This window comes from Labeo rohita, chromosome 7, assembly GCF_022985175.1.
Source record: "Labeo rohita strain BAU-BD-2019 chromosome 7, IGBB_LRoh.1.0, whole genome shotgun sequence".
NCBI classification, from domain to species: Eukaryota; Metazoa; Chordata; class Actinopteri; order Cypriniformes; family Cyprinidae; genus Labeo; species Labeo rohita.
The window spans coordinates 21,559,148-21,620,095 of NC_066875.1; the positions used below are offsets into that span (position 1 = coordinate 21,559,148).

The 60,948-nt window shown below is 37.5% G+C and overlaps 1 protein-coding gene across 1 annotated transcript; it reads left to right on the plus strand.

Annotated features, from left to right (window-relative positions):
* Window positions 1-26,954: 26,954 nt before the first annotated feature.
* On the plus strand, window positions 26,955-48,566 carry vstm2b (V-set and transmembrane domain containing 2B). The gene is made up of 5 exons (XM_051114258.1): window positions 26,955-28,043; window positions 28,440-28,627; window positions 29,344-29,373; window positions 30,374-30,776; window positions 48,201-48,566. The coding sequence occupies exons 1-5, from the start codon at window positions 27,971-27,973 to the stop codon at window positions 48,287-48,289; spliced, it is 783 nt and encodes a 260-aa protein (XP_050970215.1). The 5' UTR covers window positions 26,955-27,970; the 3' UTR covers window positions 48,290-48,566.
* The last annotated feature ends 12,382 nt before the right edge of the window (window positions 48,567-60,948 follow it).

The window sequence follows — 60,948 nt, forward strand, 5'->3', positions numbered from 1 at the left end:
TACTAAGAGATGAAAGCAACTGAGACATCTACGTGCAAATATTCATACAGTGGTTTAGTAAAATTGTTAAATATCTTTCTGTGGGCTTGACATGAAAATATAAGTTGTCAACGTACTCCATAGAAATCTGCTAGGAAAGGCAGCTATGAGGAATAATCACTTTAAACAGAAGCATCTGATGACCTGTTAAATTGGATTTTGCGTACATGAAGTAAGCTTGGAGCCATTTGTGTTCACAATGCACAGTTTAAAGAACCATACTGATAGCTGAAACTGAATCATACTCGGACCACCTCCAAGATGGGCTTGGTTTACAAAGTTCTGCAATATTTTTAGTGCTGACATATGGTCCGAATCCAGTGGAACATGTTCAGACTCCTTAAAATAAGGTTAGAAAACACCCAGACAGGCAGAAGTTTCACAGCAGCAGTATGGGTTGGGGTTGCTATGTGAGAGACTGTAAAGACGGTGCAAAATGGCTGTTCAGCTGACATAGGCGGTCGATAGTTAGCAAGGGGGGGGGGGGAGAGGCCGGCATCTTTGCGGAGGCAGCCTCACGCTAGGACACCTGTGAAAGAAAGGTTATAGAAAGAAAGGAAATAGGAATGCAAAGCAGCAGCCAGAGCACTTCCTTTTGCGAAGGCAGCCTCACACTAGGGCACTTCTGGAAGAAAGGTTCTAGGAAGAAAAGAGAAAGAGATACCAAGGAGCAGCCAGAGTGATTCCTTGTTGCAGAGGCAGTCTAACACTAGGGGCCACCTCAGAGACAACTGAGGAGGAAGAAAATGGAGACGAGCGAAGTTGGGTGTGTTTTGAGCGAAGCAAGGTAAAATAGCAAGGGCAAAGTCGTGGACAGGGAGAGTCCAGTCATTCTTAGCAATGGCTTTAAACTTTGCTAACATATTGAAGGGCTTCATTTTCATGATATGAAAAGGGGAATTACCACTTTAGTTGATGGAGATCTGAAAAAAACATGATAATGGATAGTCAGGATAAATATCATTAAAATCTCAATTAGTGAAATGCACCGAGTAAATTTGATTTAGTTGAAGATAGAAAAAAAAAAAAAAAAAAAAGTTTACAAAAATGCCATGTACATGAACAGTAAACCCAGCATGCTTTGTGCAACGTTTTAGATTAAACTTCACAAAACATTAAAACAATCATAGATTTAGATTATAACTTAAAACACAAAATAAGGCATAATAATCGCACTTTTAAAACGGTTCATCTAGAATCAAACAAGCCTATTCTCAACCTAAAGCAATGTATAGATCTTAGGCAAATAACATGCTATTTGACTAAAGCTGAGACTTCCAGTATCCGGTTAGGCCGCAATGAAGATTCAAAATTAAAAACATAATATGAAAAACAACAGTGGGGATTATATGTGGAGACCAATCAGACGCTGTTTAACAGCTGGAGCGGGTTGGATTGGATTGTTTGTTCAGATTGACGTGTCTATCATTACCATATGCTGTAGCGCACCACACTGAGCTATTACATGCTCACGATTTGTGAGTTATGCAATAAGATTATACAGTAAGGAATACTGCTTAAAAATGAAAACATTATAAACGCGTTTGGGATGTAAAGTGAAATCGCTCGGAGCAGTGACTGGGCCGAAAGGAGCAACGGATAAGGTAAGCAGAGCTGAATTTCTGATTGTTTTCGTGGGAAATGGCATTTCAAGCGACTTTACAGAGCATTGTTAGCTGGAGAAGTGCGGGAGTTTGTCGGGCTGGGAGGCTGTTCATGGGACAGGGCGGGGTCGTATGCCGGAAGAACTGAGGCTGGGACGGTGCAACGAGAGCTGCTTATATAGGCTTGTAATGATGATTGACAGGGCTGTAATGATTAAGCTCCTCCCGAACCTATGTTTGGAACTTCATTAAAAAGTCTGCATAAACATTTTGTTAGAAATTAATTTTGAATTTCTTTCATCTTAATGTTTATATATTTTAATTCAGAAATCTCACATGCACTAAATGAACTGCTAATGGAACCATTTTTGGAAATGAACATAATTTTTCACAATTCCCATCCCTACATTTGCAAAGTTGGGTATGTTATGTGAGAGTTTACTAAAATAAACCATACCAGCATTTCTCTCTAAATCATCTGTGAAACCTATTCAGTGTATAATTTTACATCAGCTGTGGGGCGATCAATTATTCAGCAAATGCGTTTCATGCTCTTGGCATATATCTCTGACACTTTGAGGAGCTTTAGGTTTTTGTGCATCAGTGGTCAAGGAGGAAGTATGTCCCTATGGCTGAGCTTCCTCTGAAGCATGTTTTATTGAAAAAGAAGATGGACAGAAAAAGACAGAATTATGCAAGCAATTAATTCTGCTCTAACGTTACTGCCTGACCTCATTAGCTGCAATAGACCTTCCAGTGCCCCTTAAATGCCCAGTTAACTGGCAATACAGATGATCAATGTCAAATATCTCAACAGGAGAGGAAAAAGTGCTCCGTTTAAGGCTCAGTGGAAAATGCAGGAGAAAACGGAGAAGTGGTGAAAAGGGCATGAGAACTAAAAAAAAAAAAAAAAAAAAAAAAAAATACAGTTTTCCCTTTTCACCTGCACTCCCTTACTTGTTTTCAACTGAGAGTCTTGCAGAGTAAAACCCTGACCATATGCTATGAGATGTGCCATGAGAACCGATATTCACAATAAACTCCATGTGGACATATTCACTAGTGAGACTGAGAAAAAACAAAGATGCAGAGTCATGTATCTGACAGAATGGAAGATCATCCAGACATTGGCTCTACAGGCTTGCAGAGCTGCCACAAAGAGGCCTTGCAATACACGATTAATTTTGGCTCAGGATGAGTCCCCTGCTGAAATCATTGGTTGAATCTTATCTAACATGATACACACCAACTGTCTTACACTGTGGCTACTTTCTAATTAGAAAGGCTCCCTGAGGCCTCTTCTTGCTTTCAACGTGCCATGTTGGCTAATTGTTTGAGATAATCAACCACTTGGACACTCATTTAAAAAATGGCAAGAACTCGAAGACCAAAAGGTTAGGTCATGCATGCGGCAAGTACATCAAACAAAAGATCAACACATGAAAGCTAATTAAATGTTAGAGACATTTGTCTGTCTCACACGATAAAGATTTCCTTGAATACTGAAGCTTTATTATCAGACACACGGCACTTAGTTCTTGGTAAACGGCTCCAAGATAGGCGTTTGTGGCAATTTTCCAATAACGACCAAGTCTATAATGTTTCACACTAAATGCATTTCCACTACTACTGGCCCTCCGCACTTTCTTAATTAAGTCTAAGTGTTTACTCGGTCTGCGTATTGTAAAAAGGCAGCGACTAATAGTCTCTGTGGAATTAATAGAGCTATGAATCTGGAGCTTAGTGTTTAAAATCATATTATTTTTTATTTCTCTCAACATGTGGGACACTGACAATATTTGCAGCCAATATTTATGCAAAGGACACATTTTTGCTGTGTTAAAAAAGTTCAGAGTCAATTCTATCAATCAGCTTCATGATGTCAACCAATGTAATTCAGACACTATTCAGAGTGGTCTAATTTTAAAAAATCCTCTTTTAAAGGATAAGTTCACTTTCAGAATAAAAATGCCCTGATAATTCACTCACTCAATGTTATCCAAAATGTTCATGTCTTTCTGTCTTCATCTGAAAACGAAATTAAGGCTTTTGGGGAAAGCATTCCAGGATTTTTCTCCATATAGTTGACTTTAATGGGGATCAAGGGATTAAAGGTCCAAACTGCAGGTTCAGTGCAGCTTCAAAGGGCTCTACATGATCCCAGCTAAGAAATAAGGGTCTTATCTAGCGAAACAATCAGTCATTTCCTTAAAACAATAAAATACTTTTAAACCACAAATGCTTGTCTTGCACAAGCCTGACTCCATGCATTACGGATCACGTTGGAAATATCATGCATGATGAAGGTGGACGTACTGACCCAGTGTTTACAAAGTGAACATGCAAAGAATGTCAAACACCTCTTACAAAAAAAGGTGAAACAATCATGTTGCATGATTTTTTACCCTACCCTACCTTTTTGAACCAAAGTACACAGATGAAGAACTACCCATGCGTGATCTTTCCAACGTGATTACGTAATGCCTGAAGACGCGCATGTGCATCGCAGAGCCAGTGCAAGACAAGCATTTGTGGTTAAAAAGTATATACTATTATATATAGCTGCTCAGATGTTGGGAGAAAATGACGACCACTATGTTCATTATTACATCCAGCAACACAACACCTCCATCGCTCAATCAGAGGTATTCTTGTCTAACTTACATCCCTGCATTGGCATCAAAACAAGGAAAGTTACTAGACTGTGACAGCTGATCTGAGGTAAGAGCTCATGTCAATCAACTATCATGGGAGCGGCCTCTGTCGGTGTGAGGGCACACCAACAGGCATCTGAGAACGGCTCGATTTGAAAAAGGGGATATTATTTTTACAGATTAATTAAAAACCACTGCATGGATTTTTATCATTATAGGGTAGATTTGTACATACACTGCCAACACACATTAATGTTCAAACAACATGAAAAAGTGAAGTGTGCATCCGATGACCCCTTTAATTTCTTTGCAACTGAAGACAGAAAGACATGAACATCTTGGATCACGTGGGGTGAGTAAATTATCAGGTATTTTTTATTCTGAAGATGAACTAATCCTTTAAGTCAGTGGCTCTCAAGCAGGCGGCCCCAGCAAACTTTCAGGGTGGCCCCAGTAAGTCTTTAAAATTAAGTAAATTTAGTTACATTAATTAACAATCAAAATTTAAACAAACAACAAACTAATATGTACAACTTAAAATCATTTTAAGTTAATTTTTATTACAACAAAAGTCCCAGGAATGCATATATAATTAAGATAGAAGGGCTTTTGAGAGAAAGGTTGAGAAACACTGTCTCAATCTGCCTACCGTTAGGTTTTATAAGGCACGTTCTCTCACCTCTACTATTCATGAGACTCCAGACACTATTGCTACCAAATCGTATTTTTATATCAGCACTTACCATATCTGCCATAAAGCCAGATGAAGGTCAGCACCTCCTCCTGAGTAACGCTGAGGAAAATCACCGATCCAGATGCAGCGTTACTCCCCGTCTAGCCTACGTCTACCTTTCACAATTCCAACCCGGCATCTGTTGCTGCGTTCACGCCATATCGTAATTACCGTAATTTAGAGATGACAACATGTGACGTTCTACTCGGAGCTGTTCACGTCCTCAGACTCGGAATTAGGGAGTCTAATGGAACGGCTACGATGACCGGAAGTAGGCTGTAACCCCGCCGTAGCCGAGAATGTAAAAATCATTAAGCACTTGCTGATGCCAACAGCAGACATATCTTTGATACAAATGAAAACATCGTTAAAATTGGCTTAAATTTAAAACATATCAACACAGATTAAATGAATGACTAATGGTAGAATCGTATACTGATGGAATTACAGTGGTATATACTATAAAAATGTAACATCTACCTAATCTGTGACGTTGTAAAGACTACGGCAAACCAGCTGTTCTCCCGTAGTAGACGACTACAGCAGAACGTCAAGAAGTGGCAGTTAAAGTCGTGAACGCGCAATATGACGTCGGAATGCCGTTGCCGTTCCATCCGTGGCTGCTGCTTAAAGTCCCTATTTATGCTTTTCTACGGCAACACTATGAACGCCTAAACAGAGCCTACGTTGGTCAGGTGGTACAGCGGTCATGTGTTACAAGTCGTAGCTCTCAGAAGACTCCCAGTTCACAAGTTGTAATTACGAGTTCTAAGAAGACGTGAACGCTTTTCGTAATTACGGGAATTCCGATATGGCGTGAACGCACCTTGTGTTCTCCTGTATGGCGTATTGTTTGAAATAACCGCGCTCATGGTGTTATTTTTACTGCCTTACACAGATTACAGTTTGTTTTTGTAGCCTAATATACTGATAATGTTCCGCTGCTTGTTGTGGCCTTGTTCCCGCGACAAATTCCTTGTGTAAAGGTAAAGCATTATTTGCCGAGTTACGGAAATTGCTTTTGGCCGTTGACATGTGGTGTACGTACGGATTTGTTGATGTGTCATTTTAGCTTTTGATTATCTATTTTACGTTCATAAAAACCAATACAGCTTATTTAAGAATAACCAGTGACTATTACCATATGAATAATCAATTATAATATAAAACATTTTTTGCATAATTAAATATAAAACAATTTAAACATGTTTATTAACGTGTTGTTTATTCTTAAATAAGTAGTATTGGTAAATAAAATGTGTGGTGAATGAGTTATGCAGATTTAATGCAGGTCAACTATTTATGGATAATTATTTATAAGAATATTAGCTGGTTCCAGGTGATGGGCTGTGTCACTGCTTGTTAAACCGTTGAAAAGGCTGTATTGTCCTTTGGGATTTTGCACATTGTGAAACCTGTTTATTTCAATTTGCTGCTATAAAGACCTATTAAGGGGATGCTAGAACAATGTATATTCCTTTTGTGGTGATATATCTGAAGCTGGTTGTTTGGTTTGGCTCTGGGGTGCAATTCACAGTATTTTGGTGCTTCATACTTGCTCCTTAATTATGCCTGTGCTTGTTGCTCCATGGGGTGTACGCTTCCCCCAGTTGGATACGTTCCCTTCAAGTGTCCCTGATCAAGGACTTCCTAATGCATTGAGGCTTCTCCAACAGTCTATTTATAGTGATGTGTTGATCAGTTTGATGGTTGAAGGATGTTTGCAGTATAATACGACTTTGTTTTAGGGGTTTCACTGCTGCTCTGCTCAGGCATGGCTCCATGAATAGGTACTTGCCAAAACAAACCAAATAGTAGATTATAATATAAAGTGGTTTTGTCTGAAATCAAGAAGCCAGCTCCACTTATTATCAAACAAGCTCATGACCTCTAGCCCTTGCTAACAACTGTTTTGATAAATTGTGCAGCTAGAGGTTTCTGACTAATTCTGTGTGTTATAGTATCATGTTAATTATTTCAGTGTACTTTTTGCAAGTTATTCTCATTCTGCTGGATCTGTTCTGTTACCCCTGGGGGAGTTTAATCATTGTTCTCCTCGTTCTGTCTAGACGTGGATGCGTGAATGTACGGAGAGTTTTTGCCCAGAGCAGAACCATACCGTGCCAACACTAAAAGAATTGCAACAGATTGTCAATTATGATGTATATTTGGCTTAAGTGGTTCTGCATCTTATTATTTAAAACTCCAGCTATTCACATATGAAAAATTATCTTCTGGAGCACTGTATGAATACTCCAGCTCTTTTTCCATCAGTCACATTTAGCAACCCAGGATAAATATTGGACAGAACACATGCTGGGATATTTTGACCCAGCTGGTTAGGTTAAATGTATTTACCATACCCACTGGGTTATTCTATTTAAGTCAACTATCGTTTAAAAATTATTATATTGCTGACTTAAAATGGACTGTCTGCAGCTTATAAAAAACACACACAGAATTACTAGAGGCAACATCAATAATCAAAAGATGAATGTTTATTATTAAGCAAGAACACATGGACAAAATACAAGACAAATTAAATTTATTTGGGTGAGTGCAGCATAATTTACAATATTACATACATTTAAACTCATTTAACAAGCGTTTTAGACATAAAATTATAACATTTAAAAGTATCATTTTAATTTTAGTGTATTCAGTCATTCTCTGTAATCGCTTTTTACCAAAATAGCGCTAATTCTCATGCCAGTGTGTCACCGAAATCTGAGCCGGTGAAGGACGCTGTTTGCCGGGGTAACTGCGAACTTCAGACAGCGCTCTTGCATTTCACTCATAGCTGAAAGATGCAGTGCGTGACGGACTCCAAAACCTGCCCATAAACAAACAGTACTGACATTAGAGAACATCAAATTAAATTAAGCTCAGTACCAATCCATTTATTTTGTGCAAGGCAAAAGGCGTTTCCATCATGCGAAGTGACTGCTGCTCACACAGCTGACTGACATCTAGTCCTTATGTCGCGTTGTGTAAGATAATACAATTTACAGTTATTACAATTTATTTTCGCTAAAGAAGTACACCTAATCGGCGGCACTGAGAAGCGCTCTCTCATGGAGAGGACTCAAAATGCCCACGTTCCGACTATAACTCAACAGCTGGGTTGTTTCATCAGAGACAGGCTTAACAGTTGGGTAGAACAACCCAGTGCTAAAAATGACCCAGCAACTTACAGTTACAGAAAAACTACCCAGCACCTGGGTAAAAAGAAATATTAAAAATAACCCAATAAAATGATCCAACAAGTTTAACACAACATTTGGGTTAAAAAAATTTAACCCAGTACCTGAGTAAAAATATTAAAAACAACCCAATAAAATGACCCAAAGAGCTGTCTATCTATCTATCTATCCATCCCGATCAGGCATAGCATTATGACTACCTTCCTAATATTATGTTGGTCCCCCTTTTGCTGCCAAAACAGCCCTGACCCGTTCAGGCATGGACTCTCCTAAACCCCTGAAGGTGTGCTGTGGTATCTGGTACCAAGATGTTAGCGGCAGATCCTTTAAGTCCTGTAAGTTGCGAGGTGGGGCCTCCATGGATTGGACTTGTTTGTTAGCACATCCCACAGATGCTCAATTGGATTGAGATCTGGAGAATTTCGAGGCCAAGTCAACACCTCAAACTCGTTGTTGTGCACCTTAAACCATTCCTGTACCATTTTTGCTTTGTGGCAAGGCACATTCTCCTGCTGAAAGAGCTGCAGATTTGGAGATGTCTAACCCAGTCGTCTAACCATCACAATTTGGCCCTTGTCAAACTCGCTCAAATCCTTACGCTTGCCCATTTTTCCTGCTTCTAACACATCAGCTTTGAGAACAAAATGTTCACTTCCCACCCACTAACAGGTGCCGTGATGCAGAGATAATCAGCGTTATTCACTTTACCTGTCAGTGGTCATAATGTTATGTCTGACCAGTGTATGTCCATATTATTAGCAAATAAATTAAACTAGTAAGATTTTTTCCACAAGGCTTAATGATCTATAGTTGAAGAAACACCTACATATGTACATATGGTGCAGTGCACAGTAATGAACATGTCCGGTAATACTTAGACATATCTTTCTAATATTACCACTGGGCAAACAACTCATGGAGATAATCTACAGAAGACAGGCAGATCCAAGGGCAGTACATCGCACAAAGAAAATAACCTTAAAACAGGATTATATTTGCCTGGGGGCTTCTCCACTAGGTCACCAGGACTGATATTCTCTTCCTGCTTTTCATACTTTGCTGTGAATACTGTCTGTTTTTGTTATTGCACATCACTGTGTTCCATTTGCCTGGAATGTCTGAAAAGAAAAGTTTGGTCAGACTAGGCAGATGCACCTGCATTATATGAAGCTGCAAGATAATTCTGCTATTTGTCTAGTGTTTTCTCTCAACAGCATTTTGCCTTTAGTTGAACCCCGTCCTCATCCATTTTCATACACCAAAATGCCAATGGGTCTTGAAACACACAACATAAAAAAAAAAAAAAAAAAAAGAAATCCTGTTTCAGGGTTTACATTGAGAAAGCTGTCTCTCTGTTCCTTTTCACGTTCAGCCTAGTACTGATAAATAGAGAGGATGATGGAAAAAGGTCAAAGGATTTAGGCTGTACACCCATGGACAGGTCTTACATGAAGAGGGTTCACATGGCTCAGGTCTGGTCCTAGTTGAGACCTTGGACTAAAGCTCAGGAGCAGCTGGATATTTCTGTGCTCTCTGACCTTTTTTCTTATAGTTCAGGAGTGAGACAGAGAAAGTACCTTATTTTCCTCAAGTGTGCCGGGGATCGGAAGGCTAAACTGAAGCTGTACTCAGCTTGGAAAGAAGCACTCCAAGATGTTGTCAACACCACAGTTGCTGCAACGGTCATGCTGAGTCTATGTTTATATGAGTTTTTCTCTCAATGGTATTCTTTTTCTCTCCAATTTTGTTCAGCTATTGTCAGTAAAATCTTAATTTACAAACTAAAACAAAGTAAATTCCTCCCAGAATCTATACTTATTGGTTTGAGGTGGAAACATCACCTCAAAGTGCTTTCAAAAGTGGACTGCTGCTCACTGCTCACTAGTGTTTCCTTCGCTTGTTTTTTGCAGGTATATCAGAAGCTCCACAAGCAGGATGGTAGTACTTGAATGCCAGGTCAGTAATGACTGCCTTGTTTTCTCTCCCACACGGATAGAAAAAAAAATGGTTTTGCTGTGTTTCTGCCTGCCAGCTCTGAGGAGGTAATGACAGGTCTTTTTTTCCAATGACGGGTAATAAGGAGTATGAGCTCTTAGAGCAAAGAAAAGGAGAGTAGGAAGTAAACAGGTGGATGGGGAAAAGGGTGGTTGAAAGGTAAAACATTATGTAGCAAGGAGAGAGGAAGCTTTTAGCTCTCACAATTGTGGGCAGGGAGTTTTGTCAGACTGACAGGGTGTTGACATCCCTTTGTATCGCAACAACATTCAATTCCACACATTGTGAGATACAGATTGGTCTGCCTCAACACTGTATAAGCTCTGAATTCGTGTTTAACTTTATATGTATAAAAAAAGAAAAGAAAAACAACCCGGAACTACAAGTATTTGTTTAGCTTTGTCCTAAATCGGTCATTTAATGTACACTGTATGCATTAGGACAGTAATTCAGCAAAAGGTTACCAAGTGTTGTGTTCATAATGTTCTAGTCAGACACGACACAGAGAACTTTCCTTTATTCCATACACTTTTCCTTTGTCCTTGGATGCTATTCCTGAAGGGTAAATCCTGTTTAGTAGGTTGCATTGTTTATTCCTCCACCTTTGCATATGACATACTTCCAGTACCTCTTATTATTTTTATTTTTTCACATTTCACAGCACTTTGTTGTTGGCCTTGGCCAATACACAATTACCATATGCATGTGTACATACCCCTCTGCGTAAGATGTTTGTTTATATTCCCGCAAGCCAAAAAAAGAACTAAAATTACACAAATTATCCTCTTCAAAAGTTTATACACCCCTGGCTCCTAATATTGTGAGTTCCCTCTAGTGGCATTGGTGTATCTGGTGTATTAGATATTTATGTTACTAGAATTGGTCTAAAACTGAATTAGTGTTGAGCCACCACACTGAAGTCCACAAAAGAGCACTAAAAATGTTTTTTACAGTGTCAGGGGAGAATAAGGAGGCTAATTGATACTTGAGAGGATGTTTAATGAATAATGTTACATTAGGAGGGGAAGAGTAGTGCAGAGGGAGATGAGCTTTACAGAGAAAAAGAGAAAGAGAGCCTGTCTCATACATGGCAGCAACACAGTAAACAAGAGTATATTAAATCTCCAAGAACCACCACTCCACCCCACCTGTTTGATGGCCTAGTCAGAAATTCTAAAAATTGATCAGTGATTTGAATTGCTTTTTATCATTGTACTGGAAATTAGTAACCATATAGAGGTACAGAAATCAGAATTTAAGGATTCGCTTTCTCAATTCATTAATGTAAATTTAAATTAAAGTGATCAAAACCACAGTAAATAGGATTTGTGGGCCCACTGAATAACACTGGTTTTAACATGTTATGGTACCTTTGAACTGGAAGCAGAGAAGCATGATTCCCAACAGTTCCAGTTTTGGTCTTTTGGGTCTGTTTGAAGGAGTAAAATTGATAGATTCTCAACAGATGTGAAGTGCTTCAGCTCAGATGGAGGAACATGCTTGTTTACAGCAGCCATAGTGGTTTTATCCCACTGGATGATTGTAAGCGGCTGAAATTTGTTGAAACAGAAGGTGGAAAACCAGGCAGAGCAGACCCTGGACTTCATTGGGTTTGAGTCATCTGGGCTCTTGGACAGCTTTGCAACTGGAGGCTGTGGATGAGTGGGCTTTAGTGGGAGCAAGGGAAATAATTTGACTAAATTGTTTTGTGTGTAAACATACAAACTTGGACTCATCAGTGTGTGAGAGTGTGTGTTTGTGTGTCATTTTAGTGGGATAGAAGATCCTTATGTGACCCTAAAAGGCTCTTGGAATTTGAGTGATTGAGATTTTTAAAAAGAACAGGATATAAGAACTAGTTCTGAATATCAAAAAAGATATCAAAAAGACAGAGAGGAAAATGAAAGGGGATCCGAGTCACATTTCGTGGAAAAAAATAACATTGAACCTACAATCTCAGTTGGATATTTACATCCCTATTCTTTTTCCCTTTTTCTTTCTTTCTTTCTTATTCTATATAACACTGATCAATAGTAGATGAGACCAGGCTAAAGATGCCTCCTATTTGTTAATGCTGTGCAATATATTTGCGTCACTTATTTTCAGCGCAAATTGGTAGGAAATTGAGTACCATGGCAACACTTATATGAGGATGAGAGAACAGTATGTTTGAGAGTTAATCGCTAGTGAACAGCAGCTAATCATGATGGGCCTTGACTCCCTATCTCCCTTTGTCCAGACTTACTGTCTCTCTCCCAAAATTAAAAAAAAAATAAAATGCTGTAATTGGACATACAATTTGATAATCATTTGTTGCATTTCATATTTGGATAAAGTCCATATTACATTATTGAAAGCATTCGGAATAAGTGTATGATGCTTTTTCCAGGTTGGCGATATTCCAACCAATGCTTGTTAGAAAAATGTGCCTCTACATCCAAAAACAAACCCATACATAAAATGTACTGAAGTTTCCAGCTACAGTTTTGTGTTTGAATGAAGAGATCCCTTTGGATTTTGCCTAACCACTGACACTGAACCACATAATCAACAGAAGAAAGAATGAAAGAATCTCCGCCTTGTATCTTAATTAATTTCCACACAGAAGTACGCAATAACACAATGAGGAAGTTTCTATCCCCTGTTTAGTTTGAAAAACATTATGTCTATCCAGCCAAGCTGCGTATTAAATTTTCTCCTTACAGTAAATTTGAACATCACAAAAAACGGAAAGAAGTATACCCACACTTGCATCGCAGAAAATCACCAACACCATCTTGTGCAACTAACCAGTAGTATGTTATGACCTCAAAACACTTTAACCATAGTGCTAATTTGTACACTAATACATTTTGACATTTACATCACACAACCAACTTTATGTGTATGGCTTTCTGAGATGGTAAACTTGCTCGGTAGCCCACCTGGTACAGCATTGCACTTTCAATGCTAAACGCTTAGGTTTGAGTCCTGTTAAACATGAGACATGATAAAAAAGGTCACATTTTTATCTCATGTTTGCTTTCGTTAACACTATTGGTTAGGTTTAGGGTAGGGTTTACTGTAGTACGTTATTTTGAAATGATGGAGTATTAAACTTTTAGCACTGCACACCAGATACTTCATTTCCAAACTGCTGCATCACATACAGTACAACAAACAAAGTAATAAAATGTTGCCAGATTTATGTTTATCTGATTTGGATAAAACTGCACATTCTTTTAGTGCTACTCACTGGACATTTCACTCTGGGAAAAGTGTCGCCAAACAAGTGAGAAGCAACACAAATTCATTTTGCAGAAATGTCGCCACGGGCACGTTTTTCCAATGAGCCTGAGTTGCGATATTCCCCCGAGCAATGCTCTGGAAGCTCTTTTCAAATGCCATTTCCTTTTACATAGGTATTTCTGTCACCTACCATCCAAGTTTCCCTGTCACCTTTAGGAATGATGCTTCATGGCGAGGTGAGCTTTAGCAGAGCTGCCTGTCGCCATCATCAATATAAATGCAAATGAAGATCAGGGTTCCGAGAGGCTGCAGAATGGTTTTGTCATGATAATATCTGGCTTGCAGTGGAGAGAGGTGCTGGATCAGGTATTGAGCTGTGTATGATGCCTTAGGCTTTGAAGATCTAAGGCACATTTTCTAAAGTGGGGCCATATAAAAAGGTGTGGGCATGTCTTATGGTCAGAAATATGCAGAGCCCCTTCCTTTCATTTGGCACATTTGAGAATAGAGGTGCATGCTAGGATACCCCGAGCAAATACAGGCAAACAGAAAACACCCCAAGGCAGGGTTTATGTGTTCAGTCTGAATAAATGGGCATGTGTGTCAATGTCTGTATTTATAAAGCAGCGGAGCAGAAGCTTTTGAAGTTTGTGAAGAACGCAAGAGAAAGTTAATGGGAAGCACTTTTTTCTGCATGTCCATCATTTGATACTATAGCCTAAAACACTGTTTCTTCTCTTTCATCAGACTTCATTCAGACTTTTGAAATAGAAGTTTAACAATTATCACTCTAGGATTTGAACTGTAATGAGCACTGCCATTCAAACTTCCCATTTAAACACTGTCAGGTACATGTAATTGACCACTACTTTCAATTACTGTGATAAATTAATGTCCCAGGGAGCTGTACTGTTGTGCCAATTCAGGCAGTTTGACAAAAAAACCTTGCTGAAGGCCACCCCATTATCAGGGTGATTTTCAGACATTTCAGCTTTGGAGACCCAAATCCCCTGGGCCTCTGTTTCCTTGCAGGCAGTGCTGCAACGGCTGACTAGAGAAAAGCTCTAGAGCAGGGTTTCTCAGCTCTGGCCATTGAGGTCCACTCTCCCGCAGAGTTTACCTCCAACCCTTATCAAACTCACTTGGGTGTAACGTTCGCGTAATCCTAAAGACCTTGATTTTGTTCGAGTTTGATTGGGGTTGGAGCTAAATTCTGCAGGACAGTGGACTCCGAGAACCACATTTAGAGGCCTGCTGTAAACCAAAGGATGCATACAGTATGTAGTCATCCGCCATTCTCTAAATCCAAAACTTAGATTTGAATTTGTATGTGTCAGTTTTCTGACTTTGGGAAAGCAGCAGGAAGAGGTTATATCTAAACCTGCTCCTGGTGAGCTACCATACTGTAGAGATCAGCTCCAACCCCAGTCAAACACACTTGAACCAGCTAATCAAAGTATGTTTTGGAGTAGGTTGGAACTGAAGTCTGCAGGACAGTAACTCTCCAGGAGCAGGGTTGGAAATCACATGTTTAAAGGTTGGGGGCAGTAAGATTATTAATTGTTTATGAAAAACTACTCAACAAGGCTGAGTATACAGTTGAGGTCAAAAGTTTGCATCCACCTTTCGGAATCATTAAAAATGTTAGTTATACAACCAAAATAAGAGGGATCATACAAAATGCATGTTATTGTTTGTTTAGTAATGACCTGAACAAGATATTTCACATAAAATATGTTTACATATAGTCCACAAGAGGAAATAATAGTTGATTTTATAAAAATGACCACAAAAATCCTTCAGGTCCCACAAATTATTTGGTTTTCCAGCATTTTTGTGTATTTAAACCCTTTCCAACAATTACTGTATGATTTTGAGATCGATCTTTTCACACTGAGGACAACTGAGGGACTCACATGCAACTATTACAGAAGGTTCAAATGCTCACTGATGCTCCAGAAGGAAAAAACATGCTTTAAGAGGCGAGGAGTGAAAACTTTTGAACAGAATGGAGATGTGTTCATTTTGCCTCATTTTGCCTAAATAGCATATTTTTTTTCATTTAGTACTGCCCTTCAGAGGCTACAGAAGATAGTTACATGTTTCCCAGAAGACAAAATAAGTTGATCTTCAAATTCAAAAAACTTTACCCCCTGCTCTCAATGCATTGTTTTTTTCTTTCTTTCTGGAGCATCAGTGGATGTTTGATCCTTCTGTACAAGTTGCATATGATGCTCTCAGTTGTTCTTAGTGTGAAAAGATGGATCTCAAAATCACACAGTCATTGTTGAAAAGGGTTGAAATACACAGAAATGCTGGAAAACCAAAGAATTTGTGGGACCTGAAGGATTTTTTTTAAGAACAGCAGGCAGTTTAACTGTTCAGGACAAACAACTCATGAACAACTATCACTAAAAAAAACAAAAAAAACCAGCTGTGGATCATTCAGGTAACAACACAGTATTAAGCATCAACTAAATTCTTCAATATTATTTTCAGGTCAGTACTAAAACACTAACATGCATTTTGTATGATCCCTCTTATTTTGGTAAAATAATTAACATTTCTAATGATTCTGAAAGGGGGATGCAAACTTTTGACCACAACTGTAAAATCAAGCCATCAATGTTTAAGACAAATGTTGTGCTCTTTAATATTTTTGTGTAAACAATAATAGGCCTACACTAGATGTCAAAGTTCCTAAATTCACTAAAAGATCATTTGGGGTGACCATCAGTTGTTTCTAAAAACTTTTCCTGAGAGAATGCAGTATTTCAAGAAGACAACATTTCCTTATTCTGAAGTTTCTGACTCAGTAGGTGCTTGTCAGAACGAGTAGAAACAGTTATTGAAAATTAGGGTGAAATGACCCCATTCTTTTCTTTTTTTAATGTCTGTTCACTTTAATCTTCCTTACTGTCTGGGCTGTCTATATGCTTTAAAGAGAACTAGGGCAGGGTTAGGTGGAGGTTAGGGGTTGACAGTTGATGAAAATAGATTGAAAGCAGTTTCTGATATACATACAAAGAAGCAAATTGAGCGAGTGAGGTCTGAGTGAGTGGAAGCGGATGTACGAGAGGTAATGCAGTTAATCAGATACTAAACCCTTGCCCCCCTCCCGCTGTTCCCCCATGTTGTTTTCAGCATTTGAACGGCACTAATCCTCAGTGTTACCGCTGACAACAAAATCATCACTTATGACGACAGCATCCCATTCCAGTAAATTCATTCCAGTGACGTATGACCTCTGACTGCTGCGACTGAGTGACTTAGGGAGCCAATGGCAACACGATCACCATCCTCTAAAAGGATTATATTTAGAACTGGGAGCTGTTGCACGTACTGTACACTTCTCTGGGCACTGCAGCCTGAATGACACATAAACAACCAGGAGCCTCTCACACACTCTGCTCTCAAGGGCTGGCCCACTTCCCCATCCCCTCTTTCTCCGTCTCTCTCTCTTTCTCTCTCTTAATCTATCATCTAATGCCTGGTTGGTCTGATGATGACTGAAATGAAAAAGAAAGTCATCTCCATATGCCTCTGTAAACAGAAGCTCCTCAAGTTGGTCTGTTCTCCCCAGTCTTTCTCCAGATGGACACAGTAGGGAGGACAGGGAGAGGCTAGTGGTGACAGTGTGTTTCTGGGTTTAGACTGCAGTGGGACTCTTCCAATTTCAGCAACAGGTAACCACTAATTAGTGATGTCTCCCTATGCGTTTACCCCAGATGTTCCTTTTGTTTGGCACAAGATAATATGAACAAATACAATATAATGAACACAATGAAGATTGCATGAATTAGGAATACTGCTACTATGGATAGAATAAATAATAATAATAATAATAATAACAACAATAATAATGAATCCATTCTTCTCAAAATTTCTGGTTCCTTAACGTTTCCAAAAACAATTGTTTTTCTGTATTTTTATACATTTTTATTAAATTCTGTCATAAATTATTCGTCCTCATGTCATTCCAAACCTTTGTTCATCTTCAGAACACTAATTAAGATATTTTTGATGAAATCAGTGAACTTTCTGACCCTGCAGACAGCAACGCAATTACCACGTTAAAAGCCCAAGGTCAACCAACTATCATGGGAGCGGCCTCTGTCGGTGTGACGCATCTGAGAATGGCTCGATTTGAAAAAGGGGATATTATTTGTACAGATTAATTAAAAACCACTGCATGGATTTTTGTCATTATAGGGTAGATACACTGCCAACACACATTAATGTTCAAACAACATGTAAAAGTGAACCCCTTTAACAACTGAAGAGTTCAGATGCAAAAGCCTCTAAGTACATTTTTTCTTTAAAATTAGCATTTCTTTCTGGCTACTATGTATAGGTTTATAAGTAAGTTCTTGTACTTTTGAATGGATTAAGGCTGGGATTTAGCGCATTTGAAGTGAAAGTACTTGATGAATATATACTATATAGTTATCTCATTTTTGACCAAGATGGATTTTAGAGGCTTTTGCATTGGAACTCTTCAATTCTTCTCTTCCGTGTCAGTCTCTGCCACCATTAACCAGAGTATCACGATGTATGCATGTGGTGCTGCTGACACAGAAGCCAGTGTTTGATGTAGAACATCGTTAGAGTGTGTCAAAGACTCACACGGATGAGTTAAACAAAGTCGTTAATTTTGTTTTCTTTGCGAACAAAAAGTATTCTCATAGCTTCATAACATTACGGTTGTCACATGGACTATTTTAACAATGTCCTTACTACCTTTTTGGGCCTTGAACGTGGCAGTTTAATTGTTGCAGGATCAAAAAAATCTCGGATTTAATATCTAAAAATCTGCGAAAAGTTAGGGTAGTCAAGTGGACTCTTAATTCAGTAAGACCAAATTGCAAAACATCCTAATGGCTGTTGCAAGCAATCCGCCTTGGAAAATATTTAGATATATTTAACTATAATTTCCCTTTAACAGAATTATGTCCTTCCTTTTATGTAGGTTGAGCAAGAAGTAAACCATGATGAGCATTTATAGCCTGTGATCATGCCAGTGCTACTGTGCACTATAGCTTTCACTCTCCACAAAAACAATCACTAAAAAATAAAAAAATCTTGGGCTGGTGCCCAGATCCTGGTCCCAAACCAGCCCCAAAACAAGGGAACCTATGACATCAATGATTTCAGTGTACAAGAGATAACAACTTCGTTCACAGGTTGGTGATGTACAGAGTTCTGTTTGTGCCCCTGGTTCATAAGAGTTATTCATTTAGAAATCGGAGTACTCTGTGTGCGCTGTTTGTTTTGTTATTCACTAAAAAAAGACCAGTTTATGAGAGTCATTAACTGTGGAATCTGACAATGATTGTGCGGTCTGTTTCATGCAGTAGTTGTGTTATGGCACAGTTAAATACTTAGATTATATTAATGTGGTACCTTTATTTTTTATCTGTTTGTTTTTGTCATTAATTGTTATTCTTTGAAGTGCCCTGGCAAATAAGAGGGAGCGATTGCTTGGTGAGATGCACAGAGAGCAATGTGAGCAATATTATGATGAACCGAGAGAAAGAACATCAGGGAAAGGGACAATGAGGGAAGAGAGAGCGATATTGAATGACGCTGATACAAGGCTTTGAAGGGGGACCCGCTGTTTTAGTTTCACCATGCTGAGAACAAATGGTAGTAATCTGAGCCTCTCCAGTGCAAATAAATACCATGATGTGTCCTTTCTCTTAAGAGAGAAAGAGAGAGGGGAAAAGGGAAGAGCAGAAGAGACAGCTCAGAGCGACTAAACAAATGGCAAATGATGGTTTCCCTAATCATTTAAAAGAGCCTCTGTCAACAGGACACCTTGTGCTTGGCACATATGTCCTACTGAAGCACTTCTGAGGCATCCCTTTATTAATAAGCAGCTTTCACATTCTGCGTCTGAGAGAGTCATCATGTCATCTCACAGCATGAAGCCCCTTTTAAGTGTCCATAAAGCACTTAAAGACGCTCCCATGATGCGGTATACAGCAACATGCTGCATACAAACTCCGGATTTATAATGGCAGAGGTGAAAATGAATCTAGTGTATTTTGACATTAAGACAGAAAGAGGGTGGGCGTCATGTTCATAATGTGTCCTAGAATCCACCTTGGCATGCACACGCTGCTTCAAAGCTCAGCACACCCGCTCTCCTCACTGAGTGAGCAGTCTTATCTATTTATTTATTAATTAATGACCCTCTTTCTCACCTCTCTTCATCTTAATGTCAGAGCGATTTTTCCTCCCCGGTGCCTGTTATTTTGGATGATTAGGGAGCGTGCAGGAGGGTGCTAAGGCTCTCTTACTCCGAGCTTAAGCATGCTAATTTAAAGCATGCTTAAAGCGGCGGTCTGGATCTCTGTCTAGTTTGCTGAGGCAAAGATCCATACTTTCTGTCCTAAGCTCAGCTTCTGTTCATCTAATTATTCATGATTCAGACAGACTCATTTGAAGATCATTAAATAGGGAAAATTATATGTTCGGGGAATGCACTTTTTAATATAAAGGATGTTTATTGGCATCTTTAGTTCCATGAAAACTTTGCATTGCACAAAACATTTTTATCTACAAGAAAAAAGGTTATTTTTAAGAAATGCAGTTGCAGTTCTTTGAGGAACCTGCGATGGTTATTCTATGGCGTTGCTGCAATATTTTCTCACGTCATTACAAATCTATATGTCTTTCCTTCTTCTGTGAAGGACACACACACACAGGCTATGTCTACATTATTCCAGATACATCTGAAAACAGCATTTTTGTTTTAAAATGCTCTCCATGCGGCGCCTATGGCTCGTGGCGCCATGGGTGTCCTGAGTTCGGGTCCCGGCGCATGGACCTTTCCCGACTCCATCCTCTCTCTCTCTCGTCCACTTCTCTTCCTGTCTAAATATTGTCGTATCCTAATAAAAAGGCAAAACGTCAAAAAATAAATATTTAAAAAATTAACACTAGTGCTTTCAAGCGTTTTCCAAAAGTTTCTCATACACACTGAAACATCTGAGAAAGTTAAATCCGCTTTACTGTCCATACATAAAGTCTTATAAGAGCTCACTGAGATTATAAAGACGGAACAGACTTAAAGGGACAGTTCACCCAAAAATGAAAATTCTGTTATTAATTACTCACCCTCATGTCGTTACAAACCCGTAAGACCTTCGTTCATCTCCAGAAAACAATTATGGTATTTTTTAGTTTTTCTTTGTGTACAAAACGTATTCTCATATCTTTATGAAATTAAGGTGAAACCACTGATGTCACATGGACTATTTGACCCTCGCTATCTATGGAAGGTCAGAAAAATGTCTTAATTTGTGTTCTGAAGATGAACGAAGGAAGGATGGAACAACATGAGTGTTAGTAATTAATGAGAAAATTGACAATTTTGTGTGCACTATCCCTTTAAGTTTTCACGTAAATCTCCTTGCAGGATCATTTTAATTAGGAAACTGTCTCATCATTCACTGTCACACTCACTCTATTATATGTTTGATCTGAACCCCAAATGCCCTCATGTTTTGCCACAAAACAACAATGCAAGTAAATGTTGGAAATTTTCTTCTAAATTTTGCAAAAGTGTAATATGAAGAGTGTACAGAGTACCATATCTTTAACAACAATGTGAAAGTGAATAGCACATAACAGGCACAATACCGGTATAAACACTATCGGTGCAATATGCGTCACATGACTAAATGTGTGTCATTATTTTCAAAAGGCTGCGTTTTCACAATCCACACTACAACGTGAATACGTTTTCACATTTATTCACTTTGAAGACAGTTTTCAAAAAGCTTTGTTTTCTGTAACAAAAGCATCTCAGTGTGGACGGAATGCCAAAAAGTAGAGAAAAAGATGCATTTTCAAATTAAAACTTATTGATGTGGACAAGGCGCAGATATAGAGAAAGAGAGAAAAAGACAGATATTAGACAGATCTTCTTGTTGTTCTACATACAGTGAAAGTCAATAGATGTCCATAGGGTTTCACCATTGACTCTCTGTTCGGCAGAAAAAAGGTGGTCGTGTAGGTTTGTAATCATATACATGTGGGTGAGTATATGATGGCATAATTTTGGGTGAACTATCCCTTTAAAATGGCTTTTCCCTGCTTTCTCGCTGTTATTCTCTCACTCTCTGTTCTTCTCTCATAGTGGATTCTGTGCTGGAAAGCGAGAGGGGTTACATTACCACAGTGACCTCTGTTTCCTGAGAATGTTTATTGCAGATTCAGATATTCCTGGTGGATGAAACATGAGTGTGGACGAGTCCTAATTGCAGGTACACAACACATCATTGCATTTCTACAAAATGTACTTTACAATACTGATCTAAATCTAAAACTGAAATACACTTGTGAATCTGGCATTATGGGAATTACAAAAACCCAAACATGCACTTTTCCTGCTCAGCATCTTTTGATATCAAACAGTTGTCTGGAGAATGATGCCAGCAAATTTGCCCATGTCACAGGAAAGGGATGGTGTCGTACTCAACCTTGTTCAATTTAGCATAACAAAAGAAGTGAAGAGCCATTCTCAAGACAGAACATGAAATCATCTGGCTGTGTGACACATCAAAAATGATTAGCTCTTTTTCTCTCTCATCCAGGGGACCAGCGCGTAATATGAAGACATATACACACGCAGATAAATTGAGACTTTCATTTATTTTTTTTTTCCTCCTGCCTCTGTCCATATACAGTACTGTACCAAATCTACTACAGGGAAATTTGCAAAAGCAAGACTCAGGCATTGAATTGTGCTGTCCTCTGAGGTAAATAAATTGCATTTTTTAAGGTTGTTGTTGAAATATAGACTACTGTTTAAAAGTCTGGGGTCAGTAAATTTCTTTTTTTAAAGAAATCAATATTTTTATTCAGCAAGGGTGCATTAAATAGATCAAATGTGGCAGTAAAGACTTTTATGTCACAAAATATTTATATTTAAAATAAATGCTGTTCTTTGAAAATATATTGATGTTTTCACAAAAATATTAAGCAGCACAACTGTTTAAAAAACAAGAAATGTTTCTTCGGCACCCAATCAGCATATTAGAATGGTGTCTGAAGGATTGTGTAACACTGAGGACTGGAGTAATGATGCTGAAAATTCAGCTTTGCCATTACAGGAATAAATAAAAACTTTTGGAATTTGAAGATCAGGCTAAATTTAACTTATTTTGCCTCCTGGGAAACATGTAAGTATCTTCTGTAGCTTCTGAAAGGCAGTACTAAATGAAAGAAAATATATATTTAGACAAAAAAAGAAAAATGTACACATCTTCATTCTGTTCAAAAGTTTACACCCCTGGCCTTAATGTATTGTTTTTCCTTATGAAGCATCAGTGAGTGTTTGAACCTTCAGAAATAGTTGCGTATGAGTCCCTCAGTTGTCCTCAGGGTGAAAAGATGGATCTCAAAATCATACACTCATTATTGGAAAGGGTTCAGATACACAACTATGTTGAAAAACCAAAGAATTTGTGGGACCTGAAGGATTTTTCTGAAGAACAGAAGGCAATTTAACTGTTCAGGACAAGATGGACTCATGAACAAGTATCACTAAACAAAAAAAAAACAGCTGTGGTTCATTCAGGTAACAGCAGAATATTAAGAATCAAGTGTATGTGAACATTTGATCAAGATCATTTTTATAAATCCAATTATTATTTTATCTTGTGGGCTATATATAAACATCTTTTATGTGAAATATCTTATTCAGGTCAGAACTGAATGAAAAATAACATGTGATCTTCTAACAAGGTGTATGTGAAGTTTTAAACTCAACCGTATTTATTTACAATATTTCACAATATTACAGCATTTTTATTAAATAAATGCAGCATTGGTAAGCATAAGAGAGAATTCTTTCAAATACAATAAAACCTCAAACTTTTGGGGTGGCGGTAAATTAGGTAGCAAGGCAAAGCTTTGTATGTTCATTGGGAACAGTGTCAGAGTAAAACTTCTGCACTTAAGTCTTCAAAGATGGAGCCGTAGGTGTTTCTCCACTGCAAATTAAATTACATTTTGATCTATTGACATAAACCTTATATTGTAAGCAGATTTGTGAATAGGTCAATAAAGTGTTCATTTTCTACATTCTCTGATTATAACAGTGAGAGCCAAGGACTGGATGTTCAGAACATATCAGAGTTGAACACAATAAGTCAGTTTTTCTTATTTGTTTAAGTGTAGCAGCACATTTATCAAGGCAAGAGTGTTATGTTGGAAAGCAAGAGTATAATTTGCAGAATTAAATTAGAGACAGAATGTAAGTGTAGAAATGTGGATTTCTCTAAGCTTCGATCTTCCATCTAAGTATTTTTATGTCCTTTTATGTAGTGTTATACAAACTATAACACAAAACTGTTTGAACTTGGAAGACCCTAGCATTTCTAAACTAAGCTGCAGCTCACTCAAGGAAAGCAGACAGTTTGGGGGGAAAAGGAAAAGAGAAAAACTTAATACTGTAGCTTCTTTGGTTTCAGTGGAGGAAAAATAGCATGGGGTGATGGAGAAAGTCTGAGTGCCATCAGCTTTGTTGCTTTAAATTACATTGCAGGCTACATCTACCGTGCCACATGCATTAATATCACATTGCTTGCTCATGAATTAGACAGAATTGCTGTCACCCTGGCATAACTAGCTCTCTTACTCTCGAGACTGGCCAGCAGCAGACACAGCCTCCCAGAAATCATAAATATCGCATTGTGCTTTCTGCTAAATGCTGTGCAACAGCACAAGAGAAGCGAGATTTTAGATGGCATCGGCCAAGTGACGAGGGAACCTGAAGAGACCTTGGTCCAGGCAACGTTAGACCGTCACGACTCACCATTAATAAAAGACAAGGAAATAGGCTTCTGACTGTTTATGTGCCTTTTCGTTTCTTTTACTGAAGGTGATCCAGTTGTCCAACTCTGAATGCCACCTTTAAGTTTAGTTTCACAAAATCTCTCCATGAAGTAATTTTTTCACAAATTCAAACCACATGGCTGTGGCTTATCTTTAACAGCTTTCTGAATGTGACAGTTTAACTTCAAGAATATGGGAATTACTTAGAAATTAATGCCTGCAGATAATGCATGCCATTATATACTTTAGTCATTTACTTGTATTTTAAATTGACAGTGGTGTATAATGGTTATCTATTATTAAAGCAGGCATTAGATGTACCCTGCCGTCACACTATCAAGAAAGGCTTCTGAGTGATGAGTGCAGATGGTTCAGACCCAAAGGACGATAAAAGGCACTCATCATTAGTGACAGACTCTGATGAGATTCATCTATGGTTAGTGCCAATTGTGACATTTACTGAGCAATTGTGATCCAGATTACTTAGTGCTCTATACTTGCATATCTGTGCCAATAAATGATCATGCCTCACTCAAAACACTTATTTCTGAATTATTCCCAAATTTACACTTAACATTGTTTATTTACATCTATATGAAGTATGTGTATGTTTGTGTTAGGCATTAATTATTATAAATCAAGTGAGAACAGTAATTATCTAAAATGTAATTTGTCACAGTGAGCCATTGCACCAGTCTTCAGTGTCGCATGATTTTTCAGAAATAATTCTAATATGCTGATTTGAAGCTTTCCTTTTTATCAGTTTTGAAAACAATTATGCTTCATATTTTTCTCAAAACAATATTTTTTTTTTTTTTTCCAGAATGTATTGATTAATATAAAGTTTCAAAAAAAAAAAAGTTTGGACTCAACTGTACAGTTTGTGCAGTATAAAAATTGCATTACGTCTATGGAAACCCAGTGTGTGTGGGGACATTCCATAGGCGTAATGGTTTTTATACTGTACAAACCATATTTTCTATTGCACCGCACCAACCATACACCTAAACCTAGGAAACTGTGCACATTTTCACTTTCTCAAAAAAAAATAAATAAATAAATAAATAAATAAATAAATAAAAATAATTCTGTATGATTTATAAGCTTTTTGAAAAAGGAAAATGAAAAAAATGGGGACATGGGTTGGTGCAATGTCCTCATAAGTCACCCTCTCCCTGAAATACCTATGTCATACCTTTGTCATTTGTGCCCTGATATGTCACAAAACCACACACACCTTTACATCCATAAGAGAAATGTTCAAATATATATACTCTGAGCTCACTGTGTTTATTTGTGGACATACATACCGAGACAGAGTGTATTCAGTGAAAGCATTATGCCGTGTAAAGGTTTGGATTGTGGCACGAAAGGTAAACACTGGTGCTAGTCTTGTTGTCAAGGACAAGCAGCTGACCATTTTTACAAATATACCAAAATGACAAAAGCAATAGGATGGAATGTACAACAAAAACATGAGCCATGCTGCACAGGTTAACAATGGATATCTGACTCCTCTTATAAAATATATTGGGAAATGTTGTCCAAGTACTTGATTTATGAGTATCTTCCTACAACAGAAGGACAGATTACTGTTCAAACCCTCTCTGTCTGATACTCAGCCTCGATTTCTCCCTCTCAATCTCGTATACTTTCTCATCTTGTTTTTCGACCACATTGAGCGCTCTTACATTCTCTTTCTCACATCTCTTAAGCACCAATACATCAATAATGGGCAAAAGCCTAATTTCAATAGTGCCCTCACTCCATTTCTCCCTTTATCTCTCTCTCTCTGTCTCTCTCTCAGTTTGTCTCTTCCTTTTCTGTGTTGGTGAAGTGCTAATGGGAGTGTAGGGGTGAACAAGTGCTACATTATTGGCAGGCAGGCAGCTGGGAGGGAGGGCTGTTTTAGGATTCAGCCAGAGAAGCACTCTGCTGCACAAGCCTGGGACTCCAGGGACAATGCTGGATTAGTGGTCAGATATGGTGACACATCCTTCAATTCCATGCGAATGAATATGTTTGTTTTTGACTTGTAGCACGCATGTCAGAATATGGATCTACAAAAGCTCTTTCTAACATCTTAATAACCTATAAAAGTTATACTACTAATACTAATAATAGTTATTATTAGTATTATTATCAGCCAATAAATTAGCTGATATTTGGCCTTTTTTATTTATCTGCACTAGTGTTTATGTCATATTAGCTTTTATGTCGTATTTATTTATATCTAATGGCCACTGACCACTTTGCTAGATTTCCATCAGACATCTACACAGCTTCTTTCCCAAAACAGTATCCCTGCTTAAGCAGAATCGAAGTGCTGAACACTAATAATAACCACTATAATTTGTTCATATTTCTAGAATAAGAGCTGAAAAGGCTGAACCTTTGCTTCCTGGAATCCTGTGAAGTACATGGCTAAAAGAGGTGTACAGATATTTATTTTGATTGTCTGCCAGCCCTATTGGGAAATCCAGTTTATTGGAACTGTGTTTTGGAACAGAGCTGTAATATGGCCATTTGCTGGTTCTAGCAGGTCATTGGACATTTCACCACGTCTCCAAAATCATCTGTGTGTTCCTGATCCAGGATGGTCTACCACATTGCTCTAACTAACGACCATCTTAGACCAGCTAGAAACCAGTATGTTTCAAAACAGTTACCAGCTTAATCTGGATTTCCCAGCAGGGAAGAGAAGAAACACAGATTACCTCGATGGTACTATTATCCGTAGCAAATGATAGGACAGAGCTGAGATTAAGAGTGACCGCCTAATCTGAGGTATCAGGCTTTTATATTAAAATGAAATACTTCTGGTCGTGACGCGACGTCTGCTACTTTAATAGCCGCTTGTTGCTCTCGAAGAGTAAACCGCATCAGTCGCCGAAGCGCTTTTTATTTTTAGTGATTTGCTTTGTACGTCCTCTGGTACGGTTTTCCTCTTATTGGTCGAGCCGTATGCTGATTTGAGAGACAGAGACGGTTAGTTTGCTCCCAAACCCCGTCAGTCTGTCAGTGGTCTGGAAATGCCAAAGCGCCTCCTCGCTGCTCACGCACTCACACACAAAGCAGAGGGTTCCGGTGGCGCGGGCTGGAACGATCCACTGATGCCGCTTCTTCGTTTCGGTGCTTAACTGCTCCTTAAAAACGTCGAGGGAATCTCTTGTCCTCCGACGTTGGGCTTTTTTTAGTTTTTTATTTTTTTGGCTTGCGGGTTTAGACACAGGATTGTTTTGTGATGGGTGGTGGAAACGAATCACGGATTTTTTCCTCTTTTTATGGAGACCAAAGTGAGCAGATTTCCTACTGTTGAAAGCAAGTTTTATCTTGATAAGAAGCAAATGGTGGAACAGAGGATTCTTTAGGGGCAAAGGATACTTACTCAAGAGAATAACACTTTTTCACACAGTTTTCCCAACAGAAAGGGGGCTTTCTGGTACGCAACACTGGATTTTACATTTTGTCTGACTGACGCAGCATCGTTTTGGAGTATCTTATTTGGAGATTTCAATCCTTTTATTCTACATTTCGGGGAAGAAACTATATCTTAAGAAGAAGAAACCCGGACGAGTTATGGAGATGCCAATGAAATAAAACCTGTATCTCCAGGTCAAATGACCGCTTCCACTCGATCTCCAATCTGACCACCTTATTTATGACATGGAAAAACGGGGACTCCACAGCGTCCTTTATTATTTCATTCTGAATGCGCCCCTGCTATTCTGTGTAAATGGTGAGTAAACTTAGGAACAGATTTTACTCTCCCCCTTGTTGCGTATTTACTCTCTTGCGATTCTGTTAGTTTTCTCTCTTTTTTTTTTCCTCATGTGGAATCACCGCATTGTACCTGTTTAAGTTTCATTGTGTCTTTTTATGCCATATTTGTTTAATATTGAACCTGATATTAAATGCATATGGGTAGTAAAAGTAATAAATTGTTACGATGACGTGTGGAGAATTGAACATCCATCTCAACCATAATATAGGCTACTAAAGCCAAATACAGTTTAAAACAAAGCTTTTAAAACAAAAGATAGATGTGTGTCATCTTAAAAACAGGCCTTGGTGAATCTATTTGAGGGGTTTCTTTTAACCAAACTATCTGCTGTTGATGTGTTTTCTTCATAAGCCACATTTACTGAAGTGCCCAGAGATGTGAGTGTCGGTGAGGGCGAGGACATAGAGATGCCGTGCGCTTTTCGAGCCGTCGGAGTCTCGCCGTTCTCTCTGGAGATTCAGTGGTGGTACCTCAAGGAAGCGGCCCCTAAAGAGCTCGCTCACGAACTGCAAATTAGCGCTCCGGCCAACAGAGCCAAGGTAAAGGGGCTTTCGTTGTTCTCAAAGCCGCTTGATCACAGACAATTTCCGTTCAAGTTCTTTTTGGAGTCGCACCAGGAGTGCTGTCTTGACGGCCGCAGTGGGATGTGGCAGGCTTCACGTGTCCAGATGCGTCCAGTTGGATCCCTTGTGATGAGCGCTCTCAATTAAACGCACTGAGGCGATTCATTATTAATTTATGTCGTTGAATCAAGTTGGGTTGTGTGTCTGTCAGTGGGTGGGCATTCAGAGGAAGAATAGGAGTGTGATGTCATGCTTAATTATACAAAAATAAATAAATAATAGCCTAAGTAAATAAATGGCACAAGGTGTTTACCAAGCACTGAGATGGTTCCTTATACAAGAAACAATATTGATAACTTTCAATTTCTGACTGACAAACCAAACACAAAGCTGTGCATCTCAGCTTTTGTCGATGGACCTAAAGGTATCCTATACTGAAAGTGACATATGAAACACTAGATGTTAGTTGAACCTGTAATATGACTCCTGCCATGGCCATATGACAGATACCGTAAAACAGCATCAACTGTTGCTGTCCATGGTGCTACTGCCAATAAACGGCCTCTCGTTTATTATTAAATGTAAAGTCTTTCAAGCGTCAATAGAAGTTCCCCGTTGATATTGTGACAAGAGTAGCCTAATTAAACTACTCATGCTGGCTACTTACGTTGTTTTGATGTTATCTGTTACAGGTTGCCCACCGGGACGCCACGAAAATAAGCGTGAGTATTACAATCCGTTTTTACACTTACCGTATTTTCATCAGAACATTTTGTGATGTTTAGTGGATTTAGAATCTCGCTTGAAGAAAGCAACAATAATAATAAATAATCAATAAAAAGCCACTATTGTGACATTTCTTCCTCTAAAACGCTTAAAGCGATGTGTACGAAACCAGAGAGAGTGTGCACAGACACGGATATGACTAGAGATTCAGCCATGTTTTGTTAGAATGATAGACGTCTTTTACTGAATTTGTTTTAAAAACTTCAAACGTGCTTTCGTTCTCATAAAGGTTAAACAAAGAAACTATCTAACAAACAACTAAATAAATAAATCAATTCTTACACGCGTATTTGCAGTTGTCCGCAATTTTTTTTGTTTTTGTTTATAGAAATTTCAGTTTATAGAAAAAAAAATTAAAAACTTTTAGTAACTCCTACATTATGCGTTATATTGGTATTCAGAGGGGTCAACTAAAAAAAATTACTATTGAAAAATCTAGTTTTATAGGTAATTCTTGAGACTCAATCTTGTGAGGTTGGACTCGCGACTAGCATTTTGATAGACTATAGCCTGCGTGTAAGATGTGAATCAGTAATAAATTGTGATACATAATGACAGTCGGCTACTTATGTTTCGCGGATGAAGTGTTCTAAACTGTTACTAAAGCAAAGTTCTCGGGCGTTCTGTTGCTATGGTTACCTCCCAAGGCGAACGCGAATTCGAACAGATCTATTTGGCTTCAGATGAAAATACAATACTAATTTGCTTACTGAAAGTAGCAGCTTGCTCATTATATGTTAATATGTGGAAATTAGCCTGTAAAATGTACTTTTGTAAGACTCCCCAACAATCTGAGGCCTTTCCAGCCCCACCCCCGATAATAATTCACAACAACACGAAAAATAATGGGTAATAAGACTGGGCTGCAAAAACTTTGATAGGCTACAAGTCAACAAAACCTGTTGTGACGTGTCATTTATGTCTCTTCGTGAACAGACGGTGAGGGTCCAGGGCAACGCTATTTCCCACAAGCTCAGCCTATCGGGTGTGCGGAAGGAGGATGAGGGAGTGTATGAGTGTCGGGTTTTGGACTTGTACTCTGATGAGACTCAGGAATACAAGGTGCAGGCCACTCTGCGCGTCACGCCGCGCGAGGGAATGCTGGCCGAGGAGGCCGTGTCTCACATCCAGAACCGATGGCCACTGAGGAACAGCAACACAGCGACGGGTGGACGGGCCACTTCTGAGCCGGGCCAGGGTCAGGGAAAACCCCGCGTGCCTCCGCCGGTTGGAATAGGACCCGCTCCCCCTTCAACGACTACGACCAGCTCTGCAGTCAAGTCGTCAGCTTCGCCTCGGCCGGGCAATTCATCTATCCTGAGACAACAACACGGATCCGGTGAGTGACAGTGCAACAGCGACACCGAGCGGTTTAGAGGGGAAAAATAATCAGGTGTTGAGTGATTGAGTGTGTGTGTGTGTGTGTGTGTGTGTGTGTGTGTTTCTTTTTTTAATGGAATTAATGTTTGACGCCAGGACGTAGCTGAACACATCTGAAAACGCTCTTGGAGTGCACTATAGAATGGCTCAAATGCATAAAATTATGTTTATTAAATTACTGTTATATACAGTTTAGGCATAGCCTACACTCTAAGAGAGCTATCTGTGTTCCAAAATGTATGTGTGTGTGCTGTGAGTATGGCAATCATTTTTGTTGCTCTGCCCCTAAACCTCACCCAAGTTTAATTTTACTAAGCCATTTATTTAGTATGTTTATTAGGCTGTTTTTTTGGTATGTGCACCATAGGCTGGCCTCCACAGTGTAGGCAATTTCAGATTTTATTATTCCTTTGGGGATATTTGGGGTAGGCAAAGCCTGTAGGCGCATTGCTTTTCTATCATGGTGGAACTTTCCATTGACTTTTTTTTTATTCAAAAGCTATTGATATTTTACTTCTTTGTTCCTAAGCCTAACCCTCCCAGAACACTGCATTTATAGATTTTCACTGAGATGTTATTTAGTATGTTTATTAAGCTGCTTTCCTCTTGGGGATAGTAGGCTGCACCCCTGAGGATTGGTCATTTCAGGTTTTACTGTCACAATGGAGACATTTGGTCACAGTGTAGACTGTTGTTGTGACCCACACACCATTCAGTGAAGCACATTTCAGAATAATCACATTTGCTGGAAGGTTTAATTTGCCTCTGTGCCATATCAAACCTCTGTCTGCTCAGTAGGCAGTTGAAAATTGTGTGTGTGTTTTCTGTGTGATGCTTTATCTATCCTGTACTCTATGCTCTGAGAGTGAAAATGCAATAGATAAAAGCTGCTGGCGACACCATGTCTGTCTTAAGCAGGAAGTGTCATTGCGATCCGTCCAGCTTCGGCGCATCAGTCTCGACCCTTTCTGTCTCTTTATGACCAAGGTGCGGTGTGACAGAGAGGTTATCAAGATATCACCTTGTCTCTTTAACTCTTGCCTCGAGGTCAGGGCCTCCATTTATTGGGGGCTTCATTGGGGATTTAAAGGGTTGGGTGTGTTCTGACTCTCGCTTCTGTCGCGGCAGGAGTGATTCCTGCAGACAACGGAGGGCGATTACATGAAGTCTCTAGCTGAGCCAGAGGAGTTTGTTTGTGGCAGGGATGCATTACCCTGCAGTGACTTCTAAACACTCTGGACTAGAGACTGATACAGTGAAGTTTACAGTTAGAGTTGACTATAACTGTGCAGTGAAGTCTCATGAGAGTTCCCTGTCAACAGTTGTGTTCTAGGACTTCTGTGATAAGCAAGAACAGATATCACCCTGTTCTTCGGTTTTATAACTGTGACAGTTCACTTCTCGTGAGAATATTAAAGGGATAGTTCACCCAAAAATAAAAATTCTGTCATTAATTACTTACCCTCGTTTCCTTCCAAACCTTTCATCTTCAGAACACAGTATTTTTTTGATCAAATCTGAGCACTTTTTCTGACCCTCCATCGACAGCAAAGGTCCTACCACAGTCAAGGCACAGAAACGTAGTAAGGACATTGCTAAAATGTGAACCTGGACCACAAAACCAGTTATAAGGGTCCATTTTTTAAATAGAGATTTATAGATCATATAAAAGCTAATAAATAATCTTTCCACTGATTTATGGTTTGTTAGGATAGGAAAATATTTGGCTGAGATACAGCTATTTGAAAATCTGTAATTTGAGGGTGCAAAAAAATCTAAATATTGAGAAAATCGCCTTTAATTTTTGTCCAAATTAAGTTCTTAGCAATGCATATTACTAATCAAAAGTTTTGATATATTTTCAGTAGGAAATTTACAAAATGTCTTCATGGAACATGTTCTTTAATATCAGGTATAATATTAGGATTAATATCCTAATGATTTTTGGCATAAAAGAAAAATTGATAATTTTGACTCATACAATGTATTTTTGGCTATTGCTAAAAATATACCCGTGCTACTTAAGACTGGTTTTGTGGTCTAAGGTCAGAAATCATCCATGTGACATCAGTGGTTCAATTGTAATTTCATGAAGCTATGAGAATCATTTTTGTGTGCAAAGAAAACAAAAATAACAACTTTATTTTACGATTTCTTCTTTCCTCGGAGAGTCTTCTACGATTGACAAGACTACCGCAAAGTATGCGTTAGAGAGCTGTCGGATTTCATAAAAAATATCTTAATTTGTGTTCAGCAAGCAAAGGTCTTACGGGTTTGGAACGAAATGAGAGTGAGTAATTAATGACAGAATTTTCATTTTTAGGTGAACTAACCATTTAAGTTAAATTTTAGATTCTCAAATAAAAATCTATAAAGCTTTATGTTTCGGAAGTTACAAGCATGATCAGCAATTAATCCTATTATGTGTAATATTATTTTGCATTAAAAATAAATGGTTCTAAACAATTTGTAACAATAGCAGAAGTCTTTTTGGTGCTAAATAGAAGCCTTTTTAAAAAGTTCCATAAAGAACCATGCTTTGAAAGTACTATATAGAACTTTAATGGTGTTATAAGTAACTTTTTAAATAACGGATTATTATAATTAATAGTAGTATAGTTATATTATTAATTAAATTATATTTTATAATTGTTATATTATAAAAGCATTTTTATATATAATTGTTTTTAGCCCTGTATCTTTCTGGTCCTCTAATATCTTGTAGTCTCTATTAGGGTTAAAAAACAAAAAAACAACAGCATGCTATGTCAACTAGGGACATTTAATTTAGTTTGATGTATGAAATTGTAGGAAAAAGTGGCGGTGCTCTAACAACAGTAATTAGCTGAATGCTTTAATAAATGACAATTGACATTGAACATGAATAAATACGTTAAAACACAGTAAAACACAAAATGGAAACAGAAAATAGATATAATGAAGACCAAGTTTCACTGAAATATTTTCACAATGCCTGTGAACAAAACAAAAAATCTGTCATTATTTAATCACCTTTTGTTCCAAACCTGCATGAGCTTCCTTTTGCTTATGAATACAAAATAAGATATTTTTTAGAATGCTGGTAACCAAACAGTTGATGGTAGTCATTGTCCTCCACAGTATGAAAGAAAGTAGTAAGGAAGTCAATGGCTACAGTAAACTTTTACATGCCCAAACTTTGAAATGGTAGTATATATCTTTGATTATATCTGTTGGATACAATTAAAATAATTCATGCTTTTTAAACAACACATTTCCCTGTGGAAACAAAACAAAAATGTCAAATGTTTATTTTATCAAAGCTGCAGTCCGTACAAAAATTATATAATAAGCGAGTAAACTTTTAAAAATAAATGCTCCAAAGGGGTGTTTTTGCAATGATGCCATAGAATAACCATTTTTGGTTCCCCAAAGAACCTTTTCAGTGAACAGTTCTTAAAAGATCTAAAGAACCCTTTTCCACTATAAAGAACCTTTTCTGCATTTGAAGGGTTTCACAGATGTTCAAGGTTCTTTATGGGACTGTCAAGGCCAGAAAAGAACCTTTATTTTTAAGAGTGTACATCATGAATCCATTTATATATATATATATATATATATATATTCAGACTATTTTAGACTGCTTCTGGTAGGAACCGCTGCAGAATAGCCCAGTACCTGCATGATTGGTCATTCGAGAAGCATGATTCGAGAAGTAGCTCTGGCTGCAATGTTCTTCTACAAGATGCATGCAGTTCTGTTTGTTAACCTCTAAAGTGCCAAAAGTTACCGACTGAAGCTTAGTAAATTTAGCTTTTTTATGTGATATTTCTTGATGAAGAAGCTTAACCAGCAGGATGCATTTGATCCTGTAAGAAACTGTGGCACAAGCTGTTTTGGGGCCATGACAACTGTGTGTGTCTATTTACATCCATGTTGGTGTGTGTGTGTGTGGGAGTGACTGTATGTGTGCCAACATGCTCAGCCAGCCCTATCTTTAGTGCAGCCAGACATGGAGGCAGCCATTTGGCGAGCATGTCGGACATTAAGAGGGCCAGTGCACTGATCCTCCACGGTATTGCATTCCAGGCTTTATTTTTCTTTCTCTAGTTATTCTACTGCTCCATGCTTTATTGTTCTCCTGTTAGAATAGATCAACATTTGGATTGTCATACTTAATCATTAATTAAGTATATTTATTAAAAAAAAACATTAAATTACCTTTGCTAGGACATACATGGTTTAAAGTCATGGTTTAAAATCTTAAGTGCTATTTGAGTGCTCCCTTATTTGATATTAATTGCTAATTTGTTCGTTTTAGATAATTTTTTGTTTGTGGGCTTGTGTGCTTTGTGGTTATTATGATGGAGAGCCCCGCATTACACTTCTCAATGCGGAAGGGCATTTTTACAGGGGCAGGCAAATTGATTCAAATGAACCAGCCAGCCAACACTAGACACTCTGTCATGTGTCAGCTTGGGCGCATTTAACATTGACAGGAAGATCTCAAATTTGTCTTTTTCCTCTTTTGGTTTAGGAGCTCTGTTTTTGTCATTGGAGTGAGAAGGTTAAAGAGTCATCTGCCACATTTGAAGGATTGCAGCTTTCAGTTCTGACCACACTATCAGCTTTTGAGGAGAGAAAGAAAATTCACCCCTCGCTGCTCACGCTCACTCTCTTTCTCTCATACCTCCTCATTTGGAAACATGCATCTGTCACTTTTTCACAGTGTCATCTCATTGAGTGGCAGAAACAATTAATATTAAAGGAATGCCACAGGCGGGAGCTGATAAGCTTGGCCTTCTACACGCTGTCAGGTGCATCGAATTGCCTCTTGCTGCTTTCGCTTCTTTTATTTGTTATTTTTCCCAGCAGGGCTGGGTGGCATGTCTGTCCTTACTGGAAAGAGCAGATTAACTCATTGCACTGTTTAAAATGGCCCACCAAGCCTAAGAACAAAAAATGCAGGTCTCTAAGGAACAGTTTCTGTCTGATCGCTCCTCTCATGAGAGCGTCAGGCATTAACGTGTTTTCGCAGACGTGCCCTATAATTAAATGCCATTTGTGGTAATGCTTACTGGAATAAGACATTGTTTCAGCATACGGTTTGTTTAATTAATTCAGAAGTTCATTTTATATTAATGCCATTGCTTCCTGATTGTATAATTAAGCTTTGTGCTTGCCCTTAGGTTAAATTAACGTTAAAATACTTACAAAGATTCAGCAGGTAGGAATAATCTAATTACACAACTTAATTTTAAGATTTACCCTTACATTTGGCTGTTTGCTTCAGAAAGAAGTGCAGGAGATTGCAAAAGAGGGAGAATTTAAAATAGGTACATTGCCATTCAGAAGTTTAGGTTCTATTTTAATATACTTTAAACTATAATTTATTCCTGTGATGCAAAGCTGAATTTTAATCAGCCATTACTCCAGTGTCTTAAGTGTCACATGATCCTTCAGAAATCATTCTAATATGTCGATTTATTATCAGAATTATCGATGTTGGCAACAGTTGTGCTGCCAAATATTTTTTGTAACCTGTGATATTTTTTTCAGGATTAATAAAAAGTTAAAAAGAACATAAATCTTTTCTAATAATAAAATTCTTCGCTATCACTTTTTATAAATTTAGCACATCTTTGCTGAATAAAACTTTTTTTTTTTTTCAAGAAAAGCAAGAATAAAAATTTACCCCAAACTCCGTAGTGTACATTGTTGGAAAAGATTTCAATTTTAAATAAATGCTGTTTTTTTAAATGTTTTATTCATCAAAGAATCTTAAAAAGTATATAATATTGTGAAATGTTATTACAATATAATATAATGATTTCCTTTTTTAAATATACTTTAAACTATAATTTATTCCTGTGATGCAAAGCTGAATTTTCATCAGCCATTACTCAAGTCTTAAGTGTTATGATCCTTCAGAAATCATTCTAAAATGCTGATTTATTATATTAGAAGTATCAATGTTGGCAACAGTTGTGCTGCCAAATATTTCTTGGAACTTGTGATATTTTTCTGTCACTTTTTCTAAATTTAACTCATCCTTGTTGAATAAACCTATTAATTTATTTTGAAAAAAATAAAGAATAAATATGTACTGAGCCCAAACTTTTGAATGACAGTGTATATTGTTAGAACATATTTCTATATTAAATAAATGTTGTTCTATTAAACGTTTAATTCATCAAAGAATCCTTAAAAAATATCACAGGTTCCAAAAAAAATATTAAGCAGCACAATTACAATGATTTCTGAAGGATCATGTGACACTGGAGTAATGATGCTGAAAATTCATCTTTGGTCACAGGAATAAATTACATTTTAATGTGTATATAAAAATGTAAAAACTTTATTTTACATATTCCACAATATTACATTTTTTCTGTATTTATGATCAAATAAACTTCCTTAAAAACATTAAAAATCTTACTGAGCAAGATTGAAAAAAAGGGAATACAATGAAAGCAGAGAAAGAGTAGAAGCCCAAACTGGCTTATGTAATCTCTACCCACAATGCATCATGCCACCTCTGGTGACCTTGGCACCCTTGATTTTATATTTATATCACTCCAGCCGCACAGCTGTTTTAATCTAGTCTCTGTTCACGCATGCGTTTTCTCAGAACTCAAAGTTCCCTCTTCATCTAATGCGCTCAGACATCAATCTGGTTATTTTGCGTGCGTAATAATTATACAGCACACACGTGTGCCATTCCTAGTTCAGCTTTACTTACTTTTCAAGCACGTTTTTGCCTCCCACACATTTTGCAAACTTAAAACACCTGTTATCAAATTGCAGCCCCCCCTTGAGAGCACAGGAGCACAGGAGCTTGTGGTGGTCGGATGATTGCGTGCTTGAAGGGAGAAGCCCAGTGTTTAGTGCTGCTGGACAGCTTTCACACCTAACTGATGAGCTTCATCCAGCTGCAGACACCCCTGCCGCAGACATTTTTTTTTAACTGGATGTGTTTGTGCATTGTCACTGTGTGGGAAGCACTTCAGCACTCTTAGGCGAGTGTTAATTGTTTCATCACTGTTTCTGTCATTTTGGGACACTGTGCTTAGTTGTGTACCTGCTGACTCCACTAGGGAAATCAAGGGGAACATTGTCTCAATCTAGCTTTTGTTTGGCTACATGACTCACATAGACAGCGAGAGACAGAAAAAGAGAAGAGAGATGAAGGTAAGCCTGAACATAAAGCATTAGAGCATGAATAATAGATATGTGATAGCTGGCTAAAATTGGTGTAGAAAGAGGTTTAAAAATGGAGGGTGACAGAATAAATGGACAGTCCCGAGAAAAATAAGACTGCTTCATGACTCATTGTCAGCTCTGTATTTTAATCAATGCAGTGTGTCCACAGTTTGTATTTCAACTTGTCAGAGTCACAGTGTGTTTATTTATTCATTTCATTAACATTTAGGACATCGTCAGGAAATAATTAACAACAATAATTGCAGTGTTTCTTCAAACTAGATGCAAATATAGTAGCCAACCTTGTTGGCAAACACTGTTTTCACGAACCCCTCTCATTACTCAGGCAATCCCTTAAGACATACAGCATGTTATTTCTATTCACACCTATATTGATAGCATATATCACTATCTGCACATAGTGTAAACAAGATGCTATTTGTCTACACAGTATTTGAGTGGAAGCAACTTGTCCATCCAAACCAAAGACGAAAACGGTGCTGTGATGCAATTGATCACAAAATAGGCAACCAGGGGTGCGTTTCCCAAAACCATTGTTAGCTAACTATGGTCGCAAGTTCCGTCGTTAATAACATAGTTCAACGATTCGGTTTCCCAAAACCATAGTTAAAACGAACATTCGCAAACAGTGTTACAAACTTACGTGGTTGGAACTACAGCTCTCAGCCTGTGGTTAGAAGCATAGTTCCTTGTTAGTAAGACATATGGGCTCAATAAATGATGCTCTTGGGCACAATAAGCAAGCTAACATACAATGCAGTCTATATCTTTCACTCAGTCTAAATATAAATGCATTTTAATCTATGTATGTTTAAGCTTACTCTGCAAGCGCCGTTTTTGAACGGCCCTACATTGTTGAACTAAGGTGGTTCAAACGACGGAGATGCGATCGTGTTCGGGAAACAGTCATGATTAGCTAGTTAATTTCCACAACAATGCAACGTATAATGGGGTTGTTGTATGGGAAACGCACCCCAGGACAGTTCACCACCTAGTTTCCACCTAGTATTAAGATTTTAAATGAGTTTTAGATGAACCAAACACAAGTGGTCAGCTGAGATATTTACATCTGGTCTCCTATGATAAGTTTTCCATCTTATTCTGTCACTTTCGTGGGAGCGTTGAATGCGGTGAATAGCACTGAATGAACAAACCCATGTTACTTGTTTTGGTTCGCTTTTTTTGGTTGGCTTTGTCACAACATGTCCCAGAACACTAAGGCAAATCTGCATAGTGAAATATTTTGCTCTCATGCAAAATTTGTGATTGTGTGGATTACTATTGAATGACTGGATTTTGGCCACAAAAAAATCCCAGTGCAGCAGTAAACATGACTGCACCTTTAGACAAGTATGCAGTGCTTCACTGTGATCCGGGACACATCAGGATCAGCAATTCTACCACAAATGCAATGTGGTCACATGCATTTTTGTCTACCTCCATATGTGGTTTCAATGATCTGATTACAAAAGACCACATTTAGACCAACCTCCAACCTCTATTTAGTGCTGACTGCTTGTTATCGGATCATGGAAAACGCACATTAATACAAGATGTTAACGGAGCCTCTCTAATGAAACGCTTCAGCTAAAAAGAGAAATATAGTAATAATAATAATAATGTTTTATTTATATAGCGCCTTTCAAAAACCCAAGAATGCTTTACATTAAGTTGATAGATAACGTGAACAAAAATACAACAGTATACAGTCACATGATCAAACAAATAAAGCAGACAGAGATCAACTTATATAGTTAAAAAGTAATGCAAACAAGCATGGAATTGAAAAGTGAAGCAGTCAGTTAACAGAATAAATTTTAAGTGAGTTTTGAGATCAGTTTAAAGTGAAGAGACAGCACAAAGGTTTTGAGGAAGTTTGTTCCAGAGCTTGGGAGCTGAAATGTTGAAAGCATTTCATATGTCACAACATGCCCCATGTATGTGACACTTGAGTGTTAAGGTGTAGTGACACTAAGGCAAATCTGCATAGAGAAATATTTTGCAAAATTTGTTATTGTGTGGATTCCTATTGAGAAACTGGATTTTGGCCAGTACGACTGTACCTTTAGACAAGTGTGCAGTGCTTAACTATGATCCGGGACCCATCAAGATGGATGAGCAATTCTACCACAAATGCGATATGATGTCACATGCATTTTTGACTACCTCCATATGTGGTTTCAATGATCTAATTACAAAAACCACATTTAGACCCATTTCCAACCTCTATGAACCTCTGAATGCCCTGCCACCCACACTAGATAGTCTGAACTTGGGTTCTGTAAGCAAATTCCCAGAACTCAATCTTAGAGTATGCGTAGGGACAATTAATTCAGAAAGGAACAAAGGAAATCTAAAAAAAAAAGGGTAATCTAAAGGGTAATATAAAAAGTAATCTAAAAGGTAATGTAAAAAAAAAGTAAATCTAAAAACACATTTTGATGTTTAACCTACATAAAGAGCACTTCTTCAGTCTAATAAGTCTATGATGTGGACAGAGCTGGGTAGTAACTCATTACATGTCAACTGTATTTTGTAATAAGATTCCAAAAATGAAGTAGTTATAATTAGATTAAATTGCATTTTAAAATAATTAGACTACAGTTACTTTTTAAGTAAGTCCATAACTTTTGGCACTCTAGCGGTTAATAAACAGAACTGCATACGTATTGCAGAGGAACATTGCAGCCGGAGCTAATTCTGTCTGTTTATGACGAGTCACGCAGGTACTGGGCTCCGCAGCGCTTCTTACCAGAACAAGTCTAAAACAGTCCAAATATAAAAACAGATTATAGGTGTACTGTAGTGATTCAGGTTAAGCCAAAAACACAGATTGGAAAATGGATTCACGATATACTCACTTATTACATACATTTTGTAAATTATGAACACAAAAAAAGTTACAAACTGTAGCTTTAATTAATTATTTGTTTTTTATTAAAATCATCAACCCCTGCAGTTCCTTCACGAACCCCGGTTTGGGAAACTTATAGTATAATGTTTAATCTCTTCATGTTGTTAATAATAATGAATGGAGTATATTTGATTTGCATTTTAAAATAAATATGGTACAATATTAAACTATTTAAGCAATTTAAAGGTCAAAAGCAATAAAAAATTAGTGTGATTATATTACCTAAAATGTTAATGTAATGGATTACGATATTATCAACAATTTCATGTAATTTAAAATCAGTAATAGACTACAATTTGTAAGCAACCTACGCAGCTCTGGATATGAGTAAAAATTCAAATACTGAAAAAAAAAACTTGCCTTTAAAGTTGTCTAAATAAAGTTATATGCAATGCATATTACTAATCAAAAATTAAGTTTTTAAAATATTTATGGTAGGAAATGTACAAAATGATCTTTACTTAATATCCTAATGATTTTTGGCGTAAAAGAAAAATCTGTAATTTTGACCCTTACAATGTTTTCTTGGCTATTGCTACAAATATATCCACGCTACTTGTGACTTGTTCTGTTGTCCAGGGTCACATATGGTGTAACATTTAAGCAAAAACATATTGTTTGGGTGTCATTTCATAAATATAAAATGCCTAAAACAGGTCAATTATCAGTATGTATACTGAGTGTGTTGGCTTAGTGTGATCAATAATCCTCTTTCTCAGCCATTCAGGCTTAAATCTTCTTGTTCGCTGAAGCTCTGCTCTTGTCCAGAGGGAACGAGCGTCACCCTCCTTTTCTTTTGTTTATAGGCTTACTGTATGTGAAGATATCAGAATCGCACTGCCATGTCAGACCACGGTTTTGATTTTATAACTCATTATAGATCCATCAGCATCTTAAGTACTTGAAACGAAAAATCATTTGCAGGTGTCATTGATTTACTATATCAGCCTCTGCATTCACAGGCATGCTGGGACAGCCAAAACGTATGCCTGTAGCTTATAAAGCATGTTTCCACAATCCATAGGCAATTGGATTTTGAGGTGTGTAGAGTGTGCTGCTGAAACTCTATTATCCCTCAGAGGGAGAGGAACACGGCCTCAGCTCAACAGATATGATCACACAGTAACCCTCTAATCCTTCATCTTTAGAGTCCATTGCTTCTGATCTCTCAGTGGGCCCTCAAGGGCCATTACAGCTCCATGTAAGAACACCTGCTGAGATCAGAAGGGGGTGAAAACAATTGATAAAAGCAAAATGTGACATGTGACTTATTTTCAAACATTCTGTAATGCAGCGAGAACACTGAAGTTATAATACTGATGTTATTACCCATTTAAAATGATTCAGAGGTGGGCTGCACATAGATCAGGATGGTTTGCCGTCATTAAGATAACCATGTACCCTGCATTGCATCAGGAGAAGCTAATGGAGAATGTCAGGTCATTTGTGCTTGCCCCGAGGGGTGGACGCAAGTGAATATTGCTGTGAGCCAATACATTTAAGTACAGGGGCTGTTAAGAAAATTCAGCTTCTTGCAGTGACTAGTCCACATGAAAATGTAATCTCAAGGTTGTGGCAAGACCTGAGGCAGGATGCTTCATGTAGCATATAGTTAAAAGAGTGAGAAAAGGGGCAATGGGAACAAATGACCCAGAAATGAATGTTAGAGACTAAACATTCTGCATGCAGTGCAGTCAGTCTACTGAGGACGTGCCTAAATTCGCTTACTTAAATATCCTTAAAATTAAATTCAGCAGAACTAAATGATTCAGATAACTTATTAATGCCCTTATAGGACCAGCATGGATTATTAAACAAACAACACTGTTTTTTTTTGCACGGATTTACCTTTCCCATTATAATATGTCCTTCTACATACTGTATGAGAACCGTAATCCCTCAAAGGTTATAAAATATTATTAAAAGTGGCACTGACCCTGATCACTGGGGTGTGTTCATTAAATATGTTATTAAGCGAACAGACGGATTAAAGTCCTTTCTAGAGGGTTAAATGAGGAAGAGGAGGAGATTACTGATGACATGTGAGTAATGAGCTGGACGCAGAAGCCCTCTGCGTCGATGTTGACTGTAATTATTTCCACAGCAGTCAGGGTCATGACTTTGCCATTTTAGCTGATTTGCACGTCTGTTCGTGTATTCACTTACCCTTGTTTAGTCTAATCTCGTGTGTATCTATCATGTCCCTTGGTAAGAGATTTTCTTTGTATGCGGTGTGACATTTCAAAGGACGATTTATAGAAGAGCCTATGCTTTCAGGCCCACTATAGCTTTAATATATTCGTTTTTAACTTTTAGATGTCATTTATTACACAAAGCGTCTCTGCCGTTGATGAGTTATCCCAGCATGTTTTCACTGTTAGAGCTGTGTAAAATCGGAGTGGACAGAAGTTGTTTACGCTCAAGTAAGCTAACATGGGCAAGCTTTGGAGGTTTTGATGGTAGTGATGGGAGAAGCTAAGCTTTTCAAAACTTTGAGTCAACAAATTGCTGTGCAAAATGATTCACAGTTTCGAAGCGCTCAAGGCATCACACACTGGTGAAGTCTGCTGATCAGAGTGGTGTAAATACCTGTGGGAACATTTTCACAAGATGCAAAATAAGTACAAAGTACATATCACTGCAGTTTCCAACCGAAATGAACAGTAAAAGGTAAAACTGCGAGCACTTAAAATCATTTTCATACACAGTTATGATTACATCGCTTCATCGGTGGCTCAGCCAGCATGGAATTGGACTTGGGATGCAGAATCCTTGGGTACGAATCCTGTGAAAACATGATTCATGATGAAAGGGCTGAAAGATAAAACGGCATGCTTGCGCTTGCGTTTTTACATCACGTTCGATTTTGTTCATACTATCGTGTAGGTTTGGGTGTAGTGCAGATGGTACATTATTTTAAAACATCACAGAGCATTATTAGAGAGTTATAGCGCCACTCAACGGACATTTCAATTCTGAACTGCAGCAACATGTACAAAACCAGCGTCACATGAAACGTACCATATGTGCATTTATCTTTTGGGGGGGGGCACTCTTTTAGAGCCACTCAGTGGACATTTCACATCGAATATGTCACGAAACATAACACGAAACAGCGTCTTGCAAAAAAGTTCCCACAGCTACATTTTCATCATGAGATCAAGGGCCAGTTTCACTAAACAGCGCAAATTAGTGCAAGAGCACAATTCCAAAATTTCTGTGGGTGATTTACTAACAATTAAAGGACATAGATGCAACATCTAATTTACATATTGACCAATGCAATATACCAAGCACAGCGTAAATTAGCGTAGTTGCAAATAAAGAATATGTTGAAAAGAACCGGATGCCAAAAAATTAAGGTTTGCTAGAGGGTTTGATAGACCTGGTATTGCGTGACCCCTAGTTGAGGGTTCCAAGTTGTCTTCCTGAAGCAAATTAAAAATAACATGGCTTGTGTTCTTCTGCCATTCCAAATTAATACATGTGGAACACATTCTATTCCTTCTACCACATGTTCTCTGCAGTGCCTCCTCCTAGCTACAATAATTGCAGCCATTTCAAGCGCAAAATAATTTAAGACATGCTTTTTGAGTGTTAAATAATGGCACAAATGCCAATAATTTGACGAGCGCAAACGTTAGTAAAACGCGTTGCGAGATTGATTTTAATACTCTCCTATAAATTTTGCGGCTGAAAGGGAGAGTCTTGCAAATGCATATTTAATAATGTCAGGCACAAAAATAACTGTGCCCATGCCTTTTCAGCACTAATTTATCACTGCATGTCTTTAGTAAAACCTGAAAGTACAATTTTAACACCAAAAGACCGTTTGTGCTGACACAAGCTGTTAGTAAAACTGGCTCCAGGTTGGTAAATGCAACAAAAGTCAGTAAAAATACCTTTTGCCTTAACAAACACTTAATTTGCTGCTGACTAATAGTTAGTAAGGTAGTTGTTAAGTTTAGGTATGGGGTGGATTAAGGGATCTAAAATACAGGCATGCAGAATAAGCATTAATATGTGCTTTATAAGTACTAATAAACAGCCAATATGCTAATAATATGCATGCTAATAAGCAACTAATTAATAGTGAGAATTGGTAATTAAAATAAAGTGTTACCGAAAAGTAATTTTATTAAATAAATAAATAAATAAATAAATAAAATGAAGAGCCTGATTAATCTGTACAATAAGAGACTAATAACTGCAACTGTTGCACAAATCTGTCATTAAAATATCTACAAATTTATAAAATTGATTTGATTAGGTGAAAATCATATAGACACTGTTTCATGGTTCATTGAGACGTTTCGAAACTTTTGAAAAAGTTACAACATAACGAAGCATTGTCTACTGAAATCATGTGACTTTGGCAGTTTGACACCGGCTCTGAATTGCTGGTTCGAAACAAGTTCAAAGGTTTTGAAGCTTCACGAAGCAGTGTTTCAAAAGTACCCATCACCAGTTGATGGACTTGGACTCTGATAATTACCGATTTGATAATTGTTTTCTAAAAATATTTGTTTTGTCCAAGATTCAGATGCAAAATTCACTTTTACATGGTGTTTGCATATAAATGTGTCTTAGCAGTATGTGGACACAACCACCCTACAATAATAAAAGTCTTTTTTTTTTTTACTCCTCAAAAAACCTAAACAGTCTCAATTATCAAGCTGTTTTGGTTTTCACACTGCTCAGGCCCCATCTATGACCACTGACAGACTGTCCCGTATTAGCATATTTAAAACCTCAGCCAGTTGTACACTGTCCGGCATTTTCTCTGTGCTCGAGCAGCTGTAGTGACAACAGTGTCTCATAAGCAATGCAGGTGTTTTGTAGTTGGATGTAAAAGTGAGTATAAGAGTCTTAATTTTCTCCCGACATCAGAGCCACTGAGGATGCAGTGGATAGTTTTTTTTTTGTTTTTTTTTTTATGGTAATGCACCATCAAATACACAAAAAAAAAACAGAAGAGAGGGGTGGAGTCTGCAGTAGCTCATTATCTTTTAAAGAGACATGCTTTAAAGGAAAATTCCACTCAATTTACAACAATTTACAAATATTTTACTCAACCCCTTGTCATCCACGATGTTCATGTCTTTCTTTCTTCAGTCGTAAAGAAATTATGTTTTTTTGAGGAAAACATTTCAGCTTTTTCCACCATATAATGGACTGATATGGTGCCCCGATTTTGAACTTCCAAAATGCAGTTTAAATGCGACTTCAAACAATCCCAAATGTGGTTGTAATCGATCCCAGCTGAGAAAGAAGGGTCTTATCTAGCATAACGATCGGTTATTTTAATAAAAATAATACAACTTATATACTTTTTAATGCCAAATGCTTGTCTTTTCTTACTCTGCCTGGACTGTTTTTGTTCCGGTTCATGACAGTTAGGGTATGTCGAAAACAAGCTCATGTTCTTCTTCAACCTCGAAATTGTCCTATATCGCTGTTTTACCTTTTTTGTTAAGGGTGTTTGATCTTTTTTGCATGTTCACTTTGCAAAGACTGGGTCGGAACTTCTGCAGTGATGTGAATGATTTTGAAATTATTTTTGAAGTTGAGGGAGAAAATACGGTCTGAGTTTTTCGACATATCCTAACTGTCAGAATACACAGAGTTCAGGGAGAGCAAGGCAAGACGAGCGTTTGAGAATAAAAAGTATTTAAGCTGTATTTTTTTTAATGCAAATAACCAACCGTTTCACTAGATAAGACCCTTCTTCCTCAGCTGGGATCATTTACGACCACATTGTGATCGTTTGAAGCTGCATTCAAACTGCATTTTGGAAGTTCAAAATCGGGGCACCATATCAGTCCATTGTATGGAGAAAAATGCTGAAATGTTTTCCTCAAAAAATATCATTTCTTCACAGCTGAAGAAAGAAAGAAATGAACATTGTGGATGACAAGGGGGTGAGTAAATTATTTGTAAATTGTTGTTCTGGAAGTGGAGTTCTCCTTTAAAACTGGTCGCTGTGAACAGAGTTGTTTTGACAAGGTAAAAGGGTGTTGTTTTACACGACCATTGAGGAATTTTAACCAAAATATTTTGCAGACATTTCATGAAGACCCTAAAGAATCATATAAACTTGTGGAAAATGTTAAAAATAACACTCTTGTGGGTTAACAGTTGGAGTTACATCTCGGTAATTCAGACTGAAGTACTAAAAAACAATAAAGAGCAGAAGATTAATGTTTCTAGTTGTCAAATCAAGACTAAGCCCCGCTGTAATGTTTGACTTTACAGAAAGAGCATGAAATTGAACCACACCATTTTTCGACCGCCCTGAACCAACGCAACCAACCATGCACAAGTACACCATCCTCTTCCCTCTTCAAAAATGATGATAGAAGAGAGGAAGCAAAATAAATGTGGCTTCTTAAGACATACGGACACGCTCCAGGAGCCCACTGTAAGACATGCTCTAGAGCTGGTGTTACGTCGTGCTAGCTCGCTGTTCCTGTCACGAGTCGGCCTGACACGCCATGCTAATCTGCTCGGGGATGATGGGAGAGTAAGACTAAAGGAGCGTCGTGAGAAATGGCCATGGGAAAATCAGAACTGCAGAAAACAGACGGCCGTTTCACACTCTAAAAGGCAGCAGCCCCGTTAAGCAATGAATCATTACCAGTGTGTTTCACGTACATGTCTATATCGGAGGGATGTGTGATCTAAATGGATCCTTCTGGCATTTTCTTGTGTTTGTTGTGTGCTCGTGTAAGTGCGTTCTTGTCACAATCTGTTTCTGCTGTGCCGCTGTTGGCTAGCACTCAGAAGGCCTGTGGGCTGCTGTTTTGCTGTCAGTCACTGAGAGGAAATGTCATGTAGTTTCCACACAAGGGCATGTAGCTTACATTATGGCCCTATAGGCCTCTTCCCTCCATGTGGGCCATTTTTTTCCAACATCTCCAGCAGAGCTGACTGTATTTTGCTCTTGTAAAGTGAGATTGTCAACTTCGATAGAGGAATAAGGCGATAAGAGCAAAATTGCTGAGCAGTCATTATGAAAGAGCCATTTGAAGGGCTTTAATAATGTGAAATACGGCCTACATGCTGAATCAGATTTAGATGCGATAAATGCCCTCAGACTAAAAGCATTAAAAATGCTCTGTTTTTCAAACTCATGCTAATGTTCTTGGTAAATGAATGTTTGAAAAAACAAAAACTGATGAGATTTATATTATTTAAGCATGCACTGTGATCTAACAAGCATTTATGTCTCTCTCTCTCTTTCTCTGCTGTCGCTGACATTTGCAGGTTCTGGAACCATGACAACCACTGAGCCACTCCTTTACATCACTCTGCTGATCCTGCATAAGCTCCTCCCCTTCCTGTTTGCCTACTAAGAGACCACAGCCAAACAACTCGCAATGATTTCACTTTATGTACCAAACGACAAAGGGAAAATATAACTACGTATATATAAATATATATAAATATATCTACCATTATGGCACATCACAGAGAGGGACGGGACATGACTTTGGAGAAAATAAAAATATCAGAATAATTATAAGAAGGCCATTTTCTTTTCTGGGACTTGTGTAGAAGATCTGTCTCAGAGTTGGATGTAAAATGGATTCTTTAAGAAGCATGATGAAAAACAACAAAAAAAAATTAAAAGGAGTCTATGTGAATTAGAGCTTCACAACTGTGTCATACACACGACTGACATCCATAAACGCTGCATCCAGTTTCCAAATACTAGTGTTTGCCTTGCTAAATGCATGGCTCTCTTAATTTATTATTATTTTTATTGTAATTATTATTTCTGTTATTTTTTTATTATTATTTTGAGCATTGTTCTTATTGAAGTACCTGATTCTGAATCATAAACAACTTGGTCTTTTGAGTTTGTTTTTTTTTTGTTTGTTTTTAATCAACCTTTTTTTTGCATGAACTGTTCAGCTGTCTCATTTGTCATTTCATTAATGTGAAACAAGCCGCTCTCTCATGTCAGTTCTTTCTACGAGACTGTGTGTAATACTGTGTATTCAGTTCCCTCACATCTGACTTCTGAGTTCTCAAGCGTTTTTGTCTCATAATGTATAAAAATGCAACCTTATATATTTTGATCAAATAAGGCACATGTTACCATAGTTGTTGTTAGTCACCTCTAATAATGTTTATTTTTATTAAAGGTATGGTGGTCAAGATAAGACATTCATTTATAAAATGTAAAAAATAAAAAAAAAAAAAAAAAACATTGGTATGTTGCCAACACAGTTGAAATAAAAGTTGTTTCTTTAAAAAAAAAAAAAAGAAAGAAAGACAAGAAATTTGTTTTTTTAGGTTTTTCCATCTCAAAGGCAGTCTTGTTTTTGTTTTATTCAAGTGCACTGACACCAGGCAGCTGCATGACGGTAGCGCCTCAGCTAAACACTTCAGCGTCCCACGGGTGTCATGAACTGTAATGTATTCCTCACAATAGGATAGGCCCAATTCCAGCTGAAAAACACATTACTCTCGCTAGCATCACCAACTGAGCACAGCTGGCGTACAACTCACGGTTCATTTCATTAGTCAAATGCACGTCACCCTGTCAAATAACTCTTAACTCTCTGCTGCGGTCTTCACTGAACCCTGCTCGGCTCTCTTCCGCTCTACCTAAACACATCTCCTGATGAATGGCAGAGGCATTGTTCCTTGCTAAAACACTGCATTCTATTGTCTTAATGGAAGCCTGCAAGGCATCACATAACAAACCAGCCTCTCACTGACTCAGACATTCATTGTGTTTATCGCCTCCAAGTAACTGACTTTCACTCACTTTGAATTTAACATGCACAATGAAAAGTCATCTTCCTTTCAGTGGAATAAATAACCGTTTATACAAACACAATTGGCTCCAACGAGTAAAAACGGCCGTCCGGCGAGCGGGTCGCCACAGCATTAGCATTTTTCTTTTTTAAAACGAAATGAGCCAGGTGGCTTTTATTCTTCATGGTGAAGGTCTCTCCTCCAATCAAATTAATGAGTGTTTGACACGGCCATTTGTATGTGTTACACAACATCCGACAAGGCCCTGAGTGCTTTCCTCACCGCTGTAAATCATTGCTCATTCAAGTAAACTAACACAGCTCTCTCTTATTTCCTGTCCTTATTCCTTCCAAAATCCAATTCTCAAGAAAATATCAGAGATGGACTGTAAAATCCTCCTGTGGACACTTTTTCTATAGCCATCAATGATATAGACAAAACAACAAAGGGGTTGAAGTTATTTGTATATTTACTTGTTCTTTTATAGCTCAGGATACCTTGTATTAAAGGAATAGTTCATCCAAAAATGAAAGATTCTGTCATTAATTACTCTCTCGTGTTATTCCAAACCTATAAGGTTCCTTTTTGGAACACAAATTAAGATATTTTTGATGAAATCTGAGAGCTTTCTGACCCTGCATAGACAGCAATGCAACTGACACGTTCAAGGCCCAGACAGGTAGTAAGGACATCATTAAAGTACTTTATGTGACATCAGTGGTTCAACCTTAATTTTATGAAGCTATGAGAATCATTTTTGCACAAAGCAAACAAAAATAACTTTATTCAGCTATTTCTTCTCTTCCGTGTCAGTTTTCAATGCTCGTTTACAAGAGTACCACAACGGACACAGCGTTCTAAATCTTAATTTGTGTTCCGAAGATGAACAAAGGTCTTACAGGTTTGGAATGAAATTAAGTAACTAATTAAGTAATTAATAACAGAAATGTTATTGTCTCAGACATATAGACTAATATTACTCAGGAGAAGAAAAGACAAAAATGGGAAAATTATAGACAAAAAACATGTGTAGAGCTATACACTGAACATTCACAACATTAACCCTTAAATGCATACCTCGGGTCTTTAGCAACCTGGGACATCATTCACTACCCTTCATTTTTTTTAAAGTTAGACATCACTTTCTTAGTATTCCTCAATCTATTCATTATAAACAATATATCAAGAAAAAACAATAAAATATACAAGAATGTCTGTTTTCTGATTCATTTTTTGTAAAAAAAAAAAAGTGTATAGGGTCGCTAGAGACCTGAGGTGTGTATTAGTGTAAGTATATTTTCTCTGCAACAATATTTAAATATCTAATGACTCAGTACATGCAGTTCACCTTTATTCCTCGAGGTGGCACTGTTTAATAGACAATAATGATGTGATGTTTCACTCATAATTACCGCAGGCATAAAATAAAAGAATATCATCAGCAAAAATTAAATTGGCTTGAATGGCTATACAGCAGAGCAGTTACTGTATGCCATAAAAAATAAATGTCAATGTCATTTGATGGTTCCCAGCTATTAAACTATTGATTTTGAAAAAAAAAAATGTGAATATGGTTGAGATCGCAAATATGAGCCAGATGCTAAGTCCCTGATAAGCGCACATACATCACAGAGACGCCTATTCCCATATAGCACATGTATGTCTGCAAGACGTCTGTTAAAGATCACTTGATCTGGAAAGCATCTGCTGTGTACAAATGTCTGACAAACGTCTATAAGATGTCACAGACGTCGTTAAGATTTTGCAATACTAATAGATGTCTATTTGATATCTGAGAGGAAATGTCCTATAGACGTATTGCAGATGAGTAAACACTCTAAAAAATACATCTTCCAGATGTAAATGCAGACATCAATTATATGTCTCCGTGATGTATGTGTGCTATCAGGGTTTAATGTCTGCATTTACATCTGGAGGACATATTTTTTAGAGTGTTTGCCCATCTGCAATACTTCTAAAGGACGTTTCCTATCAGATGTCAAATAGACGTCTATTAGATGTCTTTAAGATGTTTATGATTTAGAATGGATGTAAAACTAACATCTTATAGATGTCTGGCAGGCATTTGTACACAGCAGATGCTTTCCAGATCAAGTGATCTTTAACAGACATCTTGCAGACACACGTGTGCTATCTGGGATATACTGTGGAAGTGCTTTCTGACGATGACGGCAATGGTACAATCATCTGCCCAAATTGAATCCGTCTAAGTTTAACAAAAAGGTAACAATAACGCTTTATTTTATTCTTCTGTAACTGTTCTTAAAATATCAAGAGAGTTTGTTTGTTGTTTTGTTATTGCAGCAGTTAAAGATCCATCCATGATGGATATGTAGGTCCGGGTCGCTAAAGACCGAATACGTAATAATGATTGGCTCGAAAAGACCTCTGAACATGTCCTGTGGTATCTGGCAAGAACACATTAACAGCAGATCCTTTAAGTCCTGCAAGTTGTGAGGTGGCCTCCAAGGATCAGATTTGTTGGTCCAGCACATCCCAAAGATACAGTACAGACTAAGATTTGAGGAATTTGGAAGCCAAAGCAAAACTTTAAACACTGTTTCTTGTTCCTGTGCAATTTCTGCCATCAGGGTACATTATTGCCATGAAGGGGTGGTACGTGTCAAAGTAACATCCACATGAATGCCAGGTCCCAAGGTTTCCCAGCAGAACATTGCCCAGAGCATAATTCTGTCTCCACTGCCATCTCTTTCCCAGGTAAACAACACAGCTTTCGCTCTCCATATACATTAGTGAGCCTTGGGCACCCATGACCCTGATGCTGGTTCACCGGTTGTCCTTCCGTTCACCACTTTTGATAGGTAGCTACTTGATGGTTTGGAGATGCTCTGATGCTCCCTCATCAAAATCACTCAGATCTTTTTGCTTGCCTGTGGATGATATTTTTCCTGATTTCATCATATGGAATACAAGAACTGACTGTTGACTTGCTGGCAAATATATGACATCTGCTATGTTATTGTGACTGATAAGTGTAAAATTAATGTTGATAGAACTTTTCAAACGTACAAATGTACTTTAACAAAATGTTCACTTTTTAACACAGTTTACAATTCTCTTTTAGTATATAAATCTGAGAACAATTTATGACAGATCTAATATTAGAGGAGTCATATGAGATCACAAGAGTGGTTATATTAGGATAAAGATCTGGAAAGCAGGACACTTATTTCACTCTCTATATCAGTCTCATTAGAGAAACAACTGAGATATGAAAGAGATCTCATTCATCATTTTTCCCCTCATAGACAGAAAGTAAATGATGTCTCTATGACAAACCTAAAGTCATAACAGGCAAATAGTCAAATCCTGTATCCCTGCGATTTTTAGGATTGTAGATCAAAAAGAAACAATGTGAGATTTTCCTCACAAATATTATATCACTAAGTCATGTTTAATCCAAGGTCATATTGCATTTGTAGTGAAAAGGGTTTAAAAGAGGTTAATACTGTAGGTCCAGTACTTAACTGTGGCGACTTTGCTTTGTGATATAAAATGTGGTCTAGATACCATAATGCACACAATATTTTAAGCAATTTAAAGAGCTCAGATAAATTCATAAAATTCTTTCTTTTATAAGAACTGTAGTTGATGGACAGATCGTGGGATGATAATCTCAGCAATAGACTAGTCAAGGCAGAAATGTATGTTTTCACACAAGAAACACAAAGTCTTACAGTAGATAAAGTCTTCAGAGCAAGGTTTACAATGCGTTCAGTTCATAAATCATTTCTGCAAAATGATCAGCTGCACAGGACATTAGTCACCCCTTCCTAAGGATGCAAAGGAAAGTATACCTGGACTGGGACAGGACACTGGGATCATGAGTGTTTCATTTGTTTGTTTGTTTTTTCACAGGTGACAGTCGGTGCATGTTGAGATGATGCATTATGTGCCAGCGACTTTTGCCCTCAGATTCTTACTTACACTGAGGATGATAAATCCCTGATGCAATCTGTCCTATTCTAATAAAGCACAACACAGAAATAACCAAACAACATTGTGTCGCCAGTGAAGTACGAATAAGTGTAATGCTAAACATGGTCTGTTGCACTGTCAGTTGGAGTAACAGTATAAGACCCCTTCACTAATTAACACAAGCCCACTGGCCTGACCACAACCACAACCACAACCACAGCCATTCAAGCCGAAACATTTCTGATGACTCATTTTACCTACCTCTACCTACTTTTTTTGCAAAACTACAAAAACGTACAACAAAAACTTTTATTCCTTTTCACATAAATTATAACTACAGGGACAGATCATTCATTAAGAAAGACTTATTTTTCAGAGGTTCCTTGTACCTTATGACATCAAAACACTTTTAGTGCAAAATTTGTAGACTAATACATCTTGACATTTGCATCAATCAGCTCTATGGCCTTTCTGACTTAGTAAACTTGCTCAGAAGCTCACCTGGTACACTTGTAGAAGCAAGCTAAATGGCATGGTTGCTTCACCAAATGGATTTTTTATCTCACATTTGCTTTTGTTAACACTGGTTAGGTTCAGGGTAGGGTTTAGTGTAAGTGGCATGCTATACTGACAGGCCCGATTTCATAGACAGGGCTTAGCCTAAACCAGGATTAGGCCATTGTTCAATTCCCAGAAGATCGCTTGATCTGGAAAGCATCTGCTGTGTACAAACATCTGGTAAATGTCTGTAAGATGTCGGTTTTACATCCATTCTAAATCATTAACATCTTAAAGACATCTAATTGACGTCTATTTGACATCTGATAGGAAACATCCTACAGACGTATTGCAGATGCAAACACTCTAAAAAAAATACATCTTGGAGATGTAAATGCAGACATCAAATAGACATCTCTGTGATGTACAAGTGCTATCACGGTTAAGACATTTAAGTAATTTTTATAAACACGCCTTAGAAAAAAACATATGGAGTGCATCTTGAGACAAAACAAAGGCACTGATATATTTTAAGATCAGTCAGTACAAGTTTCCTTCAGTTGAAATAGCGCAGATTTACTTTTTAGTCAACACTGTAAAAAATAACAATTTGTTGAGTCAGCTTAAAATAATTTGTTACCCTGCTGACTTAAAATTGTCAGTTCAGTCAACTAAAAATAAGTTTAGTCAACTTGAAATGTTAAGTTGTACTAAGTAACAACTTAGATATTTGTGTTTGCTAAACTTAATAGATGGGTAAGTTACCCAGCTGCCTTAAAATTTTAAGTTGATTCAACTCAAATATCTAAGTTGTCATTTAGTATAATTTAACATTTCAAGTTGAATAAACTTTTTTGAGTTGACTGAACCTAAAATTTTAAGGCAGCCAGGTTACAGATTATTTTAAGTTGACTCAACAAATTGTTTTTTACAGTGTAGGACTAGGCTTAAGCCATGTCTGTGAAACTGGGGGATAGAGTATTAAAATTGCAGCACCACTTAACACGCAATTCATTTCTTAACTGCCTTGATATAAAACAACCAACGTAATAAAACGTTACCAGATTCACTGAACAACTGAACATGCTATTATCACCACTCACTGGGCATTTCACTTTTTAAGTGTGCAAAATATGAATTGCATAAACTTAGAAATCAAAGTTACCAAGATAGGGCTAATTCACAGAGTAGAACTGAATCTAATCTCAAAATTATAAAATTGTTTACACCACTGCTATCTGCATTGCAGCTGTAATTAACAAACCCCGCGAGATTATGTATTGCAGTTTACCATCAGATAATACCAAGAAAATGTGTATAAGAGTAGAATAAGATACTAAATGTTTCTAAAGAATAACACATCATGCTCATCAGTCATGCTGAAAATAGACACAAACATGTGGCAAGATCAGGCAAGATTATTTCTATTTTTCTATTGTTTGCTTTAATATGTGTATTCAAAGTAAGAACTGATTTGTTAGAAGTGCAAATGTCAAATCATGATGTAAATCGAACTTGGATAGAATGGATATAACTGGCTTTTTGAGTTGTAATTTTTAGTCGAAGGGCAACAAGAGAAGCGATGTAAGTCTTCACTGCTTTTCCTAGCAATAAGAAGAGGAAAAAAGAATGGGAAGATGCCTGTCGCCGAATAAAACTTCTTAAAAACCTTCAGCGAAGTAGTTACTCAGCACAGATTTCCCTCAATATCCAGGGGCGTTTAAACTCCTTGTGTGGAAAATTGATGGTACGGCATTTGGTTTAAGCCTATTAAGTATTTTATTTTCTGAGTTGTGTTACGATAAAAGTAGCAACAGGTAGCACCAGTAGCTCACCGAGCGCAACCATTTTGCGTCATCAAAATAATAGCGCCCCCCATAGTCCAAAGTATGTATAAAACAATATGAATTTTATAAATAACATATTTCTACTACATTTTTCAGTGAGGCTTTATATTTACTTTATATCAATCCATACAAGTCTTAATACCCGGGGTATTAAAAACTTTTAAAAGTTATTATCTAAAAACTGCAGTGTGTGTTTGTGTGTTCCCAACCAAGGCAAAATGCATTGACAATGACTCTAAAGCATTTTTAGTCTAAGATCTCTTAGACATATTATTTCCTGCAGTGTCACAAAATGCCAGGAACCTGAATTCTGGGAAATGAATTTACACTCGCTGTTACACATATTGCTGGCATCACGCAGAAGAGATTACAACTGGCTTCTCAGGCAAAAATACAGAGCTTGATATATGGGTGGGACCCTTCACCTTATGGAAAGCTTCAAAAATATTGTGAGTCTGTTTTACAGTTAATTTAGAATTTAGAATTAATTTACCATTTCACTATTTTGCAATGTTTAAACTGAAACACACACACACACACACACACACACACTCTCACACACAAACTGCTTGCCAAAAGCAAGACTGAAAGTACTTTCCACTGGAGGGTAAATATACAGTAAACACTTCAAAATGCACATTTCAAATGTATCATTTGAAATCATTCCCAGGCTCGATAAGGAGCAGACCATGTCCTAAGAGACTAAATACTACACGGTTTAAATAATGATCACGATCTTCATTCTGATTCATTTTGCTCATCAGTCCTTGTCCACCATGTCTCATATTTTCAAATGATTCTGTCTAGCATTGGTCTGACCTTGCCAGTTAGACAATGGCTGAAAAGGACAATGTCATACAAGACAAAGCGATACACTTGAGCTTTAATGCCTTTGTTGCCTCGTGCTGTTTTTGAATGCAAGCAAGCACACTAACAGGACTCTTTGCCCTCAGGCTAATTTTTTCAGTGCTTTAAAAATGTACGGCCATATGCGAACCCTGCATTTATCATGCTGGAGAGTCTTGATTAAAAGCCATATGCTTCACAAGTCCACATTAAGTGGTTATCAGCAAACGAAAGCAACGGGCTTCCTGACCTGACTCATTATTCCTGGGTGTATGTAATCAGCGAGGATAAATTTCCGGCGCAGCTGGAAAAGGTGTTCGAATAAAGAGCGTTTTGGTTCCTCTTCCTGACACGCGTATCACTCTCTGACTGCTGTTTGGAATGCATAGACGAGAAACAGTCCCTTTAAAGCTTATTTATAGTCCAGCACTTTAGCAAGCACATTGATCTTTTTTAAAGCATTTCCTCTGTGGTCGGCACTGGCTGTGTTCTTTGAATTTTAAGTTGCGGATGGATGTGAGATGTCTGGTGATGCTCGCATGATCTTTCCTCAAGAAAAGAAGAGGATCTCAAGCAGGCTATAAGTGGTTTAGGTCAGTAATGAGAGCATATTGTTTGAGCCTGCACATCTGGCCATAAACAGAAAAATATATCCAGGGCTTTTGCTGACTTCGTTCAATCTGTCCCTGGACAACAGGCGTGAAACTGTATCAGCAATGACTTTAGCCCTGAAATGACCTGCTGAGACAAGATAGAATGATATTTGATAGCTTGATTAAATGTTAAAAAGTGAGAGAGTGAACGTGTCGAGTGCAGAACCTCGGTCTAATCCAGTTATGCTTAAATCCTGTGAGAGATTCTGGGTAAGACTCAAAACAATTACCCCTGCCAACAGCCTGTGTCAACTCTGATACTGCTTTTGTCTGAGCGGCCAACTCTGAGCGAAGCTCCCCTACACACAGATATATTTCCTGACAAGGCATGCAGACAAATGTAAACTCATTAATGAACCCACTTGCCAGTTGCACACTCAGGCACAACAAAACTTCAAAGTAATGCCTGCCAAAATAAGAAGCAATTTGAAAGAAAAATGCATATTTGAGGGGTAGATCAATTTAGATGCAGGCAGTGTTTGTTCAGAACTTTTTTTTTTCACTAGCTTGTTTGCTTTTGTTTAAAACACCACTAAACACTTTTAAAATGTGAAAATTCATATGCTATTGCTGACTTTTTAGATACAGATGATTGCTTCTGCCTCTAAAAAATGCAGCAATTAAACTGCAGCTTTGCTGCATTTATATGTGTTACTTTTATGTATTATGTTTTCAATTTAAATTCATTTAATTTTGTTCCATCAAGATGGAGATGTAGGCGTGAGAGTCATAGCAGTTTAAAAAGCTGTTTTTCTAAAGCTCGGTGTATTTATCACTGTAAACCTCGGCAAATCAATCAAGCTACGCTTGAAGCTTTAGTATTGTTCTTTTTGGCTTTAGTTTGAGTTTCACTAAAATCTACTGCAGCAAATCACTGCATCACAATCAAAATAAGTGTTTAAAGAGATTCAGAGCCTAAAGCACATTAATGATTTACAACCCAGGCCTCTGTAAAAGCTGGGAAATGGTGCAAATGGAATGAGAGCCAGTGAACCTGCACAATGTTTACACATAAATAATTGATATCAAATTACAGGGAAATTATGACAGCAGCATACTGCTTTCTCAAGTTACAACAGCTGCTGAAAAGATTTTAGTAACACAGTTTTTGCACATATTTTACTTGGGAAGCTTATGAATAAATCACAAGTAAAACTAATGCAAAATATGTACATGGAGGTACTAGAGAAACCTGCCACATAATCCCTGCATGATTGTGTTTTATCATTTGTGTTGTGGCAGTCCATTGACTGAAGGCTCACATGTGCTGAACATCACAGAAATTCACAGGGCAGTGTTACCCTGATGTAATCCCAGTTAGTCTTGCATTGTTCCTGTTCTTGGTGAGCTTCATTTGATTGGGAATCATACATAAATGTCAAGGATTGTTTTTAGTATCAACCCTTGTCCATTTAATCAGTATAATTGTGACAGACCTCCACCAGAAAAAAAAAAAAAAAAAAAAAAAAAAAAAAGTATTTGTGTTCTTGTGGACTTGTGAAGCGTCATCAGTCGTTGCCTAAGTACTGTTCCAATTCACAAGTTCACATCTAGTCAAATACAGTTCAAGTCCACGGATGTGTTCTTGCTTTTTTGGAGTCATTGACTGGGACCTAAAATTTGTAGGATGAAAACTTTTTGTAAACTAATTCATCAAAAGTAACTTACCAAAGCCCAAACACTGACATATTTCCATCACCCTATGAAGCCTACAGTATCATATTTGATGCATATTTAATTCTAAAGCCTCAAAATTATCAACAAGATCAAAATGCTTTCATGTTGATAGTTGTTTAGCAAGTAAAAGGCCTTTTAGTTTAATTCTAAAAACATTCCCCTTCAGGTTGTGTTGCACACATCTTTTTGATATAAAATCATGATTTTTAGGTAAACATCAGAATAACATTTATATGGTTAGTAGTATTTCAAAATGAACACTGACTGGATTGAAGCAGCTTGGAGGTTTACTTGATTATCCATACGTTTTTTTATTTAATTTTATTTTATTATTTAATTTTATTTATTTATTTTTTTAATCATGTTAAAATGTGATTATCAAATATTATATAATATTATTTGAGGAATGTTTATTTGTACGTATCTCAATCATCACTGTATTGCATTGCATTATTTTTCACCTTCTCTAATAAAAACTGCTTTTATCATAAAACTAACATTTGCAAAAACAAATTACTCAGTTTTTATAAGTTTTCATAAATCATATTTATTGAGTTATCATGTTTTTATTGTTTTATTGTGTTACTTAGCTGTATTTTTGATTTATTATTTAATAAAAACAACTCAACTGCAGTTATATTTATTATTATTCAGAATGCATAAAAAAAAAAAAAAAAACATTGTTTTTGTTTTTTTTAAACAGAGTTATCTGTTTTTGCAAGTGCAACTATTATTGCATATTGGCCTTTACAGGGTTAAATGTCTATATTACCTCACCCAAGTGCAGTATACTATTAATATTGTGTCTGAAATTCAAACTAAATGTGGTTTAGGTGTTTTGAATACTGAATATGAAAATACTTTCAATTAACAATAACTTTATTTAATCTTTTTATTCATTTAACAAGGATTTAACAATAATTTTTATTTGTCTATTATCATACTGTAATTTTGTGTTTTTGTGTTTCAGTCTGAAACAGAGCAAGGCGAAGTAAAGCCTCTGTGTTAATGGAAACCCACAGCTTGTGAGATTTGTCATTTTACAGGGAGGCAAAACATTTTTACCCAAGAGAAAATAAAGCTGTTCAGAGTTGGCTTTAATAATTTGACCCCAGGGGGAACTGACTTGCTGAAAAAGAGTAGTTCAAGTCCTCACTCCCCTACTGTGATTCCTCTGTTTACTATTCACTATTCAGCACATACTGTTCCATGCGTACTTCGCTGTTAGAAGCACAAGCGCTATGAAGCTGTCTGCGACTTCTGCGAGAAATGTTGAAGTATAAGGTAAGATGGTATTAAAAAATCTAGAAGAGATTGATGCCGGCTATCCAATGTTGCCATACAACAGCTCATTCAGCAATCCAGTGGTTCTGAAAACATTACAACAGCAGCAAAACTGAAAACTTGTTTTCTCTCTGACACATGGGTATCATCATTAGGTGATAATGTTGACCATCAGTATCAGCGTCAGCAGTCATGGCACCAGCTTCAGGGGAAGTGCAGGACAAAGCAGTTAGAGAAGTGTTTGTGCTAGTCAGGCAAGTTCTCATCCAAAACACCGGAATAAAATGAATTCCATTCCCACAATAACATTTCAAAGCTTTCCTATCAAAGGTCCTCCTTTCTGTCAGCGAAGGACACGCACATCTAACAACAGGGGTCTTTTTATCCAGTCCGTACTGTCAGTTTCTTCTTTTTTTTTTTTTTTTTTTTTTTTAGCTCTGCCCATTTCAGCACTTTGTTTGCACAAGATTGCTACATTCA

Bases quoted from the DNA above. Each gene is read 5' to 3' on its own strand.
- vstm2b (XM_051114258.1), top strand. From the start codon at position 27,971: ATGGAAAAACGGGGACTCCACAGCGTCCTTTATTATTTCATTCTGAAT. The intron at 28,044-28,439 runs GTGAGTAAACTT...TTTCTTCATAAG, and splicing joins CCTGCTATTCTGTGTAAATG to CCACATTTACTGAAGTGCCC. The intron at 30,777-48,200 runs GTGAGTGACAGT...TGACATTTGCAG, and splicing joins GAGACAACAACACGGATCCG to GTTCTGGAACCATGACAACC.